Source organism: Merops nubicus, unplaced genomic scaffold, assembly GCF_000691845.1.
Source record: "Merops nubicus isolate BGI_N331 unplaced genomic scaffold, ASM69184v1 scaffold12446, whole genome shotgun sequence".
In the NCBI taxonomy this organism is placed as follows: Eukaryota; Metazoa; Chordata; class Aves; order Coraciiformes; family Meropidae; genus Merops; species Merops nubicus.
This window is the reverse complement of record NW_008616987.1, coordinates 1-59,588: the sequence shown is the minus strand read 5'-3', so window position 1 is coordinate 59,588 and position 59,588 is coordinate 1. Positions and strand designations below refer to the sequence as shown.

At 43.2% G+C, this 59,588-nt stretch overlaps 2 protein-coding genes across 2 annotated transcripts; one reads left to right on the top strand and one right to left on the bottom strand.

The window, feature by feature from the left end:
• The first annotated feature begins 8,412 nt into the window (after positions 1-8,412).
• ZDHHC7 (zinc finger, DHHC-type containing 7) lies at positions 8,413-18,313 on the top strand. Its single transcript, XM_008942998.1, has 6 exons — positions 8,413-8,725; positions 11,140-11,264; positions 15,180-15,276; positions 15,738-15,819; positions 16,604-16,734; positions 17,789-18,313. Exons 1-6 carry the CDS (start codon positions 8,420-8,422, stop codon positions 17,963-17,965), a joined length of 918 nt encoding a protein of 305 aa, XP_008941246.1. The 5' UTR covers positions 8,413-8,419; the 3' UTR covers positions 17,966-18,313.
• Positions 18,314-23,179: 4,866 nt separating this feature from the next.
• Positions 23,180-45,906, bottom strand: LOC103775536 (hepatocyte nuclear factor 4-beta-like). The gene is made up of 10 exons (XM_008942997.1): positions 45,736-45,906; positions 39,305-39,509; positions 37,352-37,446; positions 30,318-30,424; positions 28,868-29,023; positions 28,266-28,353; positions 27,210-27,362; positions 25,464-25,700; positions 24,752-24,865; positions 23,180-23,719 (listed from the first exon to the last, which is right to left on the bottom strand). Exons 1-10 carry the CDS (start codon positions 45,848-45,850, stop codon positions 23,583-23,585), a joined length of 1,407 nt encoding a protein of 468 aa, XP_008941245.1. The 5' UTR covers positions 45,851-45,906; the 3' UTR covers positions 23,180-23,582.
• Positions 45,907-59,588: the final 13,682 nt, after the last annotated feature.

Genomic DNA, 59,588 nt, shown 5'->3' with positions numbered 1-59,588 from the left:
CCGTCCCCTCTCCGTCCCTCCCGCGCTTCGGTGGCTGTAATGGGGTGTCGCTAGGTCTTGGGCTGTCCTCCTACCTCTTTGCGGGTTATTCATTAAAACAACCCACCTTTCAAATCATCTATCGGCAGCCATGGAGACAGGCGCGTGGAAGTGTCCCCGTGTCCCAGCAGGGCTGCGTTTAGTCTCAGCTGCCGCCGTGGGAAGCTGGCAGAGGAGGGAGCAGAATCCATTAGCCACACCACGCTGCTCGGGAGCGTCCCAGCGCTTGCTCTGGGGAGTTTTGCTGCTTTACGTGGGTTTAGTTTTGCTTTTTTTTTGTTTCCAGGAGGGATGAACAGCGCTTACAGGAAGTGGGAATGCAAATAGTGGACACGGTGGGGAAAAAAGAGAATGGATTTATGTAGTGCAGCACCTATATGATCTGTGCTGTGAAAAAGATTGGAAAATTATTAGCTGTTTTCTATACTACATAATACACAGTTGTATAATGGTATCAGGATGTTGAATTACAGTCGTGTAACTGTGCTCTTTGCTGAAGACATAATTAGGTTGAAGTCACTGTGGCTGATCACATTGGTAGACTTAGATCTTTTGAAGTGGATGCTCTCTGAAAATTTTCAGATAAAATAGATCTATGCTGATTCATTAGATGAAACTGATGTGAAATTTTAGTGGGTTTAGATGAAAGTTAAATAGCTGAAAGCCTTGTGACTAAAGGAAATTTATGATACTTTTCATCTCTCTAAAGCTTTCTTGGTTTTGCTCTAACATAGTGTATTTTGTATCATATTTATCTAATGGGTTTCTTTTTTGTGCCTTTTATGAAGACGTAGAACTTTTAGGGAGAGAAAATAGATAGAATCCTGCAGCAGCTGGCTGAAGGTGAAGAATATAGAAGAAATGTGAAGCTTTATGTGTGTCTGATATGAGGAACCACTGAAACAAAGGTTTTAACACTCCTTTAATAGACACTGAAAATTGCTCTTGAAAACAGTTCAGCTCGGATCTGTGACTTTACGTTTTGGAACCTGGAAGAAAGAATCCCATGTGGATATAATAAATGACAGAAAAAATGTGCTTGGCAGGCTGTTATCACAGTGTGATCAGTAAATGTGATACCCAAGCTGTCTTCAGTTGAGTGTGAGGATATAGAGAATATTGATGAACACAAAAATTAGTATTAAAAAAATTATACACCAAAGTAGAATGTAGATTCATCCAATTGCTGTTGGTAAAGGAGTAAAACTTTGAGTTTCCACATAACCATACTGGTTTAAGCATCCAGCTTTGTGGAGTCTGGTCTGAATTTGAGTTTGTGGCCCTGTTCCAAAAGAGGTGAGGTACAAAGCCAAGCCACAGATCGTGTTCGTGTCCTTCTCTCGAGTGAAGGTTGCTCTTCAATCCAGGAGTGTTCTGTCCTTGCTGTTGTATCTCAGTGAACTCAGTTGTTCAGCAAGGTATCTTTTCAATATCTTGGAATCTATTTTCATGCTTATGGAAAAGTGACTTGGTATCACAAATCTATCAGGTTTATTGCTGATAGCAAAGCACTTTAATACTTTTCATAAATGCATGTTTTGAAGACATGCATAGGGTTTTTTTTTTCTTTCATTTTGCATAACTTGTTTTACCTTGAATTCTCATTGCTAGGTTTTGAGGATGTTTATAAAGGTGCTACCAGCATAAAGACAGAATTAATTAGATGACCAGCTTCTCAGTAAGATGCCCATATTTTTGCTTAAGTACACACTTCTAAGGTGTATATATAGTATATGCTTTTAGATATACTCTTTTCCTAACATTATTTAGAAGAAGCTTGCCCCCTTTTCACAGCTTATAAGAAACAATTCCAGTGTTTTCCCATGGCCTGGCACTTGCTGTATAAGAGGCTGGTGTGAGGAGAATCACCACAATAGCTTGAAACCTGACTGTGTTGATTATGTACTTACTGAAGATTGTCTCCCATATGTGTTGCCAGGTGTTTGCATATAAACAGCTTGACATTTTTTATGTGTTTTCACTGCCAAGTGTCATTGTGCCTGAAGTAGAGATCCAGGTTAGTACAGAGAAGGGCCACTAGGCATAAACAGGAAATTCTGGAGATAAATATGGTGTAAAACAGATTAGGTTAGAGCAGAAGCAAGAAGGATTTATAAAGATGATGAGTTATGCTGCTGAAGCTATGGGATTGATTTGGGCATAAGTCAATAATAACACTTTGGGGTTGTCTCATGGGTTGCCACACAAACTGTTTCAGCTGCTTTTTTCCAGAGTTGTGTGCAGTGTTACATACATCCCAGATTCTTGCAGTTGGGCATATCTTTTCTTATAATTACAGACAGCAAAAGTGGAGTCTGTCAGGGCTAAATTGGGATTGTAGTTGATGGGCTGGTTCTTCTGAATATTTGCTGCTGTAGCTGATCTTACACGTGGTTGCTGAGAAAGGACAACCTTGAAGCCTTAGCAGAGGACTCCTCATACAGAGCTTGGCTGTTGCTGGGGCTGAGCTAAAGGGCTTCCAGTGCTGTTACTGGTTGATGTAATTACTGGAGTAGTCTTGTTTGCTAGACCAGTCACTGAGAAAGAAGTAGAAGCAAAGCACTATTTACTTGTTAAATGGCTTTGGAGTTTGGATTGCACATATCTGTAATAGAAAGTAAGTTATTCACCTAAATGAGGTGTGATTATGTCTAGACATTATCTGATGGATATTCATCCGTCAGCAATCGATGTTCCAAATTGCCCGTGGAATTGGATGGAGTTGCAGGAGTGCCTGTTTGATTTACTTAAAATTTTTGCAGTTATTGGAGTTAATGTTTACACTGTAACCTTTTAACGAGACTATGGTTCTGTGATTTTGATTTGCCAACGATGCTGTGCTGCTCTCTAGGTAGGATTTAAATCCATCGTGTGTAAGCACTGTGGGGTGATTATTTTAGTGTGCAATGTCTGTTAGTACACAGGCTTATCAGTACACAATCAGAAATGTTGTAATAAAGGTGTTCTTTTTATTGTGATATGACTGAAATATGAGGTATATCAGGAACAACCCATTGTATACCTTGAAGGAAAAAGCAACCAAAAAAGATTTAGGCTTTTACACCTGATGGATTTTTAGCCTGTATATCAATTCTTCTTTTAATCTCTGTTTCAGAAGAAGAAAAAAATTAGGCTTCTTTTCCTACAACAAGATTTTTTCCTTTCTTACTCAAAAAGTATCAGGGATATAGTGCATTGAACAATTTAGTATTGTCTTCCCATAGCAGATTTTTAAAAGTTCAAATTAAAATGTGTTGCTTGGCATTTTAGAGGTTGAAGTGTCGTGTTTTGGCCTGGAGGTTTATAGTTTGTATGCAGCAAAGGCTCAATGTAAATTGGGTTAGGACAGGCACTGAAGCAGTAAATGACTAGTCTAGAGGAAAGCTGTGAGCACCTCGGTGGGGATGCTCAGCTCTCTGATAAAGTCTGAGTGCTTTTCAAACATTGATCCTCTTCCCCTTGAAGAGGACCAAGGTGGGGGGTGATGGTGTGGCAGCTGGAGAGGAGGACAACATGCAGAAGCAGGGGAGGGAGAAAGCACATAAGAATGACTAAACCTATTATTCTTCCAAAAGCTGAACTGTGGTGGCACTTCCTGCAAGCCAAGAACCAACGAGGCTACAGTAAACACTGGAGTTTTGCAGAGAATTGCATTTAGGGACAGAGGACTGACTGAACAAATCGTGACCCTGTCTTGTCAATCAGCTATCACTTATCAGAACTGATTACTCTGACTTCAGTATTTCACCTGCAGAGGCTTAGCACATCATCTTCTATTGCTTGTCATCTTTCCCTCAGAGAATGGGTGGGTGACTTTGCAGATTAATGTGATCCACTCAACCTGGCTTCTTTTTGTGTGTTTCTCCTTAGCTTCCACAGAATGCCACCTCGATGACAACTTAATGATTGTGGATTTCACAATATTGTGAAAACTTGTTGAACAAAAGTGTGGAGGCTTATTTATAAAGCAAAACACAAAGCAGTCACTAGCTCTGTGCAGTGAATACATGCAGGATAAGCCTCTGCATTACCTTGGAGGCTTATTATAGAGGATATGGGTTTATCAAAATAAGAGGCTTCTCATTTTTGGGGGAAGCCTGCTTTGGTGTAGCTCACCTTGAATTGAGAACATTTGAAACTGTATACTGAAGAACTCCATCAGTAATGTTGTATTTGAAGTATTTTTATTTTGCAACAATCTAGTTTCAGAAGCTTTCCTTTACAAGTGAATGGTTTCATATTTTCTGTAGCTGTTAAATGCCAGAATCCTTACATTACTCTTAAAATATAATTTAAATTAACCTTCCAAATACAAGAGTGGCAATTCCATGTTACAAAGTTTAATTGAAACACTAGAAGATAAAACAACTGGAGTTTTTTAAACCTAGGTACTTCTGTAGCCAGCTTAAACCAGGCACAGATTTGAAATTCCTCATCAACATGTCAATTCTTACACTGATTTGTACTTCATAAGTAGTATGGTAATTATTTATGGTGGAATTCTATCAAAGAAAGCTTTCTGTGTATTCCCTTTGGCATAGTTGTGGGCAATTTTTTTTTTTTTACATACAGATTCTGGAATGAGTAGCTTCTTGATTTTAAATTTGCCACAGCTTGGTCCAATATTGGAGTTAAAACAAGTTTTCCTATCTTACTTTACAACTCTGAAAATGGTGGTAGGTTTGTATACTTATTATTAATAACCTGAAACCAAACCTCTTGCTGTAAGCTCTGAAGACAGTCAAGATCATTTTTTTGCATACTCTTAGTCATAGCTCTTTTTTTTTGGTCATATATTTGCATATCTCTTAGTCACATAGGAGTGGCAAACAGGAAAAAGAAGTAGGTCTTTGGATGCATTAATGTGTAATGCTAAAATCTGGATATCCAGCTCATCTTGGACAACAAACAGGACAGTTACAATGGTACTGGAAACACTGTTCAAGTTTGTTCTTTGATGACATAATTATTTCCTCTTGGTCAGAAGCTTGTTTGCTGTCAGTACACACAGGGTATTTCAAAGTGCTGATATCCATGTATATTATTTGTGCTTAATGCTGTTTTCCTGATGAAGCAAGAGTGCTTTACTAGTGGATTTGGTGATGTCTTTTCAGATTACATCAGCTATGACTATGTGAGTAGCCCAGGGTAGCCCAAAGGAAGGACATGATGTCAGAATAACAGCCAAAACTTTTGTGAGGTATGTGGGTTTTTTCTTCTTCTGTGCTAAAAAATTCTTGGTTCTTTAATACAGTTAAATAAAAAGAATACAGTAATTTTAGGCCATTTAATCAGTCTGCTGAAGGAGCTGCTTGCAGAATTGATCTAAAATTCATTCTTGTCATGACATACATGAATGCTGATTTATTATTTTCTCAGAATCTTGATGTCTGTTCTGATTTAAGGGAACTTGTTGATTTGAGCTGCTGAAAATTTGCCTTGCTTGAAAAATAACTGTACATTTCTTCTTCTGAGGTATTGCACCTTAGCTGGAAACAATTCCAGATTTGTGTTCTGCAGGAAGTTTCAGAATTGGTTTTGATCCATTGATGCCTTTCAAACATTTCAAAACATCTGTGCAGCAGGAGGTCTTGAAGGAGTAGGGTTTTTAAACAATCCTTTGGTGGGGGAAAAGGAAAAGACATTTTTGTTTGAAAAAAATGTTCCAAATTACTTATGTAGTGACTTTGTACAACAAAAACATAGAATACAAAAAAAAATCCTAAAAAAAAGAAAAAGGAAACGGCTGCTACTTTTGCCATTGTGAATTTGGTTGAATTTATCCTAAATTTGACTTAACAAAACAAGAATTTACCAATGAAAAAATATTTTGACAAAATACTGACATGTCTGTGACTGTTTTAGCAGTCGTGCCACTTAGCTCTTTAGAAATTAGGATCTTTAGAGCATTTATTGGGTCTTTTGTATGATAACTTGTGCTGTCAGCTCTTCAAATGCTTCAAGGCTTAGTTGAAAGTTTGTTGTATGTACTTTTTTTGGGTCCTTTTTGAGTGAGAAAGTTAGTACCATTTCTTAAAAGCTTTATATCTCCTTTTTTATTAAATAATAGCTGATGAAATGTGAATTTTCTTTGAGGAGTCTTGACTGTGAAGGGTGGTTATATTCCAAAGTGCTGTTGAAATTAATTGGCATAGATTGTAATTTTAACTCTAAACATTTAGAAAGATTAAGAGGACTTAAAGGGGCTGAGAAGTGGCCTTATCTAGGTTAAGTTAGGCTTGAATTGCTTTTGAGGGGGGTGAAGTTTGTTTTCTAAAGTATTTTTCTAGTAAGTGACTAATCTGTGGTGCATTCTGGTAAGAAAGGGGACTTTTGTGTAAACCAACCCCAAAAGTTGAACAAAACCACAGTGTAACTACTAGAAATTGTAATTCTGCATTGTTGGTGACTAGATCCAAGCCCCAGAGCTTTATTTCCAGTCTCTTGCTCTATTCCTGCACAGTTCTGGCATGAAAGTTTAAGGATTAGAAAAAATTATTGGGCAGAATACGTTCATCTGATTGCTGCTAGATTGGACTGAGAGTTTTTTAAAGGGTTTAGAAAAACTACCTTGGTGTGAGTCTCTTTACCTGGTGATGGTCACATTGACCATTTTAGGCTCTCAAAGTGATCCTGTATTCAAGGATGCAAACTGAAGGGCCATAATTCTTACCAGTCACACAGAAGCTACCATTAATAAAGGGGAAAAAAAAGACATTTCTGCCTGGCTGTCATCAATCAATATTAAATGCTTTCAAGTTTCTCTCAGACATGGCCTTTAATAGCATGAATCAATATGATTTTTAGAACACAACACACTCTTAAAGTAGCAGCCTATTCTTGATGCAGAATGTTTAAGCTTTAATTTGTCTCCTGCTTGTTGATAGCACTTGGGTTCTGCCCTTCCATATCTTTGCTGGTTAGAGATGTCTGGAAAGTAATTCTGTTTTCATGAAAACTACTAAGGTTTCAAGTGTTGTTTTGGTTCCAGGTTGGAACAACAATAAAGCCCTAAAAGAGTTTTCATGAAATTGAATTAATTAATATGTTCTGTGAGAATCTGACTCATAGAATCCATTGCCATAGTAATTTAACCACTACCATTTGTTTCCCTTAAGTTGGGTCTGATTTGAGACCGTTTTCTTTAGTTATCCAATATATCTTTGTAACAGGTTTGTGGGTTTTTTTCAACACAATAGCACTTTTGTCAACGAATTTAGCTCTTTGCTAAGTTGCTGTGGTTTTTGTTGTGAACAGTGTGCTAGGACAGCTTTATTCCCATTCCATTTTTAACTTCTGCTTTTCCCTGGGTGGCAGCAGTCTGAAAAGTCAACAGTCTGGTGCCATAGCTTGCTGTTTTCTGAGAGACATGAGCTGTAATTTAATGAAGACTTTGCGGTTTTAGTTTGAGATAAAAGAGAGATGTTGCATTTTTAACAAATGAGGAAGAGTGGTTTACAGGCAGAGCAAGATGGAAGTGAAACTATTGTAAAATCCCTTTGTCAAGCACTGAAGTTGTGTGATTGTGGTGAGCTGCCCCTGGCTGGACACCAGGTGCCCACCAAAGCCACTTTATCACTGCTCTCCTCAGCTGGACAGGGGAGAGAAAGGCTCATGGGTCGAGTTAAGGGCAGGGAGAGATCATTCACCAATTACTGTCATGGGCAAAACAGACTTAGAATCATAGAGTCCTTTAGGTTGGAAGGGACCTCCAAGATCATCAAGTCCAACCATTGAGCCATTAGGGCTCTAAAGACCTCTGCTAAAACAGATCAGAATCTGTCAGGGTTGGAAGGGACCACAAGGATCACCCAGTTCCAACCCCTCTGCCATGAGCAGGGACATCTCCCACTAGATCAGGCTGCCCAGAGCCTCATCCAGCCTGGCCTTAAAGACCCCCAGGGATGGGGCCTCAACCACCTCCCTGGGGAACCCATTCCAGGGTCTCACCACTCTCATGGGGAAGAACTTCTTCCTCACGTCCAGCCTGAATCTGCCCACTGCCAGCTTTGCCCCATTCCCCCTAGTCCTGACTTGGAGAAAATGTGTTTAATTTTTTACCAATCAAATCAGAGTAGGATAATAGGAAAAAAAAAAAACAAAAAACAAATCTTAAAACACTTTAATCTTTCCCCCCAATCCCTCCCTTCTTCCTGGTCTCTCAATTTCTCTGCCTTCTCACCCAGTGGCACAAGGGGATGGGGAGTGGGGGTTGTGGTCAGTTCATCACACGTTGTCTCTGCTGCACCTTCCTCCTCAGGGGGAGGACTCCTCACACTCTTCTTCAGTCCTCTCTTTTGAACAAGAGCCACCTGTATTTCCAGTTTCCTCCTGCCCACTAACAGTATCTTTGCTTCCTGCAGGGCCAGGCCAGAAAACCATGCAGTCATCAGGGCACAGGTTCCGTGATGTTGAGCACCACCCACTCCTTGCTGAAAATGAGAGCTACGACTCCTCTTCCTCAGAGGCTGACATGGCAGAGAGGGTTTGGTTCATCCGGGATGGCTGTGGTATGGTCTGTGCTATAATGACGTGGCTTCTGGTTGTCTATGCAGACTTCGTAGTGACTTTTGTCATGTTGCTGCCTTCCAAAGACTTTTGGTACTCTGTGATCAACGGTGTTCTCTTTAACTGCTTGGCAGTGCTAGCTTTGTCATCGCACCTGAGAACTATGCTAACTGATCCAGTAAGTATGCAAGCCTTCCTTGGCCTTGGATTCTCCTCTCGTGTAGCTCCTCGTCTGTGGAGGCATTTGGAGAAGGGATGCCCATCTTCTGCTAGGAAAAGCAGTGTTGAGTTCCACCCCCTGGAGGTGAAGGGCTGAGATCTGTACTTCTCCTCTTGTTCTGTTAAGGAAACTGTAAATAATCTTTGGCTTGACGAGCAGGGAGGATGAAATTAATTCAGAAGACTAAGCTCATGAGAAATATACTTTATTACAGCAAAATATTAACCCAATTCTTAAGAAAATAATAAAGTTTTAGTGGTTTCTGTTCTATTTTTGCTTTCTTTTTTCATCAGTACTTTATTACAGCAAAATATTAACCCAGTTCTTAAGGAAATAATAAAGTTTTAGTGTTTTCTGTTCTATTTTTGCTTTTTTCATCAATCAGATACGTTTTCAGAACTCTGTAATAAGTTGTAGCTTCATCTTGTTGTGTTATTTGAAACATTATCTTCCATTTATGGCACGTGAAAGAACTTCTAGAGATAGACATGTTGAAAAACCTCAGTCACATATTGGCATAAAATTCATAAAATTAGAACTGCTGACCTGTGTGATTCATCCATTGTTGTGTTTGAAGTCATTGGAAAGGGAGATTTAAGCTGAACCCACCTTGGAGCAGTGTAGGTGTAAGAGGTCTTCAAGGTACTCATTTCTTAGGAGTTTGAGAGGTGAAATTGTGTATTTTGTATGAAAATCTATTACTCTTTTTAGAGAACAAATCTGGGGATGAGGAGAAAACCCTTTTCTCCAGATTTTTGTGATAGTAACAGTGTACACAAGTTATGGGAGTGTTCAACAAAACAGCAGGATGTTGTAGTTAATGATTTTCTAGGTCTTTGATTTACTTCTGAGCCCACACCCAGTGATGAAATATTATGATTTCAACAGACTGTGACAGCTGAGAAAGTCAATGGTCTAAGGACAGATTGCTTAAAAATATGTCCTGATAAAATTTCATGTCTTTCTAGACCTACGTTGGTTTTTATGGATAAAACAGGATAGAAATTGAGATTAATTTTTTTTTTCCTCCACTCCTTTCTTGCTGACTCTCAGAATGGGAGACAACTGTGTGATAGACACTAAGACTGAAGGAAAAAGGGAATAAACTGCCTGAAAACATGTGAATTAACTTTACTCTTATAACTACAAAAATAGATTTTTTCCTTGAAGTGAAGTGATGACCATCCGAGACTATGAAGGATGTTTTTGAAATGGGGCATATTTTTATCAGCAAAATGCTAAAAGCATGTCCTGAAGCTATCATCCTTAGTGACAGGTGACAATGTGAGATGTGTTTTATAAGCATAATTTGTGGAACAAGAGGAATTTGTCCTTTAGGAGCTCTCTCTCTGGCGTAATTCACCGTGTTTACCCCAAAGTATTCGCTTCAAGGAGAACATTCACCTTGCAAAAAAACACTTCAGCAATACAACATGAGTGTTTAAGAAACTCTCAGTTCATACCAGCTGGCTCAAGTTGGAAGCACTGCTTAGCCAGAGAGGTCATCAGGGACAGAATTTGGGCTGTGTCTCAGGCAGTACAAAGACAGGGTTGTTATTCTGGCCCATAGGCAACACAAACTTTCTGCCTAAGTAGAATGTGTTTTGCAATTGAATCTGAAGTACTTGCTGGTTTCTTAATTCTTAACCTAAAACTTCCTTGAGGTGTCTGTAAAGTGGTGGTGTTGCCAGTAGGCTTTTTTTTTTTTAAATATAATTATAGGGTGTTGCAGATGTTTTAAGCTGACCTGGAGAAGCTTCTCCCTGTGTGAAGTATGTGGGATAGTGAATGGTAGAGAAGCTGGTGGTGATTCATGTGGGCAGTGTCCAAGCTAAAAGCTGAAGTATAAAGGAAAAAAAGGATTAATTGTTACTCAGAAACTTGTATATAGGGAGCAGGTGGCAAAATCTTGGATTTGGAGAGCTCAATAACATCTTTCAAGTAGTTGTTGCTAATTTAACTTTTCTGAATGCCTTGATGTCACAATTAATGTATGGCACATAAGAAATCAGGTCTCTTGTAGTGGTGCTTCTTCAGGGTGACTTCTCAGCAAATATTGTTACCTGTAGTGTTCATATCTGCTTGTGAAGATGTGTTTTCCCTCATTTTATATATGCTGGTGACAGTAAGTTCTATCAGAATGCTGCTAATACTTGGCCACAGATGAGTCTTGCTGTAATGAAACTGCATTGGAGGTCAAGAAGAAGTAATTTATTCCATTGGAATGATGCTGACTTACATTGAATCATTGAATAAATGAACTTATTTGAGCCATTACCCTGAGATCACTGCTGTGAAATCTATAAAATGTATTTTTAAATGCTCTCATGCCATTTAAGAAGCTTTCTCTCCTTTAATTGAAACGATTTCAGGGGGCTGTACCCAAAGGAAATGCCACTAAAGAATACATGGATAATTTGCAACTGAAACCAGGAGAAGTGATCTACAAATGTCCCAAGTGCTGTAGTATCAAACCTGAACGTGCACACCATTGCAGGTAGGCTGTAGCTCTCTTCAGAGCACTAACAAATATAAAGCCTTGGAATAACATTCTGGATACTTATATGTTGGGGTTTTTTTCCCCTACAAATTTTGGTATCCAGTAAATCTTCAACCTTGTACATTGCAGAGTATTTTATAATATTTTATCAATATAATACATTTGGCCATATGCTGTGGCCAAAAATGAATGTGGGTGAGGGGAAAGAAACAAGAGACTGAAGAGTTTTTAAAAATAATCATACTATGGTGTCTTAAATACCTTTTGATCTGGGAATATTTTTTCCTGTGTGCCATTCTGATTATTGTACCATACTGTTGATAATCCAAGGCAAAGGGAGGAATCCCAAGGAAATTTCTGACAGAAGAAATAACTTCTGATTTAAGACATTTGTAGTGTTTATTGTGTGGGGGTTGAAAATAGATCTGCCTGCATAATTAAGACTTACATAAATATGTAAATGTTTCTGGTGGCTCTCTCTAGGTGTGAGGAGTGATGTGTGGCATATTAAATTTTAGGTCTCTGAACTAGTGCCCTTCAAAAGAACAGAGTGAAGTCTTGTCAGGACTCCCAAATTATTCTGTAAATTGGTGGTTTCTAAATTAAATGTCTGGCTGTGTGTGAACGTTAGGGCTGAGGAGCTGTTCCCATTACAAATACTCAGCCTTGGCACTGAAATCTTACTCTTCTCTCAGATGTGAGTGGGTTTTTCTGTCTGGAGTGTGAAGGGAGAAGTTTCATGTATAAATAGCCAAGTATAGAATTGTCTTCACTGTGTTTCTGTGTGGTGGGGTGGCTTTTGCTTGGGTACAGATACCAGGCCTGCCCTCTGGTGCAGCCAGTTTGGTTCTGGCTGGCTTTATTAGCTCTGGTTGAGTGCTCTGTGAAGGCAGCTGTCCCAGTTGCTTGGTGGGCCTGGGGCTGGAAGCAAAGCTGGTTTCCTGGGGCAGAGTATGAGCCATACTCATACTTATAGCACTTCTGGAGGTCCAAACCAGCCTTGTGCCCTCGGTTCAGTTCTGGCATTGGGCTCCTGGGATGCAGTACAGGGACACCCAAGAGCCTCTGCTGAGCATAATTTGGGCCTTGCCACTCTTCTCAGCTCAGATTTAGGCTGGTCCCTCCAAGAGACTTTGCAGGTATCTTTGAAGTGTTGCCCACTTCTTCAGTCCTGATGGGATTTACTAATTTGGAAGTAACCCTAAATGAAGGCATCTGATGTTGAACTCTGCATATGATGTTAAGGTTATGTTGTTTGATAAATCACTTTTTTCATGGAAGAAAAATAAAAATAAACTAAGTAGGGACATAAAGTACATTTCTTATAGCAGAAATTAGAGCCACATTTATTGTAAAAGCAGAGGAAGAATGGGTAGTGTCTGTAGTGATGGATATTTGTGATGCTGTCAAAGGATTTGTTTTCTACTTTCCACTTTTTTTTTTTTTTTTTTTACTTTGCCTGTCTTGTGAATCATTTGACTTTTTATACTTTGGTAAAATACTCTGAGATGTTCACAGAAGGGCAAAGGATGCATTTTGGGGCTTGCACAGTGCATCTGAAAGAGAAAGCTGGAGCCTCAAAGTGCTTGTGCCAGCCTTTTGTAAGCCAGCTGTCATGTTCTTCTCATGTCTTTGTTTCTGTTACTCATTTCACTAGTAAATGCTGTTTACTTTTCTTAAATAAAACAATGAATTTTTATTCTAGCTTCTTGAATGCAATTTCTTTGTTGAATACATACTTCATAGACAGGTAAATGGGCTGGAAACCAGCTACCAGAGTCTGATTCTTTACCATAGCACTGCAGAAGTCCACTGAATAGAAAAAAAAAGATTTGTTTGATTGTACTGCTGACTTTTTATTGGCTTTACAAACCCATTCCAAGGACATTAAAAGGATGGTCTAGTCCCAAGCAGTCAAAGTGGCAATTTGCTGATAGAAGAGACTTGAAAATGGAAATTGAAGTTGGTTCCTGTTGGGAAATACTTACCCTCAAAGCCACAGCCTGTGTTTGGAGTAGTAAATTATTAACAGAAGAGACTCTTATGATGTAGTTATGAAAATTGTTGTGCAACACTGCAGCAGAAGTTCTTTAAAGGAAGAAAAATAGTTTCATAATGCACATTAGCAATGGGAAGAAGGACAAGAAACTTAGTTACAGCTAAATATCTAGCCTCAGAGCAATACATTAAACTGAGATTTTACTAAGCTGTTAATATTTTCAGCATAAGGAGGAGGCCTGTCTTGAGTGAATGCTTTTTGGTCACTGAAGGAGCACAGCTCTCATAATTTCTTGCCTCTTTGGAGTGCCTGGGGAGGGAAGGGGAGGGGAACTGCTCTTCAGAATGAGCTCACTGAGATGTTTGTAAATTTCTGTAACCCAGGCTGATTCCTCTTATGCCTTTAGCTGTGTCTTAGCTTAGCTTAAGCTCTGCATGGGCTTGTGAGAAATGCTGAATGAACAACAGTGAGTCCTGCCCACCTCACACCCTCCAGTGTTTAGATTGATTGAGGCTAGATGTGATTTTATTCAGTGCTTCCCATTAATATTCTTTTTAGAGTGACAGTGTATATTCTGTGTTCCTTCAGGAGGCTTTCATGGTGTGGTGACTGGAGTTAGCTCACCTCCCCACAGAGCTTAGAAAATTCAGGAGAGGCTGAACTTAAAGGCAACAGGTCCTTGAAAGTCTTTGAAAGAAAATGAAAGTCTCTTGGAGAGCTTTCTGAATGCCTTCCCTTGAGTGATTCCTCCTTATTTGCACTAGAGAAGGGTTGTGGTGTTCAGTTATGGCATCAGGATTTTCATGTGTAACTGGCACTATTGAAAAATAATTTGCATGAGAGGATGAATCATTAATAAAACAAGGCAGTGGGAATGTAGGGGCTGGGCTATGATAACTCAGGGCAAAGGGAGCTTCAGAGGAGCAGTGAGAGATTTGGGATTCATTCCTGTAGCAGGATTGTGCTCTGCCTCTTAGTGAGTTACTTTATAATCATGCCTGTGTGAAGACTTAACTTATTTTATGCCCTGGAGAGTTGATTCCCCCCCATCTCTTTCTTCATTCTAGTGACAGTCACCTAGCTTTGCTTTGTGGCTTGTCTCTGCAGCATTTGTTGCTACCACAGGTAAATAAGAATGCACTAGAGGATTTGGAATAATAATACCTCCATTTTTTTTTAAGGCTTATTTGGCTTTGTGGCTGCCTAAATGCAAATGCTTAGTATTTTGGATGTTCTGCAGGAAAATCTGGAATGCTTTGAGTGTGTGGCTGTCTGAAGTACAAAGCACGGAAAATTAATCACCAGCATTACTTAAGTTATTGATTTATGGAAGAACTTCAACACATGTTGCAACTGTTGTTGTTTCTCTTCTATAACTACTCGTGTTTGGCTGTGGCTGGACCTGACTATTAGAGAAATGAGCCCTTTGTATGACCTAGCAGATGTGAAGGGGAGTTATTGAAATATTTGACTTTTCTGGAAATCACCTTGCCTCAAAACTGGGCAGAGACTAAGCAATTAGTTGCTGAAGTAGTGAAGAACAGTAGAGTTTAAATATCCATTAGCAAGAGGGTAAAGAGTAGAAGCTTTGCTCATACACTGCCACAAGCATCCCAAAACAAGTTTACTGGATTTGCTGGACACTGTTTGGATATGCAACAATTCTCCCATGAATGCTGTTTTTCTTCTGTAAAGAATATTTTACCTACACCATCACTTTTGTAACAACCAGAAGCAGAGTCGTGAAGCAAATAGTTTCTTTAAAGAAATGCAAATAAAATCATCCCTGTTTAGTTTGTCAGGAAAGATTTCAGCCCATCCTTTTGTGACCACTGGATGCCCTTGTTTCTGCATGACAATGCAAAATCGTGTTTGCCAACAGAAGTCTTTTGTTTTTTTCCCCTTTCCTTCAGTATTTGCAAACGATGTATTCGAAAGATGGATCACCACTGCCCCTGGGTGAATAATTGTGTGGGGGAGAAAAACCAGAGATTTTTTGTTCTGTTTACGGTGAGTGAAAATCAACAGCAGCTCTCTCTCAGTATGAATCCACCTTGATCATAAAAATTTTGGTTGTGCTGAGCACTGAGTAATGGCTTAAGGGTGTAATTGCTTTGTGTTGTTTGGGTTTTATTTTCCTTCTATGCAAGATGTCCTCCGAGCAGGAAGATATTTCTAGTCATACTCATTGTAATCTTGCAAAGCACTGTTATTTCAAACTGTCTTCATTTTGCTTTCTTTTATATAGTAACAATTAGTGGAATGGTGCTGTGATTTAGAGAGCTAATCTGAAACTTTCCTCGTTGCCCAGGTTTTTAGATAAAAGCTTAATCAGAGTTTTTTACATGGTTGTATTGGATTAAAAATGGAGATAGGAAGTGTTTGCTGTGCCGTGGTGAAGGCTGGCTGAAAGGAATGTCTGATTTAATACCTAGCAGCAGTCAAAAGTAAGCACTCTCTCTCATTTCCAGATGTATATAGCCCTAATTTCAGCTCATGCACTCATCCTGTGTGGGTTTCAGTTTTTCTCCTGTGTCCGAGGGCAGTGGACTGGTAAGCAAATAATTAACTTTAACTGTCACAGTCTCTCAGATATTAAGGGGTGAGTTGTGGCATGCCACCCCATTTCAGTCCTGTGTATGGAATATGACAGGACTTCAGTCTTCTTAAAGTGGGGGCCTGAAAATATTTAAACATTTCTTACCTGTTTACCCATCTCTCTAAAACTTAACCCAATTTCTCCCTCATTCTGTTCATGGAGTCAAGTGTGGCTCCTGTAGAAAAAGAAATGTCCATTTTTTTTTGTTTAAGCCTTGGCTTGTGTTTCTTAATGTCCCAGTAGGCCAGAGCTCATTCTGATCTTGTCCTCATGACAGAATATGGTTGATCATGTTCTTCCTTGTACCTGAAGGAAAAGGGGAATCTGTGTATTCCTTAAATGGATGGAATATTAATCCTTAAACATTCTGCTTCCTCTAGACGATCCCATTCCTTCTTTAACTTTGAGTTAATCAGCTGATCAGAGGATTTCCAGAGACGTGACTGTAACCTGATTGTTTTTTGAGACACTTGAAATATTGAGGCAGGACCGTGCAGTACAATGTGCTTTATAGGAAGCCAAAAGTGTTACTATGACTTCCTTTAAATTCTTTATTTCCTTGGGCAGCAAATAAAGCTGCTGCAGTGCTAGAAATTAGAACTTTGTTTTAATTGTGAAATATTGGCTCGAGTGCCAGATATTTATCTTCCTATTTGTTGAAGAGGGGATGTCTTAGTGTGAACATGCTCTATAGATTTTTTTTTTTTTAATTTATAACTCCCTGTATCATTTTCACAGAATGCAGTGACTTCTCCCCACCTGTAACTGTGATCCTGATGATCTTCTTGTGCCTTGAGGGTTTTCTGTTTCTCACTTTCACTGCAGTCATGTTTGGCACCCAAATCCACTCAATATGCAACGATGAGACGGTAAAGACCTTGGTTTCTTTTCTGTGCTCTAACAGTTATCATGGGAGGGTGTGATTAGATGATGCTTTATCTGCATGATTCTTTCATTTTGGAGAAAACCCCAGATCTGAGAGCTCATCGTTTTTACTTTCTATGGTTTTAAGGCTTGAAATACTTGAGGTTTGCTTTCTAACAGAAGTTCTTGCATTATTTTTTTTTCTGACATAAATTTTATAGTTAGGGTTTCAGCTGCAAAGATTGCACAGCTTCTGTCTTCTGGTTTGGACTCTCACTTCTCAGCTATCAACAAACTGCTGCTGTGTGTCGTGAGAAATGTCTGCTTTTCTCAGGTTTCCACTTAAACTGGGCGCCTTCTGTCAACCCTTGGCACTACCCTCTCCTTTGATACACTTAATTAGAGTATAACCAGAATTTGGACCTTTGGGCTCCTTTGCTCTTAGATCTGCAGCATTAAGCCTTGAAGAGGGTGTTTTGTGGTAGAGAATTGACTGGGAACAACAAATTTGAATCTTGTGGCTGTTCAGAATTTTCTCATGTGAGACTGTCTAAAAGGGTACTCCTGTAGTGAAGTGTGGAAAAGCAATTGATAAATACCCAGCCTTCATTAGCAGGAAATATAAAACCCAAATCATCAGAATAATGCATTTGGGAGAGTAAGGCTGGCTTAGAGACTAATTGCAGCACAAGAACCTTCTTGGAAGCCTTGTTGTCTGCTTTCCTTAACTGAGTAAACAACTTCCAGTGTGGATATAGCACCTGTAGGTCCTCTCCTGGTCCATCAGCTTGTCTGGTCATTGTGTCTTTTATTTTGAGGAGGGGAGAGGGAGATTGGGACCACGTGTTGTGTTCTGAGTCTTCTGTCCTGTGCCCACAAGGCTAAATCAGCCATTCTTATTTCTTCCTTACTGAATAAAAACCAGTAAGAAACTAATCAGCTGGCTGATTAAAAGAAAACACAAAACAATAGGCTGAAAGAACGCAAACCAGTGGTCAGTTTTGCTGCCTGCTGTGGGACCTGCTGAAACTTGGGGCTTCACTGTCTGTTTCTGTACAGGAGATTGAAAGACTGAAGAGTGAGAAGCCCACGTGGGAGCGGCGGCTGCGCTGGGAGGGGATGAAGTCCGTGTTTGGGGGCCAGCCCTCCCTCCTCTGGATCAATCCTTTCGCGGGGTTTCGCATCAGGCGCCTCCTCCTGAGAACAAAGAAAGGGGGACCTGAGTTTTCTGTTTGAGTCTAATGATTCTGGGACTTGCAAGGATACTCTATACTATTTATTTGGGGCCAGAGGAGGCTGTCTGCATATAATCTGTGACCAGGTGAAGCCGATACCAGACATTTGCTTGTAGCAAGCAGAGTTTTATACGTTTATCGTCACAGACATCTCATTAACTTTCAGAGACATGAACTGGATCTGTCGTGGTCTTAAACAGCAAGAGAACAATGGAAAAGCACGTGGTCACACTAAAGAAGCCAAAAGTTGTCATGCTACTGTAATTTATTTTCTGAGATTATCCATTTTTTTGTTAAACCCTTTTTATTTGATAAATGTTTGGGGAATTACCGGTGTGTTTTTATAAAAAGTATATATATACTTAGGTGCAGTTGTCAATCATAAGGAGGAGCATTATGGTGAAAGTTCAAAGATCTCCCATGAGACCTAGCCTTCTAAATCCAGTTTTCAGGGAATAGTGGTGTGTTCAGTTGTCATTTATATTTCAGCTTGTCCTAACAAACAGAGCTGTCCTTGTGTCCTGCTTCAGGCACACGTTCCTCATATGCAAGTGACTCAAAGGACTGGTGCACACAGCAGCATAACACATCAGAGGCACTGTTACACCCCTGCCAAACGTCTTCCCAGGCTCACAAAAGCACGTCTTGTCTTTTGGCAGTATGAATCTCAACGTGGCATTTAAGTGAGTTCTAAATCTTCAGTGAACAGCACTTCTAACTCGAGGCTGTGGGCCAAAATCAGGTACAGATTGCTGACAATGCATTGATTCTAGAGGAACTGAAGTGTAGGTGTTTGAGGATTCCTCTGTGCAGGGGTGAGTGGGACCAGTGACTGTATCCTCCTGTGAGAGATTCAAATGAATGTACTGCAGATTGGAGTTAATTAAGGAAAACCATTGTCTTTGTAAGGTCTTGCTTTTCCCCCTTTTTTTTTTGTTGTTGTACAGGGTTTTCACAGGAGGAAGGTTGTTAATGGTCCATGCAACAAAGACATCAGAGGAATGAGGGAAGTTGCTTCTTTCTCAAGTCCAACAGTTTAAATATAGAAAGATCTGTAATAGAAGGGATTATTTTTAGTTTAACAGTTTTCCAACCAAAACTACTTTCAAGAAATGAAAGCAATATAGATCTAGAACTGCTTTATGTGGGCCTGACAAACAACAGTAGTGCTAAGGAATGTTTCTAAATCTGCAAGTAATGAAATTCAGCTGAAAGTGGACTCTTGAAAATTTACATTTAGACTATTTTTTTGTATTACTGTTAATCTGTTCTATAAACTAATGACAATATAAATGATAAAGCAGGAGCCTTGATACACAGCTTGAAACCGTGCCTAGAAAGTAAATAGCTCCCTGTTTTGGGGACTTGCCTTAAAATTGTCCTGTTCTTGCTTATGCTTTGCCAGTGGCACTGATGATCTGTCCCACCTCAAGCAGTTCAACGTGCTGAGGAATCTTGCATTATAAAGTTTACATACTACAGGAGCTAGACTTTATTTTTCAGTGGCCTGCTTCTCCATTTCTTTGTAACTGCTTGTGGCATCACGATTCCACCTCCATTAGGTTTTATACCACTGGGTGGGTGAGATTCTGAAGGGATCCCTTTATTATCTGTGGCCCTGCAAACCAAACTGTGCAATCCTGTGTTAACAAGTTCACTTTGCTTTGGGGGATGGCGTGTGATGCTGGAGAACTGCTGGGTGGACACATCCAAGGAAATCATGGTCAGATGAACAAAACTACATCTCCTGTAACCTGAGGGAAAGTTGGAAGTTCTACAAGAATCTTTGCGTGTTCAGTTGCACATCTTAAAGATTGGGGGGGAAAAAAAAAAGTGTCTGGCTTTGTCATGAGGCTCTTAATGTGTATATTGGTTAATAAAATATCCTGATGAAAATCAGAAAATATCACTCCAAGCGGTTGAACCCTGTGACTTAGCAAGTGTGTGCGTGTGTGAAATCAGGTTTACTTGGCTTTTCAAACCCTTATGTTGTAATTTTTTTAATGTAAAAAAAAAAATAAAGTAATGAATTGAAGTATTAGTTGATTAACTTCTGCTCTGTGTGTCAATTTTTTGCACCTTTTGGGCATATCACGTGTATTTAGATCACAACAACTTCTGGGTAACGGCCTTTAATCCTTTGCCTTGTAATTTGTATGTTCATGTGTGTCAAGTAACAGATGCCACTGCTCCAAATTCAAGATACTCTTCTGCCTGTGAAGGGTTTTAAGCCATGCCAAGTGCTTAGCTGCTCTTGGGGATTTCCTTTCCTGCATCCTTCTCTTAGACAAGCAGGTACTCATAGGGCAAGCAGGAAAACATGTGGTAAATATTCCTCTTTGAAAACCCTCAGGGTATCTCAGGCTTTGCACTGTGAAGGTATTTGTGTAAAATACAGGTTTGAGCTCCCTGGTTTGTTGACTTTTGCCACTAGTTCTGTAGCTTCAGGGAGAACAGACAGTTACACTGGAAAGCAGCAGCTGAGGTGGTTGTCGACAGAACTGACCCACTGAGAGTAAGAAGGAAACAAGGTTTACAAGGGTGGTGAAGGAAGGAGAGGCTGCAAGCAGTTTGTTTCCCCTTGGCAAGAATCCTAACTGTGCCACTGCTTCTTACATTTTTCAGCAGGTTAATGATTTGATATTTGTATGGCACAAGAGTTAGGCTATGCTGTGTTTACATCTGGTTTAGGGAAGAGCTTGTTTGCTCTCCCAGTGGAACTGAACCTCTCTGCAGGTGGGTCCTGCTGGTTGATCTCCCTTTTATTTTCTTGTTTAATTTCTAATCTTCATTCAGGTTGTTTCCTGAATCCTTTCTGAAGTCTTAGACAGCAACAGTGACAAGCAAGGATTCATTTATGAGCTTCTCTCTGTCTGCCCTGTGCCAACATTACAGGTCTGTATATTTTTTTAAGTGTTATTCCTTGGCTGAATGTGTATCCAGGCTTCTTGATTGATGATGGTACTATTTCTGCTATCTCTGTTGACACTGTAGTGCAGGATAAAATTAAAATAAGGCTTGGACCCAACGTTAATAAAGCCAAATGTTCCAATTGGCAAAGAAATTGATAACTTCCAGAGAAATAGGTAAGACTTTATTCCCTGAGATGCAGGATTCCTGTTGTTCTGACATCTTGCCAGACAATGGAAATAATTTTAAAGGAGGGCTTTGAATATCTCGTTAACAAAATCATGATTCCAATAAAGCAGAAATCAAACCAGTCACTTTCAAGGTGTGTTTGCATAAGAATATTGGTTTCCTTTAGAGTGAGGTTTGATACTGGGAAGCCACAAAGATTTTTGCTATAAAACTATTGCTACAGTCCCCTTGTAAAACTGAGTTATTGTTACTGTGACCCTTCCCCTGGTTCACACTGGGGGCTGAGGCTGATATCTACTTATTCCTGAACAACTTTATTTCCTTCTATCAGATAATAGCTCAGATTAATTACATCACTCTCAAGTGAAAGCTGGGCTTTGCAGCCATAGGTGATCCTTTTTTTTACAAAAAATAAATCCCTAAGGTGAAAATTCCCCAAAATCTCCAGTTGACATAGGAGAAATCAGTGGAGAAACTTGAAACATTGGCTTTGAATTAAAGAAAAAAAGGCAAACTGTCCGTATGAAATATGAGAATATGGAATTTATTTCCCTGCCAGATTTATTTTCTTACCATTAATGACTGTAAATGTACATTTAATTTTTAGAAAAGTCATGTAGTCTACGTGGTGGAGGAACTGGAAGCAATGTTAGCAAAGTACAGTTGCCTCTGTCGGGCAGCAGGGATGCTTGCAGTGGAGCCTGGTTTCTAGATATAGCTGTTCCAAATCAAAGCTATCAGCATAGAATGTCAGATCAAATTCATCCTAGACAGTAGAAAAATAAAACATTGTGATCCTAGGTGAAATTCAACCCAGTCTTCAACGGTCTTCAGCTTTCTCTTGTGCTGCAGAATAGCAGCTCTGGAGTATCCCCTGAGAGCATGAAATACAAACCGCCTTTTGGTGTGAAGGTCCAGATGCTCTTCCCAGCTCCTCTCTCCTTCCATTAGATTGCATTTCTGCAGCCTCCTCCACCTGAGGCTCTCCAAGTGCTTCACCACTGTTGGTGAAAGCAGCTTCACCAAGCTGTAGCTGGGCACCTTCATCTCATTGTTACCATGAACGGGGCTGCACGTGGGCCGAGGGCTTTGTGCAATCCTCTGTGCTGTCCTGCTGGTCAGTACAGACACCCATAACCCCTCCAGAGCTGTCTGATGGAGACCGTTGGACTTTTGTAGAGAGGACCACAAGTTTTGCAGAAGTCTAGAACTCTTCAAAGTCCAATTAATCCAGCTAAGCACAATGACAGGGCTTTAGGAACACTGGAGGTTGTGTAGGCAGCTAGTGGGATCATTTTAAATGGTTGTAACGTGGTTAATAGTTGGTCACCTGCTGATTAAACTTTATATTAAGTGCAGAAGCACCTTATGCTTTAAATACAAACATTTTTAATCAAAGTCCAATTAATCCAGCTAAGCACAATGACAGGGCTTTAGGAACACTGGAGGTTGTGTAGGCAGCTAGTGGGATCATTTTAAATGGTTGTAACGTGGTTAATAGTTGGTAACCTGCTGATTAAACTTTAAGTGCAGAAGCACCTTATGTTTTAAATACAAGCATTTTTAATAATAAATGGCTCACAGGAGACCTGACTTCTTTTTCTGGCTAATTTAGAGCTTTGAAGTTTAGGTTGCAGATGTTAAAGCTACATAAAACTACAGCAAAATCATATCTGGGTACTGGGAAAAGGGTCCGGGGGAGTTTTTGTTAAGTCTGTTGCTTCTTACAAATACCTTTGCAGCAAAAGTTTGCAGAAGGTCCAAAGCAGTGGGTTTGAAGTCAACGAGCTTCCTGCCAGTTGTGGGTTTTAGCAGACCCAGCAGCCACGGCCTGATGCAGAGATCCTTGCTGCTGTCTCAGAGCTGCACACGAAGCAGAGGGTGCAGCAAACGACTCATAACTGGACTATAAAATTACTGGAAATTGCAGGAAACGACCAAAAGTTGGTATTCCTGGTCACAAACAATGACTGACCAGCATTAGGTGTTAACTGGTCTATGTGAAAGAAGAAAGTGTTGGTCTGCTAAGGGTTATGAAGATATTCTTCCTGAAGCTGAACGTGCAGCAGGAGAAATGGGAGTGTAATTAAGTTTTTAATGGGAATAGACCTTTGGCACTGACAATTCAAGCCCTGCTGCACTCATTGACAATTACCAGGAGCTGTGTAAGGCTTTTGGTTTAGGAGGAGAGTGGCTGAAGGCTTTAGAAGGGTCATAATCACACCGAAGCTGGGTGATAGATTCCATCAGAAGCCCTGCTCCAAAGAGCTTCCAGTCCTGGTCCTACTTCAAAGAGCATTGTCCCCGATGATGTGTGACATGAGGTGGTGGGAAGACCCGCAGAGAGGTTCCTGTTGCAGGCTGGTACCTGGTGCTCGACTCAGGGCTGGGGAAGAGTGTGACCAGTGGGTCCAGCTGCTGGCAGGGGGGTGCTGTGCTTTGCCTCTGCAAAAAGAAAGGGCCCGTTTCACTTTCACCATGGTTTTCACATTGCTCCCAGGATCTCCTTCCACCTCGCCCTATAGAATCTCCTGCTTGGGTATCACTGTCTGAGGCAAGAGCTGTGCTACAGCGTTGGGTCCTGCACTAGAGCCTAGTTTATAGTCTTCACTGCCTGTGCTTGTAGAAGGAGATGGAAGGGATGTTTCAGGAGATGCTGTGGGAGAGAAGAGAAACAGAATTAAAATGGACACTGTTCAATGGAGCAGTGCCCGAATAAAATCAGCAAACCATCCTACGAACCAAGGAGTGAGAGCTTGGGGGATAGGGCAGGAGGATCCATCCCAAATATAGGCTTGTTCTGGCATATTCCTTCCTGTGTGTGATGAGGCACAGGATGGGTGATAGGCATGGACCAGCTCTTCTCAGTGTTTTGCACTTGGGAAATGCCCCCGAGTGCTTTTCAACCCTTTCTCTCCTCGTCAGGGGAGCGCTCAGCCTGCTGCCTGCTGTACTTCATTTACAGAAAGCAGCATCCCTCTAACCTCCCTCGCTGTAAGGCGGCTTAAAAAATAAACCCAACCAACCAAAACAAGCTAAAATACATGATGCCAGCACTGATGTGGCTGAGGAACAGCAAAATATGCCACAAGAGGGATCATAACTAGCAGAAGAACGTTTGAAAGACATCATGTGGTAACACGGCAGCAGAATTGCCACTCATGTTCTACTTTGTGTTTCAATAGCATGGTCCAGTTGCTACTACAGCAGATAAATGCTTTAACAAGTAGCCATTGCCTGGTAGCAGTGTCCAGAGTGGTTGAAGACACTCTTCTATTTAGGTCATATTGTGTTCTGGTTGACTCAACCAAGACACTTTACGTCGGGAAACTCTTGCCACTAATAACTGTGTGCTGCTTTGTGGTATTCCCCAGCACTGCTTATGTTCGTAGGAACATATTGTCACCAATCTTGATCTCCCTCTTTTTAAATCTTGTGATGTTTAGAAGCATCTCAAAATTCCCTCTGGATCATGCTGTTCCACAAAAAAATCTCAGCTTCTCTTTGGAAGGACGTTTCTGGATTGCAAAATAAAGGGAGTCTGCAAGCAGGGGGGGTGGGGCTGTGAACTCTGATTCCAGTGTGATGCTTAAACACATAAAGGAATTTAAAGGTCTCTTTCTGAACAGCTTCTCCTCTCCAGTCCCTCCATCACACTGACACCAACAGCATCAAAATGGGCACGTACGGTCAGGAGGGGCATGAATCACAGAGCTCATGGTGCCTGGGAGGACGTGTCCTGGCAGCGGCTCCAGGCTGAGGTTGGGAGGTGCTGACTGATACTGGACATCAATGGTGGTTCCTGCAGTGGAAATGGGAGAAGACATCATTCTTTGCTTAGTTACCTCTAGAAGGCCCATGATGCTCGGTGCCAAATCTCTTTATATCTTTTTTTCAGAGCATATGGGAGACCTCTGTGGGTGTGGGTGTGGTGAGGAGTCTTCTCACTGTCTAGGGACAGCCCCTGGGATGGCTGGGGTTTCAGCTGATACCCAACTGCTCTGCTCACCTGGCCCTCTGTGTTTCCCAGTTTCTCCTCTTATTTCCCCTCTAGTTATAACTTTTATGTACTGCTAACAAAACCTGTGTTGTCTTCTTGCAAAGTGCATCAGTTGGATAGGTTGCCCAGAAGTCAAGCGTGTGAAGCAGCACTAGGTGTAACCATTTCTATAAAACTGATTTTCAGAGGTGAGCTGGAAAGAAGTGGCTTGGGGGTTGGATTGGAGTGAGAAGACCCCATGTTCAAGCTACAATTCAACCTGAGCCTTCACTTTCCTCCTCCCAAGCCCAAGTTCTGTCTACCCTACATCCTCCGTAGAAGGACACAAACCCAGACATGAAGCCCTGGAACGCCTTTGAAATAAAACATCTTTGCTGTCCTTTCTCAGCAGGGTCCGTACCTCCCAGCAGCATCTCCTGCAGCAAGCTGTCGATCCTGGCCACCCCAAAGAGCTTCACAAACTGGACTTGCTCTATCATCTGCCAGGTGATGCTCTGCAGGGGGGGCAGCAGGAGGAGGATGTCGCTGAAGCGGCCTCGGGAGTCGTACTGGCGGTCGTTGATGTAGTCTTCTAGGTTGACTTGGACCTGGAAGCGCATGTTCTTCACCTTCCCGGGCTCACTCAGGCCTTTGCAGTCTGGGAGGGGGGAAAAAAATGAAGTTAACTGCTGGCCTGTGTAGCCAAAAAGTGTTATCTTGTCAGTCAGGCCCTGTAGAGGGAAGTGGATGGGATGTCAGGAATCCATCTCTCAGAGTCTCCAGGTTTATCTGACTGAGTAGCATTGGGCTGCCACTATTTTGTATCTCACATGGAATAGGGAAACAGTCATGGGAATTTGGGAGGAATTGGCAATATGAGGGGAAACAGTAAGAAAACAAGAGCTTGCTTCAGGTGGATATGTCTGGGCACTACCACTAGTGAAAGGATTTAACAGTTGAACTAGATTTGTCCTTCCAATGAAATGTCCTGGAGTTTTCCCCTGAAAATTTGTAAGTCCCAACTGCTGCCACTAAATCCAAGTGGTTTTAGTGCCTGTATGTTGTCATTACACCCACTGCAGCATCAGGTCGTTGTCTTGCTTTCCTCTCCTTTGACATGTGTTATTGTAACTCTACAGACACTGAGTTACAAGTTCACTTCTGTAGAGCTTCACACTTTCTCCTTTTAGCTGAAACCACAGCACCTGGCTGTCACAATGATGTGAAGGTTCACTGAAGGTACCGAGCAGCAGGGAAGGTCCTTTGTCAAGCTCAGTTTGATAATACCACCCCTGCTCAGGTTTACAGCAGGCTCTCTGGTGAGCCAAAGTTCATGCTGTTTGTCAAGCTCCTCCATCCCCATTTCAAATCGATGAATACAGCAAAGAACTAGTGGAAGATACTCTAATTTCTCCATGCTAATAGATGACAAAGACAAAAGGGTGTTCTTCTGAACCCAGGATTGCTGTCCCATCTCTTCTCCAAGCTACAGGGCAAGACGCACTAAAGACACTTTGAATAGGAGGTGGTGTGTGTGCAGCAGGCATGTAGAAACAGGAGTGTTCAGGGGGAGCCTGGGCTGGGACAGAAACTCCTGTGTTTATGGAATGAGAACAGAACAAAGGTTCCAAACCAGCTTTTGTTTGCCTCCAGTGTTTCCCTGGTCTCCATCCTGTGCAGAACAGCCTTGACCTGGGTCAGTACCGGCTGCCAGCAAGACCCATTAACAGGCACCCGTGATGTTTCTGGGCACTCTATAACAGTCCAGCCCTCTGTGGTTTTTAATGCTGCTTTCTGAGCTCTGATGGATGTTCTGCACTGCTGCTCGGTTGACTCACTTCACTGATGCATAATTCAATATAGGCATATATGTCCTTAATAGTCATCTCCTTCATTTCAGGCTGATGGGCTTCCCTGAAGCCGAGCTACCGAAGCAGCAAAACTCCTCCAGGGTCTGCAGAGTCTGGCACATCAGTCTGGCTGGATTTAATACTTGCTAAAGAGTGAAGTGGTCAGGAATAGGTCGCTTGAACATGTCCTTGCTGCACTCTTCTTACAGCAGGGGCAGGGTGGAAGGAAGAACTGCTCCCAAGGGGGTTTCCTGGTTATTGGAGAGCCCTCGACTCCTTCTCAAGCCCCATGCTTGGCCATGAGGAAGGAAGCTTACCTGGATCAAAGAAGATGATGGCTTTAAGGCAAGCGTACTCATTGTCATCTATCTGGATGTCCCTCAAGGGTTTCACCAGCTCATCCAAGATCCTGGTGGCCACACGAGCGATTTCCAGCTCAGGGCAGTGCATTGGGATGATGAAGTCATTCCCTGGGGAGATGAGAAATTCAGTCAGATTTTCACTCTAGCTCTGCAGACATGGTCTCATCCAGAAGTTAGCCCAAAGCACGTTGCCAGATAGTCCTAGAGCCTGTGTGCAGCAGATTCTCAGTGTGTAGGTTCATACTCAGATCCATAATCAAGAAGCAAACCTTGGATCTCATTCTTTGGTCCTTAATTATCTCATTTGCACCTCAGTGTACCCACACTGTACACAAAGCTGCTCCACGTTCTGCTCTGGTTTGCCCTCTGTGACACCTGGCATCTGTTTGCAAGTGGTGTGGCATCTTTATTTTTGGTGTGGGGGGGTTTTTAAACAAAGTTCTCCCTCCCTCTTTTATGTACTGTGTAGCTTTCCAGTTCGGTATCCTGATTTTTCCAAGAATTATAGAATTATAGACTGGTTTGGGCTGGGAAGGGCCTTTAAAGGTCATGTAGTCCAACCCCCTGCAGAGAGCAGGGACATCCCCAACTAGAGCAGGTTGCTCAGAGCCCCACTTTGATTTTGGTAGCAGAGAGCTACATGAAAAGGAAATCCCTGTTTGCATGATAATTTTTAATAGACCTTTCTGCTGAGTATTTAAAGCACTGACACCCCACCACTGGCTTGCTGTGTCCTGGCCATTTCAGTTACAAAACCAAGGCAATGCAGTTTGAGATGTTATTTAAATATTGGGGGGAGAGGGGTTTCTCATCCACAATTTCAAAGCAGTAAGGAAACAGCTGTAAAAGTCCTGGTGAATTTGCTTGCTCCCTTTTACCCTTCTCCAGAGACCTTCTCAAGCACTTTGTCTCCAGCCAGACCATACCCTGGAGCACAGAGAGGATTTCAGTCACTTGGCAATGACTTGGGGGTGCAAAATATAAAGGCAGGAGTGTGTTTCACTACTTTACCTAACAGCAGAAAATCGGTGTATGGTATGGACCTCTTGGCTACCCCCAGGAGCAAATGTTCCCCTGCATGGGCTCTGAGCAAGGCAACCTGGAGATGGCAGGGAGGAAAGAAAGAACATTATGTTGGAAAAGCAAAGAACAGAGCAGTGAGCTGTTGCTGCTGAGATTAAGCCAAATTTGGTGTTTGCTTATATATGTCAGATCTATGGATAAAGTACTAATAAGAGCTAGAAATTATTAGTACATCTTCATATACTACAGTCGTGGCAAACCAGATGAAAAGTTGTTTCCAAATGAAAAAGCAAAGAGGGGCTTGAGTAATTTGAGTTTTGAGGAAAGAAATGGCTTTTATGTTCAAATATCAGGGACTAAAAATGGGAAAATCAGTCTTTTTTCACTCTGGACTGGAGGGACCAATTCTGTTAGATCCTAGGAGACTTTGGCTACTCGACTTGCTTTTAATTGATTCCTTTATGACTCTTTCTTGCTAGTTTATTGCCCTGTGATCTACATGTTAAAGCCAGATTCTCTTGCTGAAAGGTATGACTGGGAATCCCTCCTGAAGGCACTGGGTTTGCTGGGAAGAGTCCTGTGCCTTTTACCTGGTCGTCAAGCGGGAGCTCGCAGAACGCCGGGATGTATTTTGCCCACTCCACCAGCACCAGCAGCTGCTGTTTCATGGACTCACACACATCGTGGATGGTTGCAACCTTCTTCATAGCAATGTCTGTGCTGTGCACGGGGCTCAGCGATGAATACTGAAAGAGAAACAACCCTGTTGCCTTAGGATCAGACCTGGGCTGTTTTTCCAGCCTCCATGGTGATGATTCATTGATAACCCGTCAAGCTTTGATACTCATTAACCTCCTCAGGTCATGGAGAAGATGTTCTACCATGTGGTTGCATGCTTGTTTGCTCAGCAGCGTGTACTGTCCAATGTACAGCCCATGGTGAAGCCTCCACGAGGTGGTGCTCGGTCCCAACAGACACCCCTCCCTCCTCCACCTCCTTCCCCACTCTCCAGGTTGGCTCCAGGACAAAAATCTGATGAATAATCCCCTTCCTAGCAGGAGCCAGCAGCTTCCCATCAGTCACTTCAGGCAGCCGAATGCAAGAAATGCATCCAGCCTTTCTCCCCCCAGTAGCTGGGTGGGATTTAAAACACCCATTTCAACCTCTAAAGTGCTGCACGGAGGGGAGAGGGTTAAATCCTAATTTTTGGAAAAGGAAGTGGACTCATTGCTGCGTGTAATATGCAACATCTGGAGCATATGTTTCAGTGGAGAAAGGATATTTGCATAAGAATTTAAAGGATGCACAGGGTGAAACTCATCGTGGGACACAAAATCAGAAAGCAATCAGCCTTTGTGGAAGCCCAGTGATTTTATTGGCTTTATTTTTCTCCACTAAAATTTTTGACCTGGTAAATAAGTTACCAAAAAAAAAGATAAAATCGAGCATGATGGGAACGTTATGTTCTGAGCAGGACAGAGAGAGTGAGCAGCAAGGAGGGATAAGTTACCAAAAAAAAAGATAAAATCGAGCATGATGGGAACGTTATGTTCTGAGCAGGACAGAGTGAGCACCAAGGAGGGACAAACTTCTGCATGAAATGCAGCTCCTAGGGGTGCAGCAACAATTTAGGCTGGGGAAAAAGGGGACCTGGGGTGTGCAACATCCCTCAGCCCTTGAAATTTCAGCTTTGCATCTCATGCCGAAGGCTGCATCTGCTCCTTGAGGGACATGTTGGCTTGAGAAGGCACCAATGATTTTAAAATCTGCTTTGGGTTATCTGTGATGAATTTTGGAGACTTTCAAAAGCTGGATGCATTCCTGTCTAACCTGCCTTAGGTGAACCTGCTTGGGCAGGGGGGTCGGACTAGATGATCTCCAGAGGTCCCTTCCACGCTATGATTTTCTTCCCTGTGGCTTTGTGCAGGAGCCATCCAAGAGCAGAAGAAGATCCAGCCCTGGGTTTAGTGAGTTCCTAACCCCCTATGGAATACCTGAAGGCCACGAACTTCTTTGGAGGGCTGTCCCCACGTCTCATACCTGCTGTGCCATGGCCTCAGCCTGAGTGAGCACGTTGATGGAGAGGGAGCCATTGTCCTCATAGCTGCTCCTGCGAATGCTGATCCTGTCACGCTCGTTCTGCACGGCTGAAAGGGGAGCCAGACGTGGGTGTGTTAGCCAGAAAGTTCCTGCACAACTGATGGCTGCTGGGATTGTGGTCCCCAAAGTGGAATGGATGAGGCTTTAGTGCTTGCAAGACCCTCCACTCCTGTTGGGTGCTGGAATAAAATTAAACAGGCACCAGGGGAGGGGGAAAGGCCACCAAAGAGGGAGGAGATCAAGCACAGGAGCAACAGAGGGAGATCAGGCCATTTATTTGGCAGTTGGAACAAGCCCTGTGGGATATCAACTGGTCCCACTGGGTTTGATGCAGCTCAGGGGGAGTTTGGGGATTTGATGTCAACCTTTCTCACTTGGCAATGCACCTGCTGCTGGAGTCCTGGCCTCTGATACACTTCTGGCCATCTCTGCATCCTCTCCTGAGCCCCCAGTGTAGCAGGATGCTCTTGAAGTTGCCCCTTGTCCTACAGCAGTACTTGAAAACCATCCTCTGATCCCACCTCAAAGCAGCCTTGAAGTGTCCCCTCCACTTGAGGCAGGTGATGGTCCCCAGAGGACACCACCACTCACAGGGAGCAGGAAGAGTCACCTCGTTGAGGAAGCTCCAGAGAAAAGAAGCTTAAATTTGCTGATTCCCCCTTAAAACCATTCCCCAAGCCTTGCCCAGCCTGCTGCTGCTTTCTCTGAGCCTGGAACCCCGATGGTGATGCCAGCACACAGCTGAGGGAATGATCCAAACCAAGGCTTGTCTCCAGCTCTGCTGGCACCTCGTGCAAATCACTGCTGCAGAGCAGCTCAGAGTATCCTGAACTGTTAAAAACAGTGAAGCTCAGCCCTGGGCTCATTGCAGACAGAAAGGTATGGCCATGCCATGGCAAATTAGGAAAAAAAAAACCCAAAAAGCTGATTTTTGAGGTCCATTCCACCCCCATCCTCTGTCAACCCTGCACGTTGAACGTCAGGCAGTTATTGCACTTGAGCAGCTTATTTTTGCAACACAGGCTGCACGAATTGACTGCCCTCCACTGCAGCCATCAAGTCAAACTGCAGCAGAGAAAAAAGGCAGAATTTAGGTTCAGTCCAACCTTGTTCTCTCTGTTAGTTTCTCCCCCAAGCCCTGTTGCCTCCATCCAGCATCAAGCAAGTCCATGTGGGGATGGAGACAGGAGCCTGGACACAGACTCAGCATTTCCCTAAGTCTGGGCTACGTAGAGCTCAGGAAGTCATTGTCAGGTCCTTAAAGCAGAGGGAACAGGAAGATTTAGCATGTGGTGATAATGCAACACATCCCTCCTCCTTCATCCAGCCATTCCAGGCTCCTTTTGGTTTTATTTAGGGGATATGACTCAGACATAACTGTCAAAGCCCCACACTCTGGGAGCTTTAACCCCTTGGATGCGAAGCAGTGGGGGTTTGTCTCAAAAGGGAGATTTTTTCCAGCAATCTTTTTTATATATTTGTCAAATCAGCAAAATCTTCTCACTATCCCTCTTTCAAGGCTTTTGCCTGGCTGCTGGGCCTTGCTTTAGGGCAAACACCTCTCTTTGGACATTTGGTGCTCTGAATTCATGCAGAGGAGGAGCCTGTGAGCTCCGTGTCGCACACAGCGGGGTGGGAAGTTGGGGGCTTTTTTTTTGGTCAGCTCAGGTCCAACCACTGACCTGTTTTCTCAACCAGCCTCTGATGAGTGGCCAACAAAGTGAAAGGTCAGAAAACAAGCAACAGTGACAAAAATCAATATCTCCTGTTCCAGGCAGGAGCGTAGTATGGCTTTGCCAGGATTTGGGGCTCTGCCTTGCTGTCAGTCAGCACCCCCCCTGGGTAGGGGCTCTGTTGGGGTCCAGCCACCCAAGGTGTTCTGCAGCTCAGAGCCAACTTTGCTGGACTGGCTGCAAGGGGCTGGATGATGCATTGATCTGTAAAAGATGCAACACACGTACATATTTCTGGAGCCTTTTCAGGGTTTGGGTACTATGTAGAGCAAATCAGACATCAATTTAGAGAAAAAAAAAACCAACAGCCCTGGGGAGGCTTTGCTAACCTACCTCAGACTGCAGCACACATTACCCTATGCATGGGGGCTGTTGGAAAAGGCTGCTCAGAGAGGGACCTCCACCATCTGAAGGTGAAGGTGGTTATAGGAACCATCACCTATGATTCATCTCCAGAACAAATTCATGGGGTTTTTTTTGGTACACCGGCAAGACGAGCAGCAGCATCGAACACTGAGCAGCAACAAGCCCACCCAAATCCACGTCCTCGCTGACATCCTTGGGAAGTCCCCACCCAACCTTCTATACCTGGTTTCATACCAGTGCTTCCCCACCTAATTCTCTGAGGTTGAGGGAACTCTTTTGCCCTCTTCCAAGAAAAGGTACAAATTTTGCCTTTCTAACTGACTTAGACATCTTATCTTACGGAAGTCCTACAAACCCAGGCAGACCTGGTCCTACTCCCTGATGACAGACTCCTTTAAGAAGCCTCAGCCTGTTTTTCTCCTGGATCCTTTTTATGGCACATATTTCAGTGCTTCCCTCATGCTCTGATAAGCTCAATCTTCAAGTGTAAGTGGATGGCACAGACTGACTTTCTCAAGGTGATTCGGGTGTTATCGCTGAAAGTACCCAAGATGTGATGGAATTAGGTACAAAAGGGAGTTAATGTTTCACCTGCCACCAAATCCATCTATTACTGTGTGGTAATTATATTGCTGTATTTATTGTGCCTGTAAAAGGGAAGGGATAGGTCACTCGTGGTGAGGCATCGGGCGTGCTGAGGGTGCGCAGGCTCAGACCTGAGCTTGGCTTTGGACTCAATAAAACTCAGCACATTCACAAGAAGGACTGAAATCCCAGTGCTGGATCCCACCATCTCCCAGGGACTCCTATTTCCAGGGTGTGCCTGGCAAAAGCTTTGCTCACCCATGTTCTCTGTCTGCTGCAGAGGAGCTGTTGGAGGGGCTTTGTTATTCAGAGCCAATTTGGACCCTTTTGCCATGAGGATGTGAAGGATGCTGATGGCTGGGCAGGCTGTGGGGCACCTCTGGTGGCTCTTGAGCAAACAGAGGCGTGTTTGTGGCCTTGCAACAAGCCCACGGTTCCCAAACATTTTGTCCTTGTTGCCTTGCCACAGAGGTACAAAGCCTGTGATGAGGAACCTCCGGGGAGTCCAATAAACACAGGCACTGGTTGGAAGGGGACAGCAGCAAACCAGTAACTTTCCACGGCAGCTGCAGAGGTTAAAGCCCTTCCCTACATAGGAGATACCATGTCCATTACTACTCCACTAAAACCATCCTCATTTAGCCCTGATGGAGTTGGAAACATAGTCACAAATGGCACAGAGAGCAGGAGGAGGGAGGTGAGGGCATCCCAGCCTGGTGCTGGCATTCACCAGCTCTCAGTGTTTCTGTCTCCACCAAGAGATTTACCCCTTCTGCTGCCTGTTTAATTGATATGCAGGGATAATTATTTTCCCCAAGCTGCCTCTGATTTTGTAGGTGTGGTGTATTTTACCTGAACATAAATCCCAATGGTACCTGCCCATTTAATCCTTTCATGGGCTTTTGGTCTGATTTATGACTATCGCCAAGCAGGGAAGATCCTTTATCTTTTCCATCCATCTTTGCATTAAACTGCAGTCCCAGCCTTCTGAAAGCTGGTAGGGGAATGGGCCAACAAAAGGTATGAAACAAGATAGAGGTCCCATGAAACATTAATAAAACAGTCCTATAAACCTGTCCAATTTAACCAAAATAAAGGAAAAAATAGCCTCAAGTCTTCTCACTGTGTTGTGGCAGCAAGTGATACAATAATTCTTTTTGCTTCTGTGTGAAACTAAAGGAGTTCATGTACATTCATAAATCACTTTAAAGGGGATAAGAGGTTAAATATTAACCCCTCTTGTTTTCACCAGCAAGCTGAATCCTGACAGTGGCATTTCAAAAGCCTTCCAGGGTTTCAGACGCTCGACTCCACGTGAGCAGATGACCTGGCTCACTTCAAAAATCACACCCTGGTAATTCATTTAAGGTTAACCATGATCTCAGAAAGATGCTAAAAATAGTATCCTGCTGTTTTCTTTGGATTTTTCAGTATCTGGTGCACTCCTCATCCCCTGATGCTGTAGTGGCCAAAAACCTGTCTGGTAGCATTGAGCAAAACAATAGAAATCAAACCTCTCCTCTGCAGAGAACAGCCAGAAAATCCCCAAAACACCTAAACCACCGTAAAGTCTCAGCCTTAACCAAAAAAACAAGAATAAAGGTGTGAAGCTCCTGTGGAAGTCTTAAATCCTGATCCTCATGGTGTTTCAGAACACAAGAAGGGTTTTTTCTTCAGTCAAGCCTTTTCCTCTCCCCTCATCCCAACTTTAATGATTGTTGACTTGTAGTTATTAAAGTGAATTATTGATACCAAAAATGTAATCAGGATAAGAGTCTTTCTGAATGAGCTAATTTCTAGGAAAACTGGGAACTGGATTTTCCACAAGTTTTGGCCCATTCTTGCTTTCACTGGCACTGATGGACCCTGGATCACGTCTTGACGCACGAGCCTGGAGGATTAGGGCTCGTGTGGGACATTCCTGGTCCTTTTGGAAAGCAGGATCAAATTCAGAATGTACAAACAAGACAATCTAAGGGCCCTACTGATGCTTTTCTCAACAACCTCTGCCCAGCTGCCCCAAACCCTTAGCCAACCTATAGCTTGACTGCACTGTGCTCCAGGGCCAGCCCATGCTGAGACCCTCAGCCCTCCAGGGACACTGCTGCCTCTATAGACAGCCAATTTAAAGCTAGCTTGTGTATTTGCATCACAGAGGTTTTTCTTGAAGCAGAAATTTCCCTTCTAGCAGGCTAGATAATGTAACTCCTTTCAATTTCACCTCCACTAGAATTATTTCCAAAATAGAAAAAAAAAAAAAATAAAAAACACAAGAGAAGAAGAAAGATCCAAATGTGTCACGTCATGTCTAAGAACACAGGACGACTGGGGGAGTGGGGGGGGAGTCACTCTGGATCCAAAATTCCAGTTTCTCAGTGGGTTTTGCTGGGGAACAGCAAGTTTTCCCATGTTGCACACCCCCTGGGGAAGCAACGGGTCAGTGGGGCGCTGGCAGTGGGGAACATTCGAGGGTGACACCACCCTGCCAACCCCACCCCAGGTGTATTGTCACAAACAGGCTGGGAAAAGGATCGTTTCCAGCTTCTTCCCCTCTGCTGTGAATAAACAATGCTATTACCACACCCTGGAAAGTCTGACTGCTGTTATATGGCCTGGGTGGAAAGCGGTGTGCCAGAGAGTCTCAAACTCTTGCATGCCCGTGGTGGGACAATGGGATACTCTGAGTGTGGATGTCACAGCGGTGGTCTCCCTGTGAATCAGTGCATGCCACCAAAATCCTGCTCACAAACTCTGGTATCATCCTCCCACTACTCAATCCCAAGCCATGGCTTCGCTCTTCCCCTAACTCTTCGCAATACTGTTTAATATTAATCTAGAACCACCCTAAAGCAAATAACTGTGTTCTTTTTGTGCACACAGTTGTGCAAGAAAACTTCTTTCACAGCCCTGCACACATGCTTTGGATAGAGCTCTGGTCAGCTAAGCTAATTTCCTCAAAGCAGTTGCTCAAGGTGCTTTAAAATCTTCCTCACCAAACACACGAGTCGTTTCTGAGCACGCAACCTGACTGTGCACTCATAAAGTTTCAAAGAATGTGACTATGTGGAACTTGAAATGAGTCATCTCCCATCGAGTGGCAATCAATAATGACAGTGTGAGCCAAGGTTTAATAACTTTTACCATAAACCAAATAAAAACCATGCTTCGGCTCAAAGAATGGAGCTGATAACCAGATTTCAGCCTTTCCAAGCTGTGGAGCTTGCTGCATTGGCATCTGGCTTCATCCCCATCTAGAACTGACCAGATCAGCTTTGGTTTGGTCTTTATTACTTCAAAGGCTATTTTTTTTTCCCCCCTTTGCAACATTTGCTCCATTTCTCCTAAATTAAACCAGCAGGCACTTTTGCTACATCCATCACTTATGCCAAATTTCAAGACATCCTTCTTCTCCAGGAAAACATATGGTCAGAAGGTTGGAAAGATTTTTTCATCACCAGTGAAATCTTACAGATTACCAGAAATCAGTGGCAAATTTCCCCTTGGTTTCAGTGGGACCATGATTTCATCTCTTGGGTAAGGGGGTGTTTTAACTCAGTGGTGTGGAAAGAACTTCTCGAGTTCCTTTCTAGCTCCCTCACTCTTCAGCTGTTGGTGGGTTGGAAAGCAGCACAAATGAAGGGTGGAAAGTGCTGAAACCATCACCCCACTACATGCACATCAGGGGGATTCACCATCTGTTGTGGGTTTGACCCCCCAGTTTGCTGAGCAGTTTACAAAGACAATCTCTGCCTAGAAAGTTTGGAGCAAGTAAAACAGAACCATCCGTGCTCTCCCACTATGCAAAGGCTGAATGAGCAGAGATCAGGAGTGCTGTGATAGGTCCCTAACTTTTCCCAGGGAAGCTGGCTGTAGGGAATGAAGGCATAAATTAACAGGAGTGTTTTTTCTCTTGCTTAGCATAGGCACTGTAACACTTTTTATGTCCTCTAGTGAATTGGCAGGTCACTTCCTGATGGTCACCGATACCCAAACGCTCTACAACGCTCCACCTCCCTCTTAATACAGCTGATGTGAAGTGCAACATCCAATTTGGCATCAAATTGGATGCCAAAAAGGCCATCAGCCAATATTGGATTGGTCCTTCAGTACTAGTGCTCGTGGTGGCTTTATAGCATGCTATGCCCAGCTGCAGCAAGAGGAAATCTCTCCCTGCAACACACGAGCATCATCTCTCTGGGCCAGGGCTGCTGCTGCTCTCCACCACGCTCTGCAGTGGGAGCAGGGCCAGAACCAGCAGCAGGGAGCTTTGAAATGTCTCTTTGCACCTACCTTCTTTCTTCATGCCAGCTCTGAAGCACTTCTTCAGCCTGCAGTACCTGCACTGGTTCCTCTTGTCTTTGTCTATCACACACTGTCGGCTGAACCTGGGTGGACATGGGAAATAAAACATGGAGCAACCAGCCTGGCATCAGCACCCTGAGCAGCCCCAAACACAGCTCCAGACCCCTCTGAGCTACACGTTGCCTGAACCCAGAGAAGAGCAAAAGGTTTGCAAGCAACAGATTGAACGGATGTTGGCTTGGCCCAGTTCCTCATCTTCTCCACCGCCGTTCCTCCCCGCTGGGAGTGCAGGGATTTCAGACCACCCACCCTGCAAGGTCTGTGATGGTTTTGGCTGTGAAAGAATGATTGTGACTCAACTTGTGCTGGTGTAGGAACTCCATCTCCCACGTTCAGACACTTATTGGGTGTTCAGGGTTCGTATGGTCCCTCGTTAACTCCATCCAACTTCAAGTAGAATAATTACATCATGGACCACAAGCCCGTTTGTGCCTGCAGCCTAGTTTTGAGACATGTGGCCTCCTAATTCCTGTCCACTTCAACAGAGGACTTAGGAACCTAAGTAAGTGCTGTTCAAGACATGGCCCACGTGGACTTGGCAGCTCTTGCCACGGTGGGTGAAGAGATGGAAGAAGAATCTGCCACGCAGAGAGGAGACGACGTGGGATGCTCCACGACCATCAGCAGGTTGTAAAAGCTGAGGCACTTTCCCAGGCTGGTAAAAAGCCAATAGTATAAAGGCCCAAAGACTTTCCAAGGAATTCAGGTCTGTGATAAACAGCAGAGCTCTGAGCTGGGCTAAGCACAGCACAGCTCACCAAATAAGGATTTGCAGACACGCAAACCTTTGCCATTTCCTTGGCTTCGATGCTGTGGATCTTCCTTCAGCTGCCAAATATCACAGAGATTCACAGATTCCCAGGGAGGGGCAACAGCTCCATGCCCAGGAGACTGATAGCTGAAATTTCAAAGAATTCAGTAGGAGCTGTTGCCTCTTCCTGCAGGGATCCCACGGTGCCTGGGATGGGCACTGTGTGGGTGGATGCTGCCGTCACCCCAGGTGCCTTTCATGGCTGGTGTGTGCTGGACTGATAAGGACCCCAGCAGCATTTTGAACAAACAAGGTGACTCCTGTGGCAAAAATTTGGAACACCCTTGAATGAGGAAATGCTTTGGAACAGCAAGAAAACTTCCAGGATTTAATCAGAGGTGAAGAGCTTGAGTGTATTCTTCTTTTTCCCCCCTCCTTCCTCCTGTGCTAAAACAAACACCACTTTGCTAAGGTCAACCAAGATATCTGCTTTATAATTTAGAACCTCCTCCTGGTAAAAGGGTTCTCTCAAATGCATACCTGTGTGCCAAAGTGGACATGAATCATCACTGGTCCACACTGGGTTCTCAGAATGATTGTAAAATCATCAGTGGTATGTCACTGTGCATAGTTTGATGCATTTTAAAACAAAAATGGAGAAGCTGTGGGGGAGGTGGAGGCTTTGGAGTTGACAGGCTCTTGGATGCTCGTTGCTTTTTACCAAGAAAATCAAGATATACTGTGTTTGAGATGAAGTCTCTGGAGATTTGGTCCGTTGCCACCTTGGCTTTCCCTTGCTGGGCTGTGGTGAGGCCAGGGTGTCACTCTACACCCAAAATCTGTCATTATACATGCTAGTCAGACCTTGATTTACATTGTGAGGAAAGCAGTGATGCTGAACTTGCTAAATAGATCCTTGATGCCACAAAAGGTGTCAGGGCCCAAGATGAGATAGGACTGACTTTACTCCTTGGCTCCCTGTCCTCCAGCCACAAACTAACCTGCAAGGTGAACGTTGGCCTGGTAACGTGGCGTTTGGGCTGGGGACCCTGTTGTACAACCTGATATCCACCCTAAAATATTTACAGCATCACTACATTGCATGTATTTAACGTGGCAAGGGCAGGTACCTGCAGGAGTAGACGTGGTTCTTGCGGACGCTCCTCCTGAAGAAGCCTTTGCAGCCATCACAGCTGGAGGCCCCGTAGTGTTTGCCGGTCGCCCGGTCCCCACAGATGGAGCAGAGGGAGCTGAGGCCATTGGTCAGCAGGTTGGTGTTTGCTGATTCGGCTGTGATGGTCTCTGTGGGCAGGGAACAGAGACCATTAGACCTCTCTGGGATAGAATCCAGAATCAGCTGACAGCAAGTTAGCTTCTTTAGGCAAAGCAAAGCACCTCCAGCTTGATGGTCATGTTCTTCTCAACCTCAACTGAGAGTGGCTCAGTTGCTTTGCTTCTGATATTAGTGTTTTACTTTCCTTCAGCAAACAGATTTCAAACTTCACGAGCCAACACGCTCATGAGACTTTAACAACTGCCACTACTTGTCTTGACATATGCAGAGAAACCTTACCTAGAGGTGAGAGAAATGCTTTTGAGGGATGGGGAGCCACCTCCCCAGACAGACACCAGAAGAACATGGTTCAAAGCTGGTGCCCGCAGAAGACAGTGGAAGGAACATCATGGACTTGAAGAAGTAGGAAGCAGAGAAGAGGCAGCAGAGGCAGGAAGGATGAACAAGCTCATGGCAGAGGTGCTGGAGATATAAAGGCTGCTCTTGAGAGCTCTTCTGCAGCTGGAAGACAGGGACAGCATCTCCCACAGGGGTAACTTCAGTTCTCCTAAGTCTGGTTCCAGCTCTGAATCACCCTCTGAAGAGGCTCATTGCTTTCCACTGGAAGGCAACAGAGGAGTGCAGGAAGATTGACCTTCTAAATTAGGGACCTAAAATTAGGTCATATGAATGCCCTCTGTCATGTCCTCTGCTTGCACCCACTCATTTGGGGCAGGAATAGCTCTGCCTCTGCCTGGCTTGTGTATACACTGCTGAAAACTCCCCTTGAAACCTCTCCCTTGGCCTTAACCACCAGACTCACTGCCCTCCTAATCCCACTAATTTGAGGCACAGCTTGGGGAAGGAAAAAAACCCCAAAAGGAGACACTTGAGAAGACCCAGATGACAGTGTTTACATCTCACTGGGAAGAGGAATGTTTGTGGAGTCTGTCCTGACCTGGGCACTCACTGCAGGAGGGTTTGATGAATTTATCACCCATCTGGGAGGATGTTCTTCGCTCCAGGGGAGCTGATCTCGTGCTACAGTGACCTCAGCAAAGTCTCTGGGACAAGATGCATCCTGCCTCATGAAGGAGACGAGGAAAGCTCAGCTGCTGTTGTGTTGAGCAATGACAAATCTTAAAGAAAATGACTCAGAGGGGAGGAATGGCATCTGATCTGGGCAGTCTAGAGAAAGTTTTCTGGTTTATAATGCATAAAAATAGCTTTGGGTCATCCACACACAACATGTATATGTACAGAGAGAGAGAGAAGGCTATTTCTGTATATGAATACACGTCAAAAAATTAGAGTGAAAATATTTGCTATGCAATGAAAATTGTCATCAAAAGAAAAAAAAAAAGGCCAATAAAGCTTTAGTTTTTCAAAAACTTAAAAGTTTTTTTAGCTAATGTTAAAGCTAAGAGATTTTTACCTAAGTCTTCACAAAGGCAAAGGTCAGACTTCCTTTCACCCCCTCCTAAAAACCTTTAAATCTGTATTTACCTTCTAGCACATGGATAAATAAATAAGTAGGTTGTACCAAGATGGGAGCAACACGTCAAGAAAGAATGACAGCAGCAAAATTATTCTTGGGTCATCATGATAGGAATTGAGGTCTACCTGTTCCCAAAATCCACATCAGATGCTCCCAACTCTGATGCAAGTGCCACCTGGGGCCTTTGGGAACATTGTGCCTGAGGTGCTTAATGGTAATTTATGTTGATTTTTAGGGTTTTTTTTACATTGATTCTTCATTTTATTTTGCTTGATAACTCTATTAAATATGGGGTACTAGAATATTCCTTTGAGGTTAACTGTACTGCTAAATGTTTGTGCCTCTGTTGCTCCATCTATTTTTTTTTTGAAGACACATGTGACCATAAACAAATAGGCCAAGTGTGCTGGATCCCATTTAAAAACAAAAATAAAGATAAGAAGGCCAATTTTCTCTTCGCTCCACTCACGCTTTCTCTATTGACTTCAGAGGAATCGAGCCAAGGTCATAAATTTTGGGTCTCCAAGAGAACCTGGGTCCAGATTGCAAAATGTTCCTCTTGTTGGAAAGCACACTCCAGAGAAGACTTTTTTTTCCCTTGTGGGAATAGGACTTATGAGGAGCTGCTTGCTGATATAAGGAAGAAATTAATAATCTGGCTTTATATCAAGTATTACTGGGGGAAGGACCATCAGCACAGACCATGTGAGGGCTCATGGGAGTTAGCAAACCAAATTTTTTGTCCCCGTTAGGTAGCTACATGTCCTCAGCTTGGCTGAATGTGGACAGAAATTAAAATAAATAAAGCCCTAAGGCAGTATGCACATGTTAATTGATAATTATGAAGGTAAATTTTAATTCCAGAATCCTGTCACCAGCTGATGATGAGAATGAGCTCAGAGAAGAGCAAAGGCACAGCCAATACTGTGTGCAACAGAAGTCTGGTTTGATGTGGCTTCCAGACCTCCCCAGTGTTTGGGGAATGTCTGGGGTTCCCCTGGGCTGATCACTGCCAGGAGAGGCACCATTGCCAGGCACAAGGTGATAACCTGCTCAGAGCTTCATTCAACGTGTAGAGGGGTTGCTAACCTGGAGCTCAGCACCACGCTGAGACGGTGCTCAAGGGCTGCTAGGATGGATCTGGGCAGAGTCCAGCTGGCTCACAACAACTGAAACAAGCTCACAACCATCCACGCCACCCCGGAGAAAGATGCTCAGAGGTGTGTGCTGGTTATAGATGCTCATCACCATGGTGTAACAGAGCAGTTGCTAAGCTGTGCCACAGTGCCTCTGAAATCTCTCCTGGAGAGAAATACAACCAGTAACATTCTCCAAGAAGAAACCATAACTCACCTTGACCTTGTGCGGGTCCCAGGGTGAGCTGAGGACCTGTGGCTGTGGCCAGACTCCTCACTAGGACTGTCCCGAGTATTCACTAGCAGAAAAAATCTGAAGTTTCAACCATTTTTTTTTTCAGGTTATCTATATGCAGCCTGAAGACTGGGAACTACATGCTGATGAGAGCATCCCAGTGATGAGTGCTTCCACCAGCTCAGCAATTAGTTCAAGTTAACCCAACTCACAACTGAAATGCATACAAACATTTGTCACCTACTGCTTCTGTATTGAAGTCACGACCTAAACAGGGCTGAAATCAAGATGCCAAGTCTTACAGTGGTAAGAAGTGACAGTGAGGATGATCTCAGTGAGGAGGATGCTGAGGAATGATGCCTGGCTTCCACCCAGAGCTGGAGCTGAACCCTGCAGACCTCTTTGCTGCTTTTCCTTCCAGTTGTGTTACTGGCTGCTCTTCTAGATGCACGTTGTATGAAATGATTTTGCAATACTTTCCAGAATGGCTTTTGCTCTTATCTACCCAGAAATCCAAGGCAGCCGTGGTGTGTGTGTAATGTACAGCTAACAAACCCCTGAATTACATGGGCTAGGACACTGAATGACATGGACTAGAATGTAAAGAGATCATAAATGTGGGTTTAGGGCACACACAGACAGAGTCAAACTGGGCCAAAACCAGCATTGCGAAACCAGTGCACACAGATGTAGGGCTGGATGGGGGGTAGCACTGAAGCCCTGGCCATGGGCAGGTCACCTGCTTTCTACATCAGCTTTTAGCAAATAGAGGGGGGAGTTTTTGGGATATAAACCGTGGCTTTGCTTTGGTGCTCCCAAATCCTACAGTATCAACGGTGAAGAGGTCTGATGGAAAGGTCAGAGCTCCTCACAAGCACACGTGGAGCTTGAGGCACTGTCAAAACATCTTTGATGGCTTTTTCATGGTCAGGCTGGGAACTGTGTTTCACCAAGGTTGTTCCAAAGGCCCAAGGATCGTGGTGGTGGCTGAGTGCTGAGACAGGTGAACAAGAACCACCGTAGGAGAAAGTGTTCACCAGCACTCAGCTGAAGACTTTGTGCAATATTTCAATAATGCCTCATATTTAAAGCAAAATGACAACTTTGACAAGAGCCTGAGGAAATGGGCATTAACAGCACATAAAACTCAAGTGAGAATATGTAATGCTAGCCAAGGTAAAGGAAAGAAATCTGTACAAAACAGGAAAATTTCTGCACTTACAACAGATATTTTATAAAGGAAAGTCAGAATTAACATTGGGGTTTGTTCGTTTCCTTTTGCCATTCTTTCTGTTTAAAACAGGCAATTTTTTATACTCCTCCATCCCCATAATGGATTCTATTCTTGATTTTGAATTAGCCTCAAAATATTTGACAAATTATGGGCTACTCAAAGATGAAAAATCCAAACTATATACCAAGGCAAATCCCACAATGATAGCAGCTCCCTGCAGCAGCAAGTTGAGCACCAGCAGTGCTCCACCTTATTAATCAACCCAAAATATTGATGAAATAGTGTTCCAAAGAAGGAAACTGTTGGTTTCAAGAAAGCACGACCTAATTTGAAAATATTCTCGTTTTCACTTCTAAAATTGTTCAGGATGTAGGAAATCAGCCCTGAAATAAATATTGCACCTCTTCCTGATCGTGTTTATGGAGGGCAAAACTGTCATTAGATTTTTGTAGGGGAAATCATAGAGACAAACCTCTCATCATGGGAAAGAGATGGATTCAACCAAACCAATATATTTTTTAAAACAGCTAAAGTGAGATTATTTCTTGAATTCTCACCATTTTGAAAACTGTTTCTGAAACTGCATAGAGTATCTGTGTGAGCTGTTATTTTGAGTAAACGATGGGAACTGGACTCCACTGGTTAGCAACATATTCCCATACATGGACGTTTCAGGTCTTTTTTGAAGTTATTTTTACAAACTATAGAGGAGGACACTTACCCAAAGACAAACAAGCTAATTTCAAAACAGCTAGTTCCTGAGAGAACCAGTTACTCATTAACAGCTAGACAAATAACACAATACTGATCTAGATAAACTTCTGAAAAAAAACTCAACCTGTCAGTTCCACTGCATGAAACAACAGGGAGACCCAAATAGGGTTGTTGGGGTTTTTTTGTAGTTAATTTGCAAAATTATATTGAATTTGGAGGGAATTTGTACTACTCTAAAAAGTAAAAAGTGTCTTGTTGTTGAGCAGCAAGAGACAAAGAGAAACATCTGTGTTAAATAACACGTCTGGAGGAGGAAGGCAGATGGAAACCTTTCTGCAAGAATAAGAAATAAAATCCTGTTTGTCTGGAGCTGGCAAAAAAAAAAAATATATATATTGAAAATCCTTTATTTGGGGACAGACAGAGCTTTTCTTGAAGTCGACTTCCAATTCAGATTTCTCTGGGCCTTTTCACTTTACTTGCCTCCTGACATCCCTCTAGTCCCACAATAATAAGTCTAATCATTTTATACTCTAGATGATAGCCCTGCTGGAACTCTGATTTCTTCTGATGAGGCAGCTAACGAGCAAATGCAAAGCCCTGAAAATCCCATCTTAATTTCACTGTGCTTCATAACCAACGAAACAAAACTCTGCTGAAACTCTCCAGAGGCATTGCTAACAGGGGTATCTCCTTTGGTTACGTGGTTGGGTTTGTGCTAGGAGAGTAAAACCTCCTTTATTTTTTCACACAAGAAGTAGTTAATGCCACAGAGTAACATTTGCTCCACAACAGAGTATTTTTGACTGCTCCAAAGCTAAATATCACCCACCACACTTTATTTCTGTGGAAAAAAATTGAATTCTTTGGACATAAACGCTCACACCTCGCAGCCAAGGTCTTTGTGTGCTGTAAGGGCACCTGTAAGACCATTTTGGTAGCCAGGAAAAGAATTAAGGCAAGTTACAAATTGGATATTGCTTCTTAATCTAAATAGCTAGGAAGAAGTTAAGTTGGGCACATGATGTATTGTCTGAGTAACAGACAAATGCCAGTTGAGATGGCATCTTTTTTCCAAGGTTTAATTATGAACCTAAGTCATATAGGGGAATGAAATATACATTTTAAGGACAAAAGATTGATAATAGCTCCTCTCTTAAAACATCCAAGGGGACAAACCTACGGCGTGTGCCATGAAGAGCTCTACCAACATTTGCAGTGCTTTGTGGGCTCTTTAGGACACGGCTCAGCCCACCAAGGAGAAGAATAACTCAGAATAGGGCCGGAAAGTGGAGGGGGTCCCATTTCAGCCCAGATATAACTGCAGAAGTAACAGAAGTTGACAGGTCAGCTGCTTAAACATTACCCCTTCCACCCTTTGCCCCACACCTCCTACCTGCCTTTCCTAGGCGCTCAGCTTTACAACAAAGGTAGAGGAGGATATTCAAGAGGAAGCAAACAGAAATCTCACCGGTGTTATTGGGAAGCACCCGGAGGTTGTCAAATTCCAGCATGGTGTAAGAGGATTCCAAGGAGTCGACATAATCGGGCATATCCATGTCCATGATGGACTGACAAAGCTTCATTATTACTTGTCACCAGCCAGGGAAGAGGCAGAAACCAGCCCCGCTGTCAATCACGGCCAAGGTTTCCCCTGCAAAGAGAGACACCCCAGCCCTGGGGATGACAAATCATTACCCAGCTCTGCCCACAGTCCCCTCCCCGTGCCAGGGGAGAAGGGCCGAAGCCGTTCCCCTCCAGTCCCCTCCCTTCCCGGGGTGCATCTGTGCTTCTCTGGCTCCTGATAACGGGCTGGAGATAAGGCCTAGACTCCAGCGACTTGGATTGCATCTTTGGGTCAATACAGCCCATTTTATGGTGGCTCCTGTGCAAACATTTTGAGAAGGGCCGTGGAGAGGCGTTGACGCCCGCGCGCCGCCCTTCCAGGCGAGGCGGTGGGCACGGCGAAGAGCAGCCAAGAGGATGGTACCTCCTGTGGTTGGCTACCAGCCCCTGGAAGAAGACCAAATGATGTCACTTGAAGGTGGTGAAGACAATGAGTTGGGGTCACCACTGCCTGAGGACCTGAGGCGTTGCCATGAGACACCAACGGTTCTCCACACAGGATCACACCCGGAGTTGTGGCTGGAAGGGGAAAATGAGGCTTTCTTACAGCCATCTGCATGGCTTCACCCTGCCCCTAGGCAGAGGGGAGCTGACTTCTCCCCCCTGTGCTGGCCCTGTCACCTGTGTCTTATCCCTCTTGACTCCAGGCAGCCCCAGTCTCCCAGAGCTCCCATTGAGAAAGAGCTGGGCTGTGGTTGCCAGTTGTTAGGGCAGAAGGTTTCAAGCAGTGGCCAGTGATGGAAATGGGAGAAGACTGGAAGGATCCGGGCAGACTCCCTTGCAGATGTGTGGTGTTGCATTTCACACTGACCCGTGCCTGGCTTTTCTGGGAAAGGTCCCTCTTATGGAAATACAACTCCAGTGTTTCCCCACAGGGCTGTGGTTTGGTTTTTAATTTACTGAGTTTTGCACAGAAGTTCTTTCCCTGTTAAGACCTATGAGCTGTGCTGCAAAAGCCTGGAAATAAAACACACCCATGCAAAGCCATGTAGCTTGAAGTCCTTGTTTCATTCCTGGTTTCATCCTCCAGATGCCTTCCCTGACATGACAATTCCCTCTCTGGTGACGATGGTTTGTGTCAGAGGGCCTTTCCTTTCCATGACCTGCCCCACAAGATCCAGTTCAACATCCTGTTGAATCTGGAGGAAGAAAAAAAAAAAAGGTTCTTGAGAAACAGGGAGAAGTGTTGCCAGAAAAGGAACCTTGGCCAAAAGAAGAGGATTGCCAGACCGCCTGAACTCTCACTGAACCGACGAGTAAGGTGGCCTCGTGTATCCTAGTGGTCTCCAAATAGCAAGAAATATGCCAAAACTGAGTTTTGAAATCACTTAGATATACTCATTTTGATTTCATCCCTATTTTATTTTATTTCTTTTTTTTTTTTTTTAAAGGATTTTTCCATCTCCTGGGGACTCACAGTGCAATGGGTTAACTCTAGACAGGCTTTTCCCCTATAAAGATTGGCTGCAGGAACACTTAGCTTTATTTTCTTATCATTTCTGGGACATAAAATAATTTCATGTGACACAGATTTTTTTTTTTTTCTTCCTTCTTTCATTTTTTTAAGGACATGTTGTAACTAGTGGTGCACAAATGACTCCTTGGTTAGATAAGACATTATGTTTTTATCCTTGGACTATGTTCCCAAGCTTTCAGTAATGCCAGCATCAGCTAACTTAGCATCTGATTAGTCTCTCTTGCCTCTTACTCAATGTCACTCTTGATTATGCCTATTAATCTGGCAATTTTTTTTAAAAAAAAATGAGTTATGGGCACAATCCTGCCCAACTCTCAGCACTCTACTGCTTTGGCAGCTAAGAGTTCTCTTATTTCTACAATTCCATGGGGTTTTCTATGGGTTTCTCACTGTTAAAATAAAAATATTGATATATTCACCATGCTGTTGGGCAGCTGTGGCCCAGAGAGAGGAAATCTGGGTTCCTACCCTGATATGGTTGGCTTTAGAGATCCCTTGATGACCTCAGTCTCTCAGTTCAGAGTGAGAGTTAAGGTTTGTTTCCAAAGAAACGTGAGCGATGAGGATGTGCTTGGTCAGTTCTCAGTCTGGAAATGAGAAAAGGGTCGTTGGAACAAGAAAAGTACCTGTTCCAGCTACTCCAGCACAGAAGCAGCCCTGAAGAATACCAGAACTTCACTGAGGCTTGAACAGTTTATTCCTCTTCCTTTCCCCACCTTCTTAGGTCACCTTCTGAGCCACTGCTGCAACTCAGCTATGATCTGTTCAAGGCTGGGACTGAGTTTTATTGAGATCAGGAGGAATCTAGCTCATTTTGAAGAGCCCTCACCTCTACTCAGAACTCTTCATTATGGGAATTAGGTGGCCAAGAAAGCTCTAGCTGGTTCCTTCATTACCTTATGGTGATGTAACTTGACAGAGCAGACTAGTTGGGGAGCTAGGGAGAGATTTCCCTCCAGTTCACTTCAAGCAAATGTGAGACATAAAAATCTGCCCTTGGAAAGCTCCTTTTGATGTGGGAAACAGGCTGGTGGCAGGTAGAAGAGGGCTGGTGTTTGCATCTCAGTGCTTGGACATCACCCTGAAGGACAACAAGCCTGCAGTCCCTTTGCTCTTCTCTCCAGCATCTCCCAGGGTGTCCACAGAACACGCACCACCCTTGGTCAGTCCCTTTGGTGGAACCACATGACAAGCACACAAGAAGCACTTTGGGGACAGGATGAATCTCAAATCCTTCACAACGTGGGGCAACACTAAGGAAAGATTTGAAGGTACAGGTTTGTGGGGTTGACCTACAGCTCCCTGCTGAGACATTCTTCCCAGGACTTGATCTCCTCGTGGGGCAGAGACATGGCAGCTCAGGAGGACCTACTTCAGCTACATCTGTGTGTGCCTACGGGCTGTGTGCAGATGCTCTGACCCTCTCTGCAATGTGCTCATGCTGAAAAGAGCTGACCAGGTCAAAGATGGGCTACTGCATTGAATGCATGAAGCTCTGGGAGAAAATCCTGGCTTCTGGTTCAGACTGAAGCCAGGCTCTGATCTTCCTTCACCACCCATTTCTAACCTTTTCTCCATGCAGAGAAAAGATAGAGCTGCACATAAGCCAAGAGCTGATCACAGGTAAAAATAGCTCCAACACGATTCAGAGATACTGACCCCAGGAAGTAGCTCTGTGGGGTTGAAGAACTTGCACCAGAATGGATCAGGAAAGTCAGAAGTCCCCTAGAAGTCCTGGCAGCCCCCAGCAGGTCTCCCCAGCTGGAGCCTTCTCCTCTGTGGCTGCCCCAGCCCAACTCTCTCCTGCTGGGCTCCCCGCAGAGGGGTTCCCCCCTCGGGGCATTGCTGGGGCTCCTCTGGCCCCGCTCCAGCAGGTCCCTGGCTCTGCTGTGCTGAGGACTCCAGAGCTGCCCCAGCACTGCAGGGGGGTCTCCCAGAGCTGGCAGAGGGGCAGGATCCCCTCCCTGCCCTGCTGCCCACCCTGCTGGGGGGGGGCAGCCCAGGCTGCCATTGGCTTTTGGGCTGCAAGTGCAGGTTGCCATCTCATGTCCAGCTTTTCACCCACCAGTCCCCAAGTCCTTCTCCAGAGGGCTGCTGTCAGTCACATCACCTCCCAGCCTGGACTGATATTGAGGATCACCTTGACCCATGTGCAGGATCTTGCACTTGGTCTTGTTGAACCTCATGAGGTTCACATGGGCCCACTTCATGAGCTTGTTCAGGTCCCTCCTGTCCATGGATCCCATCCCTCCAACATGTCAACTGGACCACTCAGCTTGGTGTTATCTTCAAACGTGCTGAGGGTGCACTCAATGCCACTCTTTATGACATTAATGAAGATATTAAACAGTACCAGTCACAGTCTGGACTCCAGAGGGACACCACTGGATGATTTTCCAACAAGGGGACATGACTGGGGGTCCCTGTCCTCTCCTTGGGTGCCCAGGCATTGACTCACCTGCACAGGCATCTTAAAAGTATGGACAACCAAAGGCAAAATTGGATGGTATGACACAGTCTTCCCAGTTTGCAAATTGATGTTGATCCCCTCCAATATGGACATAAGCCTTTTTTTAATATGTTTTCCATTTATTCTTTTATTTTTTTTGATTCAGCAAGGCTGGATATAGCTGGAGGGTGCAGGGGAAAAGGGAGAAAGGAGAAAAAAATCAGAGTTATGTTCCATAAAAATAGCATGAATGTTCAAAGATTGTGCTCTGGGTCTGAAGCAATATGGGTTTTCATATGGGCTGCAGAGAGGAGAGAGGGCAGGCTCTGAGCAACACATGGTCCCAATAAGAGAACACACTTCTTCCTAGAAATCAAATTGGGATGCCTTGGGGAACGCATGTCAGACAAGTAAAGTGCAGAAAAGATAAGAGGTCTTTGATTAATTAAGAGAGAACACAAAGTACTGTGAGCAAGCCACCAGTAACAACGGTTCTTTGGCCAAGTAGAGTGGTGAGAGAAGATTTTTGCAACCTATGGCAGCTGCACATTGATCTCTGGGGGCTGGGTTTAAGGGAAAATAACTCTATGTACACATGGAGAGAAGTCTCCGAGCCACTAAAACCCTACAAAAGACCTGTTGCTATGCAAAAGAAGGAGACAGACTTAAGCCACTAGCTGTATTTTTGGCACAAAAGATTTCTTTTATTCTTAGAAAGCCATTTAAAAGTTCTGCCCCTGTTTGGAAGATTTTTCTCCAGCTGAAATGCAGCAATAATCACACTCTTTGCTGAACTTGCAGGGATTAGTGACATAAATCCCCCAGTGTTCAGGTGGTTCTCAGAAGCAACAGTAGCCATAAAATTCCCTACTAGGAGTGGCAGTGTCTGAATAAAAACAATAATTCAAAGATAATAATCTTGGAAAATAATTCAAAGGCCAGTAAAGCCTTTTTTTATTTTTCTGGGTAATGTGCAAGTAGAAGCAATATGCTTTGGAGATTATAAGCAGTGTGAAATCATATCATTAACATTTAATTATGATAGCAGGGATAACAAATTTACCTAGACCAGGTGTCTATTAAATCAGTCCCCTCCTTTCTTTGCTGCAATATTTTATGGTATAGATCAGTGAGTGGTTTCTGTGATACAATTAGCAGCAAAATCTCTCTTGACATTTTCAGGTACCTCTTATCAGAATAAATACTACATTTCACACTGCTATGACTTTCACAATATAGTGAGGGGCTGCTGGATCTCCTAAAACCATTTTGTCTGTGTAATGATTAATCATAAAATAATAAAAAAAAAAAAAAAAAGAAAAAACCCAGTTTAAGAAATTTCCTGGGTAGCATCTTTCTATTTTTTTTCCAAAAAGCATCAAGCCAATTAATTTACTGTGTTTTAAACTCACTGTGTGTTTAAACAGTAGGACAGTCATGCAAGTAGCCATTAGGAGTGTCCATGTCATGGTAGCCCCAGCTGAAGGTCACAAGACTGATCACAGAGGATGCTAATGAGGTTTAAAGTTGGCATTCAGGCCCCTGTGGTGCTGGGCACAGACATATGGACCACCAGCAGTTCCAGCCTCGTGCAACCTCAGAATAGGTAGAAACCCAACGGAGGCAAATTACTCCATTAGTGATGTCAAAGCTGAATGATTTCTCTCTTCCAGTGCTGTGGGAGGGCTCTGTGAAGAAGGGAAAGGGATTTCTATCAGCCTGATCTAGTGGGAGGTGTCCCTGCTCATGGCAGAGGGGTTGGAACTGGGTGATCCTTGTGGTCCCTTCTAACCCTGACAGATTCTGATCTGTTTTGGCAGAGGACTTTGGAGCCCTGGTGGCTCGGTGGTTGGACTTGATCTTGGAGGTCCCTTCCAACCTAAATGATTCTATGATTCTATGATTCTATGAGATGTAGCTCTAGTCCTGCCCCCTGCTCATTCCTCTACAGTCCCCAAAGAGCCCCTTCATCCCCAGCAAATACCATTCCTCTTACAGTTAATGGCAACCCACAAATAATTAACAGGTCCCCTCCAAAAAAAAAATAAAAGAAAAAGAGCCCAAACTCTCAACACATCTTGAGTTTGGTTTGGTGGCAGTTCTGCATTAAATCTCACTTCTTCCTCCTGCAGGATGGACCATACAGCCTTCTTCAAATCCACACGATGGACACGACACGATGGACCATGGAAGGATGGGAATGAGTTAACACCACCCATCTTACAGGAGGATGGAAAGGAGAAAAGCAAGAGGTATGAGGACGAGGACTTTCACCTCCTTTCACTCCAGACAAACTTACTTTGCTTTACTGCTGCCAGACACATTCATTTAGCACTTACTCATTTTGCTTTTAGATTAATTACATTCAGTCTTCCACAGCAATTCTGGAGGGAAAAATAGAAAGTTAAGCAAACTTCAACCACTGTGCTGAAAAGATTCCTTTAGGATGATATTTTTATTTAAAAAAAAAAAAAAAAATAGAAATAAACCAAAAACACACCAAAATTCTTTTTCCAGCAGGTTTGAATGATGGATTCTGGTCTTTACAAGTTGTCAAGGAGAAATCCCATGAGGACCTTACTGCCAGGAATGACCTCAGGTTGGCTAATTCATGAAAATCCCAGTTCTATCACTGATGTACTCACTGTTCAGCACAGAGGAAACCTGAATTGGATTGGGGGACTATATCTAAGATGTTTTACATTCTTCTGATGGCCAGAAGTTAACCTGACAGCTTGTTCTATCAGAGTTCATAGAACTTTCATTCTTGGCTACAGTGCATTTGGCCAAGGCCAGAATTTCAGAAGCACTAAGTATCATTTAGGTTTCTAAAACTGAAACAACCTCAAGTTCTGATCTGTTGAGAAACAGGAGCTCTTACTGTGAATAACAACTGGAGCTGCAAAGACATCTTAATGTAGCCACAGGTCATGGGGGATTTAGAAATAAACCCCCTTTTCTTGACACCTGAGTAAAATCTGAGCAAAATCCCATTTCCCAGCCTGCGTGGGGTCTCCTGGAGTCCAATGCCCTTTGCAGACCTGTCAGATGCTTCATAGCAGACACCCAATGCCCTCATGCACCAGTTTGAATTTGTCTGCTTTGTTTTCCAGAAGCAGGAGAAAGTACTCAGAAAAAAAAGGAAATGGTCACAATATTTTGGGAAGAGAACCTTTTTCTTCACATCAATAAATACCTCTACCAGTGGATATTCCTTGGGGATATTTCAGAGCACTTCTTGTTTCTTTTCCTTTCTTGAAAGAGATCAACTGATGAAAATAAAAAGGAAACAAACTTCATTAAACACTTCTTGGGGAAAATAATATTCACTGGTTTCAAAATTATTTATTTGCAACTGAATTTTGAAAGTCACAGAAGAAGGAAGGGAAGTGAAGCTATTTAGTAACGAACATTTCCTTACTGAAATGATAGAAACAAAACATTTGGGTTCTTATTTTTGTTTGCAAACATCAGTCATGGTATCAGCATCTGACTTAAATCTGAGCCCCTTAGCAACTTGCTTTCTGCTCAGTGTGTGTGGCTGAGATTTCAAAAGTCATGATAAGCTTTATTTTACCTTCTATAACCAAGAGGAAAATTATGTCCCAGGCACCAAAATCGACAAAATTGAAGGAACAACACATTTTGTCTGAAAAGATAAGAATTTTAGAAGAGATCGTATCTGATATCATCAAGTCATGAAAGCATTAGTACATTTTTGGAACTCCACTCACCAAAATTAACATCTAACTTGTTTCAATGAACTTATTTCACTTTCTCACAGATGAGGCTTTTCATAATGTTTCACTCTCTGGCAGGGAAATGCTCTTTTTCCACTTATTTCCTTCAAAGCTGACATCTACTTCTTTTCTAAGTGATTCTTTCTTAGGCTGGGCTTACATGGGAGAATCCAGACTCAAATAATCACAAGAGTTTGGGCCAAGCTATGCTCTGTCTTAGACCAATCCAACCCAAACTCCTCCAAACTCTCAACACACTCAACACTGCATAGAAAGCAGAAAACACCCGTTGGAGCATGCCATCCAGAGAACCAAAATACATGAAGAAAACCAAAGGGGAACTGCCCAGCCTGCCAGCCCTTCCCTCATTCATCCAGTTCATCAGGATGAGATGCTCCCCACACACTAGTCCAGATTTATGGCAGTTAGAAGACCAGGGGGTTGCAGCAGACCACCTGCTCCAGACCACTCTCTACCACACCAAGCCACAGTTCTCCCAATTTTCATAATCCCAGACTAAGGCTTCATATCTGGATTGGAAACATCAGTGTTTCTGCAGCCACTAAAGAAAAATGGGGGTGTCAAAGAATCACAGAATCATTTAGGTTGAGAAGACCTTTAAAATGATTGAGTCCAACCATTAACCCAGCACTGCCAGGTCACTACTTAACCATGTCCCTCATCACCACATCTACATGGCATTTAAATCCCTCCAGGGATGGGGACTCCACCACTGCCCTGGGCAGCCTGGCACAGCCCTGGACAACCTTTTTGGGGAAGAAATTTTTCCTAATATCCAACCTAAACCTCCCCTGGTGCAACTTGAGGATATTTCCTTTCATCCTATGTCCAGAGGGTGATGCATCCCAGACTCAGAGGTCCCAAAGGGAGTAGGTTTGAATTGCACAGTGGTGACAATCTCTCTGAACAGAGCACGTGGCAAGCATAGGTAACTTATGCTCAACCTGAATTGTTTTTGGAAGGTGAAGTCACATATGACTCATTCCCCCTGCTAACAGAGAACATGATGCATGGAGCCATCAAGAATTAGGCTGGATTTCTCAGCCATGGGTGACGTCGACCTCTGACTAAAGCAAATCTCCCAGCTTGAAGCAGGTCTGGAGGAGAGAGGAGCCAGGGATTGGGGAGCAGCATTACCTCATTACCTCCCCCACCGATGCTTGCAGTAGGCATGGCACTCCTCTGGAGCACTCCACTGCCTGGGGGCAAATTTTTGGCTTTCTTTGCTGGAAAGGACATGCCATTAGTCAGGAGTACCCAACCTTGAAAAGCTTATTTGCTCTGAGTCCCATCTCCCCTGCAAACGACACTCCTGACGTTTGGGGCTTTTTCGGTTGCAGTGTTGACACTTCTTCAGATCTGTCATTAGCTCAGCAGAAGAGAAAACAGAAATGTTATTCAAGACTCAGATCCGACGTGGGAGGTCAGGAGTGCCATCCTCACTTCACTCTGAAAGCACGATGAGTGTTTTATGTTGTTCTCCTTTCTATTTTAGGGGATGCCTTTATTATTTTATGAGCCTTTTTCTGTCGTATCAAACACGGTTTTCAAGGTATTCTTCTATAAAAGTCATGTTCCTATATCTTAAAACATAACCTCCTCATTCCCAAAAATTAACCCAGGATTTAGATTTTGGCTTGTTTCTTATAAATTGCTAGTTCTGAGTCTAAAAACATTTATCTCATTCCTTCGGTTTCTTTAGTATTTTATATTTTTTATAGTGGAATCTAGATCCAGCTTTATCAACATGAGAACTCCAAATCTACTTTTTCTTGATGTAAGCTTTTTGTAAACCATTCCCCTTTGCACCTTCACACCATATTTTCATTACAGGAGATAAACAAATAGTTTTTTAGCTCTGTTCTGGAGATGCATCAAGAATGAGTCGACCTTTGGCTGTGATCATATGAATTGTCATCAGGGAACAGAGGAGCTGAAAGCAAAGTTACTACCAGGGAAATCACACAGCAATTTTCATTGTGTAGTTTGGGTTTCTGTTCTTATCCCCTAGATTTTCTAGCTTTGCCATTCATCAGGTAAATTAATAGTTCATGATAAATACAGAGTTATTCCAAATTACTCCTTTCAGTGTTGTATAAGTAAACCACGTGCAAATATAAAAAGTTCAGAAAGGATAGAAGACATATGACTTCCAAAAAAGCAGGTCAAGTCCACTTTAACTGTAATAATCCATTTTTTATTTTCATATCTGACCTTGCAGCTCTTGCACACTCATGAAGATCTTGTTGGAGCTCAGCATCAGGATAAGAAGGACAAATCTTCAGCCAACATGTGTTGAGTGCTCTGGAGAAAAAAAACTCATTCATGCAGGGCACTGAGAAGCTGAAAGAGGCACAAAACTAATGAAATGCTGATTAAATTCTCTATTTTTTTTTTTTTAATGATGGATCATCTGAAATGTTATTATATCAAAATTAATGAGGCTTTGGGGACAATATGAGTCTCAACGGATGAAATCAATGGGAGAAGTCAAAAAGAAGGAGGAGAAAATCAAAAGAAAAGATAGTTTAGTCTACAGAACTGAGGCACAGGATGAACACTCATTTAATCTCTTTTTAAAAGAGGAGCTGAGAAAAACCAGCGGTTCCCAGGAATCACTGACTGTCTCTGTTCCACAGCTAGGCATCCAGAAGTAGTCATTATAAAACATCCAGCTAGACACTGAAAGATAGAAAAGGAGAATCATCAGCAAATATTTCATCCAGCACTGTCATTCAGTAGCTTATCCTGTGGTTTCTTCAGGAGCCAAAGCTCTGAGTAACCTCAATGGCACTCCAGTCTCTGTGAACGTGGGACAGAAATGCTGGTATTAGTTTGGGGGCATATTTGTACCCTTCAAGTCTTTAGCACACTCCAGTGTACCTATCATCTGCCACAAGAGACCAGTCTTACATCCCATGGGGATTTCTCCTTTTTTCTCATTTCTAGGAGCCAGATCTGTAAAAAACTCCTTGGTGACCATGAAAAAAAATCAGATATAGTGATTCAATAACATCCATAAACAAAGAAGTGGGTTTTCTTAAAAATCAATGAATACCAAAGGCTTCTTATTCAGTTCCTGGAGTTTCAGGATTACTTTATTCACCCATCAGTGGATATATTCTGCCTTCCTCATCCAAAATGAGAAGCTATTTTAAAGTATTTGGGGCAAATCCAGACAGATTTTTCTTTCTAAAAGATTCTCACACACACACACACACAAAAAAAAAGTGGTAAGTAGACATATTGACATGTTGGAAAGATGCTTTTTATGAGTTTAAATTGGAGAAATTATTGTAAACATCGAGCTATATTTTCCCCATAATATCCATTTTTGAACACTTCAGTCTTACTCATAATTGCTGCTCTCTTAGACCAGTGAGTGTAGTAAAAGTGACTGTTTGCTGAGTGACAAACACACACATATACAAAACTCCTCGTTTCCCAGCTGTTTTCAGAAAGCTCTAGCCCCTGATAAATCCTTGCAGACCACTGAGATGAATAATATTTGTGGATGCATTTTTGAGGCTACCCAACTGGAGAGGTATTTGTGGCCGTGGGCTTTGCCACTCACATGGAAAAGTCTGTTTTCCTTATATCCATCCTATAGGCTATATTTTGCTCATGTGTCTTTAATTAGACCCATTTCATATCTTAAAGAGTACATGACATCAGATGAAGCATTTGGAAATTGGAATTAACCAACAAATGGCACAAGTCCTCTTCTTTTTTTTCATTCATGAGTTGCCACAGTGTCAAAATTCCCTCAAAGTGGAGTTTTCAGGAATCTTCTGAACCCAAACATGTAGTAAATGGCACAGTTTCAGGGACAGATCTAAGGTGCATTTTCATGCCACGTATCAGTTTTCATGACCAGTGGAAATGTTCATGCTGAACTCATCCTTTTATTAGAGAATAGAGCTGAAATCAGGAGGGGTTTGCAGATCTTAATCTGATCCACTTAGCTCAGTAAGCCTATATGCATCATAGGCTCATAGAATGTTTTTTGGTTGGAAGGGACCTTTCAAGGTCATCTAGTCCAACCCCCCTGCAGGGAGCAGGGACATCTGCAGCTAGAGCAGGGTGCTCAGAGCATCATCCAACCTCTCCTGGAATGGTTCCAGGGATGGGGCAGCAACCACCTCTCTGGGCAGCCTGGGCCAGGGGCTCACCACCCTCAGCAGCAACAATTTCTTCCTTCTATCTAGTCTAAATCTCCTCTCTTTGAGTTTAAAACCATCAGCCCTTTTTTTTCCCAACAGACTGCTGAGAAGTCTGTCCCCAGCTTTCTGATAGGTCCCCTTTAAGTATTGAAAGGTCACAGTATGGATTATGAAACACTCTTTGAACATGGATTTGAAAAGTCTTAGGATCTAGCCTAAATCTAATTTAAAGGGACACACTAGCTGAAAAGTTGCCTTTAAATCTTCATTTCATCAAAATGACTTCATGGATCTGAATCAGGTTTCTCCAGTATCTACTTAGCTCTGTGCCAGTCCTCCAAGAAGCAAGATCTTCCCTAAGCTGGAGACCTGAGCCCATTCAGAAGTATCTATTTACCATAACACATCCAATAGCTTTGGAAGGGGCTTTGAGAAGAGTGCAGCTCATCCCTGCCCCTCACAGACCTATTTGGAAAAGGGTTTTTTTTCATTCTTGCAATGAATATGACAACAGATTTCAGCTGAATGAAATATAAAATGTCCCCCAGCACCCTCCAGGGAGTTCTCTGACTCAAAAATGACCATCTACAGGTTTCCTGATGCTGAAGGCATTCTCAGCCTGAACCACTGAGTGATCATTTGCCTTTGCCCAGGAGTAACAGAGGGGACCAGTCTCACAGTGTGACTGGTTTGCCTGCTGTAAATCAGAGGAGAAAAAAAAAAAAGGGGAAAAAAGGACTATCAGAACTTTGTGGAAAGGTTAAACAACGGGGGAAAAAAAAAAAAAAGGGGAAAAAAAAAAACCAAATAAATGGGCAGTGGCATTTATAACATATTTTGAGAGAAAAAAGAGAGACTGTAAACCACGTCAGGTTTTGGCACAGTTTTGTGAATTAGCTACTAGCTTATATACATGTGCATATACATTGTATATAATATATAAAATATGTACATTATTTATGCATCTGAGTACACACATGGGTTATAAAAGTCATCTTTCCCACCCTTGATTTGCCTACTGGCTTATCTGGTGGCCCAAAGCAAGACAGGGAAGTCCCTCCTTGCCCTGTTTTGGGTTTGCCCTGTGGCTCCCAAACTCAGTGTCAAGCTGGTCCATCTGCCATTTCATTTTCTATCCAACCTGCACTGATCCTGCCACCTCACCTTATATAAAGAGCAATGGGAAAAAATAACAGAGAAAAAAAAAGTAGAGAAAGATAAATAAGAAGGTCTTTACCAGCTCTAATAATAATTACTTGGTGGAGCCCCTGCACAAGCAGCATCTGTGCTAACAGGATGATTTGTGGGGGCACAGCTAAAACACAATATCAGCTAATAGACTCAAAGTCCCAGTAGTACAACCATTTTTCCACTGCCATGTGGAATAACCTCATCTCTGTGCTGTTTGCTTGTTTGTTTTCTCCAAATATTTCAGGGGAGAAGAGGGAAATCAGCCTGGAGTTCTGGAGGAGCTCTCAAACCCAAATTTTGTTGCTGATTTCAGTTATGTTTAGAGCATAACATGGGTTTGTTATTCTGTGGTCCCTTGCTGAAATAGGTCAGTGTGGCCTCCCCAGTTAAAAGCTGCCTGCCAATTATACTTTGCTCCAGGCCAAAATTCTGCATGAAAACACCAATGAAATATTAGCACAGGGAAAAGACTCCTTATTGCTCTTGTTTATATGCCAGCAGCACTTCTGGATGCTTCTAGATCAGGTGCTGCTCAGGAATGCAGCAAGAAAGAGTCTCTGCTTGTAATAAACACAACTGATAAGAGGCAAGAAGGAAAAGTGGAGAGTGGAGAGAGTTGTCCAGGCTGGATACAGAAGCCAGACCTGCTCAGCCCCC

Bases quoted from the DNA above. Each gene is read 5' to 3' on its own strand.
- ZDHHC7 (XM_008942998.1), top strand. From the start codon at position 8,420: ATGCAGTCATCAGGGCACAGGTTCCGTGATGTTGAGCACCACCCACTC. The intron at 8,726-11,139 runs GTAAGTATGCAA...AAACGATTTCAG, and splicing joins GAACTATGCTAACTGATCCA to GGGGCTGTACCCAAAGGAAA. The intron at 16,735-17,788 runs GTAAAGACCTTG...GTTTCTGTACAG, and splicing joins CAATATGCAACGATGAGACG to GAGATTGAAAGACTGAAGAG.
- LOC103775536 (XM_008942997.1), bottom strand. From the start codon at position 45,850: ATGAAGCTTTGTCAGTCCATCATGGACATGGATATGCCCGATTATGTC. The intron at 39,510-45,735 runs GTGAGATTTCTG...ATTCTATCCCAG, and splicing joins GGTGCTTCCCAATAACACCG to AGAGGTCTAATGGTCTCTGT. The intron at 28,354-28,867 runs GTAAAAGGCACA...TGCCATCTCCAG, and splicing joins AGCTCCCGCTTGACGACCAG to GTTGCCTTGCTCAGAGCCCA.